This window comes from Babylonia areolata, chromosome 8 (genome assembly GCF_041734735.1).
Source record: "Babylonia areolata isolate BAREFJ2019XMU chromosome 8, ASM4173473v1, whole genome shotgun sequence".
Lineage (NCBI taxonomy): Eukaryota > Metazoa > Mollusca > Gastropoda > Neogastropoda > Buccinidae > Babylonia > Babylonia areolata.
The window spans coordinates 21,770,653-21,842,741 of record NC_134883.1 but is presented as its reverse complement, the minus strand read 5'-3'; the positions used below and the strand labels follow the sequence as shown (position 1 = coordinate 21,842,741).

Sequence of the window (72,089 nt, the reverse complement as noted above, 5' to 3'; positions counted from 1 at the left end):
AAGTAACAATGATAATAACCAACTTTTATTGTTCTTAATTTAGAATTTTTTCTTTTAAAAACCGTAAATGTTAATATTATTTCTGTTCGGTTTGTATGCTGTTTTCTGGTTGAATCCCAGGACCTTATAACGTAAGAGTTGGGTGGACTTTTCGCTTTATGTGTAAACTCCCAGCCATTTGTAGAGATGGTATTGAGGCAAAAGGATTATTTTTTTTTTAAAATGCATGTGTGAGTACATGTGTTGGGTGTGTACAAGAGAGAGAAGAGGGCATTTAATATGTGTGAGTGTGTGTGTGTGTGTATTTTTTTATTTTTTTATTTTTTAAGGTGCATATCTGTATGTAGATAAATATTTGCTCTCATAGATGAGCATTCTTGTCTGTGCCATGATGGTCTGAAGAAAAAGAAAATGGTGTGTTTTGTCAGATGGAAGTTGGCACCCATCTGCTGATCACTGGCCCCAATGGCTGTGGCAAGTCATCGCTGTTCCGAATCCTCAGTGGTCTGTGGCCGGTGTATGGAGGCCGCCTGTGTAAACCCCCTCCTTCTTCCATGTTCTACATTCCTCAGAGGTAAGGGTCATGTGTTGTTGTTGTGTACGTCTGCAAGTCCTGGTTCATTCTGTTGACTGATGGAAATAAGGAGGTTGTTTAACGCAGTCAGATTGATTCTGTGGTTGTTAAAGGAAGTGAGGTGGCAGTAATTTCTTATTCACCACTGTCATCTGCCCAGTGTTGATGTTATTCTTTGCTTTTCTCTCTCTCTCTTTTTTTTTTTTTTTTTTTTTTGTCACTGTCATGAGAACTGAATGATATGTTAACCCCCACCACCCCTGCCCTTTTGGCCCCTAATGTAACATTTTTTGGCTGTTTTTTTTTTTTTTTTTTTTTTTTTTAATACAAACAAGATATCCCCCCTGCCCCAATAAAGCATACTCAAAACCTAAAAATCATTGAGGAAAAACGTCCATAATTCTAAACGCCCATAATTCTTTATGCTTACATGATAGCGGTATCTCAGTCTACTGTTTGTTTGTACTTTGTTTCTGTACTCGTTTCTCCAGACCCTACATGTCAATTGGCACCCTGCGTGACCAGGTGATCTACCCGGACACTGTGGAAGAGATGAAAGGGAGGGGGGTGAAGGACTGGGACCTGGAACAGATTTTGAACACGGTCAATCTGCAGCACATTGTGCACCGAGAGGGAGGTGGGTAATTCTAAACACTGTTTGGGGAGGCTGAGGGGGATGTTCAGTATCATAGTGGTGTACTTCCAGTATTTTCATGCCCAACATGAGGTGAATGTTAGTGATCAAATATACCTGGAATCGTCAGCTACTGATAACCTTAATCATTTGGTACACACCGTTTGAACTTGAAATTGAGGACTGTGTTTCTGTCATTATCTCTGGTGGACATCTCATGCCTGAAAAGATGTAAAAAGGTTTTGTTTGTTTTTTTTACTCAGTTTACTTCTTTGGTTACACATTGTGCGAATAATATTCACTGTACATTGCTTCTTTGGTTACACATTTTGCTATTGATATTTACTGCACATTGCTTCTTTGGTTAGATGTTTTGCTAATGATATTTACTATACATTGCTTCTTTGGTTATACATTTTGCTGTTGATATTTACTGTACATTGCTTCTTTGTTTACCTTTTTTGCTGATGATATTTACTGTACATTGCTTCTTATTTTGAGACATCTTAAAAATGATGTGTGCAGGATGGGACTCGATCAGTGACTGGAAAGACGTGTTGTCAGGTGGAGAGAAGCAGAGGATGGGAATGGCCCGCGCATTTTATCACAAGTCAGTTGACACAGTATTGATAAAGTATTGAGCAGTTCACTTCAGACTGTTCCAAGCATGCATTGCTTTCATCATGTTGGAATACAGAAGTTTTCGAGGAGATAACTGAGATAATGTGGACTGATGTGTTGCATGTATAAAGATCTATGAAGGTTGTAAGAAGTTTGTTTAAAAATCTCTGCTCATGTGATGGTAATTTTGATTACAGCAGTGTTAACATCTGATATGTATGTATTTATTACAGCTATTAGCTGTACCTTCTATGCTTCTCCTGTTTCACTCAACTAATTAATTTTTTTTTTTAAATATTTACATGTTTTTACAGATACACTTATCAAAAAACGTATAAACAAAAGAAAACTGGGAAAATGACCTAGCAGAATCTACCAACATGAATATCTGTAAACAGAATGATATGTAAACCAGTTTCATGGTTCTTCAAATATGAATTTACATTACACATTTGAGTGTGTCCTTTACCATGTGATTGCAGTGAAGTTTTTTTTCTCTGCTTCAATTGTTTTTTTCAAAATAAAATGCCTGATTTGTATTTTCTTTAATTTCTGATAAATCTTTGTGGCAGTTCCAGTGTGTGGGAAAGTTGACAGAATTTACAAATGCGATATATTTTTCCATACCATAAATCACTTTTTTGCGGTGTCTTGAATAGTCGGTGAGAAAGTTAGCAAATTTACATTTACGAAGGTGATGTATTTTACAGTACCATACCTCACTTTTTGCAACTTCTCAGACTCCGTGAATTTTGGCAATTTGCCTTCTGTTGGATATAAAATGTTTTCAAACAAAATGAAGTCAGATACTTTGTAAGTTGTAAAAGTGAAAATTGGTCCTTATTTTTATTGATGAAATATGACAGGCGTTTTTATGTATTAAATTTTGGTGAATACTAACACATTATTTTTTATATTGAATTTTCAAATCTGAATACAGACAGACATATTTTTTACTGGAAATCTGAAGTGTTAAGATGCTAGGTAGCTCATATCTTTTACTGGAAATCTGAAGTGTTAAGATGCTAGGTAGCTCATATCTTTTACTGGAAATCTGAAGTGTTAAGATGCTAGGTAGCTCATATCTTTTACTGGAAATCTGAAGTGTTAAGATGCTAGGTAGCTCATATCTTTTACTGGAAATCTGAAGTGTTAAGATGCTAGGTAGCTCATATCTTTTACTGGAAATCTGAAGTGTTAAGATGCTAGGTAGCTCATATCTTTTACTGGAAATCTGAAGTGTTAAGATGCTAGGTAGCTCGTGAAGTGTTAAGATGCTAGGTAGCTCGTATCCTTTACTGGAAATCTGAAGTGTTAAGATGCTAGGTAGCTCATATCTTTTACTGGAAATCTGAAGTGTTAAGATGCTAGGTAGCTCGTATACAGATGCTGAAGAGACACACATGATTTGTTCCAGACCTCAGTTTGCTCTGTTGGACGAGTGTACCAGTGCAGTGTCCATTGACGTGGAGAGCAAGATCTACCAGAGCCTGAAGGACAGTGGCATCACTCTGATGACGATCACCCACAGACCCACCTTGTGGTATGTTGGCTCTCTGGCTGTGTCTTGTCCTCGTAAATCTGAAGTGGTATTTTGAGCAGTAACAGTTTATAGCATGGAAAGTAGAGGTGGAGCCAACATTTTTCTGGTCAGTTGGCCAAAGCAGAAAGAAACCGTTTAAGCACATTTTTATCATTTAAAAATTTTTAAAATATAATGTTGAAGGATGAGAAAATTTCAGTGGGTAGATTTCACTGGAAATTTATTTTAAAAAACGAACAAAAAGCACACTGAATGGCAAACAAATAGTTAATATCTGATCTGTTTGGTACAAAGTAAATCTGGTGCTTCAGAAACTGGAATACAGAGATGTTTGATAAATGAACAACAGCGTTGCTGTTGTTTTGATGAGTTTATTTGAAATATGATATTGCTTTTAATTATGAAATTGATGATGATGTAATAGAGCTCTGAGGTTCAAGTATTGTGATGTGGTAGTATTGTGAAATTGGCGTGAAGTATTGTGATACCTGTGCATCATGTATGTGTTGTTATGAATGATTGCTGTATGTTGTGTTACGTGTGATGATTTTGTGTTTGTATGAACATAGATAGGTGTTTGAGTGTCTGGTTGAATGGGGGGGGGGGGGCAGGGATATGCATGTAAATTTTGTGTTTGTGTTTTAAACACGTTTTACATGCGAGTCGTCATTTTTTACAACTCACAGTGCAGTTCAGTACATGGAAAAGTGCGATGTAAATGAAATCATCATTATTTATCAACATTACCTGACGTGATGAGATTGTTCCCTCCCCCCCAACCCCGCCCCCACCAATCCAGGAAGTTCCACAGTCACCTGCTGCAGTTTGACGGAGAAGGTGGGTGGAGGATGGAGGTGCTGGACACCACCACGCGCCTGTCGCTGAACGATGAGAAGCAGCGGCTGGAGGCCCAGCTGGCTGGCATGCCCCGCATGCAGGAGCGCCTCAAGGAGCTCTGCTCTGTGCTGGGTGAGGACTCGGTGCTCCTGCACTCCAGGGAGAGTGTAGCCGACCTCGAGACGCTCCAGGACGCCCAGCTCATGGAGTAGCGGTGGTGGTGGTGGTGGTGGTTGATTCCCAGACCCTGGATCTTCGTTGTTGGGATTGTTCCTGATGCCAGTGATCGTTGGGAGTAAGTCTTTTGCTTACAGTTGGAAGTATTGCAGTGAGGGGTGTCTGGTATTGTTTCAGGTTTATGTAAGTTGGTTTGTATGGGGGTTTATACAGTATCTGGTATGTATAGACCACAACCCATAAACTTCTTTTGCAGCAAATTAGTTGTTATACAGAGAACAAAAAAGACCTAAGTGAGATAGGATAAATACTTAACAGATCAGTTCAGTGACAAAAGAAAAGTTGTGTTACATCAAATTGTATTCTGTTTACCATGACAAAGCTGTTGCTTTCATCATGAAGACATGATATTTGAAGAATTTTTAAAGTGTATTTTGCAGTACAGTGGCATTGCCCCATGATATTGTTGTCATGTCTGCTGTAATTTATTGTGCATTTGTCCTGTGTTCCACACTGTTTTGGGCATCAAGTTTCACTTGTTATTTCACTTGTTATTTCATTGTCTGTATGTTACTGATGGTATGAAGGAGAAGCCACAGCCAGGTGGAAGGGGAAACATACTCCAGTAGTTCTGAACTAGTAGTAATGCTTCAGTAGTTGAAGTCTCTGACAAGAATGTGATAGCTTGCATCCAGAAGAAAAGGCACAACGTTTTCCCTTGTCATGGTAATCAGTGTTATGCATGTCCCATGTGAGACTATTGAATACAATATTTGTGTAAAAAGAATTGAGGTTTTATAAAGCCAGCACTTTCTTGTCTTTCAGCCTCTCAATATGTTGTCTAGAACTGCTAATCAAATATTTCTGGTCATCCTAGATCGTTGTAGACATATTGTTTTGTTTGTTGTTTTTATTTTTGTTTGTTTTGTTGTTGTTTTTTTGGGGGGGTTTAATTTATGTGCGTGAACTTAAAGAATGTGTATGTAGTTTTAAAGCAGTTTGTGCACTGTTGTTGGCATTCTTGGTTATTGTTGTTACTGTTGCCTTTGATGGTGTTGCCCTACAGGAGTGCTGACAACCAAAATGAACATTGAGGTTCAAAACAAAAAAAAGTTCAAGATGAGTCCTTGAATATGGAATGTGCATTGTGGATGTACATACACTTTATATTATTTTACATTTTTTTTTTACTGTGGGTATTTTTTGTTGTGTTCTTCCCATTCCCACAAGGTGCATCACTTTTCACCATGTTCATTCCATCCCTCCACCACTGTCCATCTCCATTCCCTTCCCAGCCCATTGCCCTTTTTCGTAGCAGTGCAGGAGGCCTGAATGTTTGATGCTCCTTTGCTGGTACAAGCCTAAGGACGACCACCGCGCTGTTCTGAAGATGAAGACTACCCACCAGAAACTGCTGCACTCATTCATCATCAGCATGGAAAAAAGTGTCCCAAAATTCTGTGTCCTTTCATGCCTTGCTTTCATTGTGACCTTAGTTTTGATCCCTCTCCACTTCATGCTTGGGGTGAGTCCTGTCAGAGTCTTCAGTGTTGACAAACTCATGAGGGACTGTCGCCAGACGGATGTGATGGCAGTTTCCTCTCTAGGATGGATGCTTACTCAGTCTGGCTCCATGACTAAGTGATAATTGTCATCAGTAGGTGGCTTTGTAGGTGTTGTTCTAAGTATGCTAAACCAGAACATGCACTACTGAACACCACTGAAGTGAGTCAGCTGCAGTGCAGGGTCTCCTCTGTGGCCTTCTAGTGACCAAGCATCTGTGGACTGCTGACACTGGGGACTTGGAATGAGTGGTGTGAGAGTAATGTCACTGAAACCATGCAGGTGATGGGGCAGCAAAAAAAATTTAAAAAAAACAAAAAAAAGAAGAAAATGTTACACTTGCTGTGCTGATGTCTCTTCCGGTGATGCTGGAAAAGTGTTGGTCTGGTTGTAAGTTGTATCTGTGTCATACAGCTCCAGGAAATAATTGCAGTTTGGTTTGTTTTGTATATCTTGGTCATATGGAAGTTGTGTTTTCATAGTTTCATTGAATGAATGTAATAAGTGGTTTGCCTGCTTCATCTTTTCTTCTACATTATTACGTGAAGGATGTGTGGTGTTACTGATTTGTGAGCTGAAGTTGTTTTTATATCTGGTGGATGATCTTTGTGGTGCAAGTAATTGCCACTGATGGTGTTTTGGTGAGGGGATGAGAGCAGTTTGTACAGCAGTCCAGTGTAACATGAAGTTGGGAACGCTGTGTACATTTCACCCTGACCTGTTGTCACTGAACTGAACCAAGCCTTCACACAGCAGCATTGTTCTGCAGTCTGCTGTCCCTCTCTCTCTCCACTGGCTGAAGAGTGATAAGTCACCTGAAACATTCCTTCACCTTTTTCACTCCTTCAAATAATCCTCCCACCATCCCAGCAGAGTTCGTCAACTTTTTATGTGCTGTGTTTTTCAAGTTAACAGGATGTGCTGATGCATAATCCACACTCTTGAGTTTTTGAGAAAAAAACAACTAAACAAAAATGATGAATAAGCCACATCTGGTGTACTGGCTGTAGAAAAATACAGATTATAACGTAATAGCTCTGTGCATGTGAACATATCTATGAACCTCCAAAGAAACATGTAGACGCTTTGTGAACATCGAACCTGAGACAGAAATCCTCAACAACGAGTATACAAAGACTTCCTCATGACCAGTCCTAGTCATCTTGTGCTTTGCTCACTATCATAATTGTAAGTAATGAAGCCCGTGAGTTTTTGTTCGTGGTGGTGGTTTTAATTGGCATCAGGGCACAACCTGAGAAACGTTATGTGGACCATATGGTCTACAGAAGAGTCTTGTTTCTGTCCTATGTTGCACCTGTAGTCTCTCCAGTGTTCTGTTTTGCAGACTTGATGGTTTGTGGTTTAGATTGTTTTTATGGGTTAAAGTCAGGATCAAGTTTTTTTGTTTTTCAAGTAGAAGGGGAGAAGGAAAAAAAAATCTATTGTTTTCACCTTTTTTGGGGGTGTGTGGGGGGGTGGGGGTTAGAAAGCCCACAGTTTTGATGCAGCCTTTAACACATCTCTGCCTAAACTGTGGAGTTCTTTTTTTTTTTTTTTTTTTTTTAATCATCTGGCTCACCACAAGATCACAAAGAAGAAACATGGAATTTTTTCTCCGATTTTTGTGGTGCATTCATTCATTTACAGTACAGGTTTTTTCTTGTCTTTTGCTTTCTTTCAGTTGTTTTGATGCACTTTGTTGTTGTAAATGGTATTGTTGGTGCTAATGTTAGCAGTCATTTTAACTGCTAGAGCACTTTGAATTGTAGCTAACTTTGAGAATGAATAGCACCTCCACATATATTCATTGCAAATGTTGCATACGTGTGTATAGTACTATGTTTATTTGGGCAGTTAAGACTGTTGGAGATATTTTTGATTGTTTAATATCACAAATAGTACAAACTGATAAATTATGATTGGAGGTCTTAGGACTTTGAAAGAAATGATTGTTCAGTATCATAAATGGTACCATTTGATAAGTTATTATTTTATTATTATTTTTTTTTTTTTTTATTGAAGGCTGTTTTTGTGTGTGTGTGTGTGTTCTGCCAGCTCTGTTATGATTTCCATTTTGGGGGGCATGGGAGCTGTGTACATTAATGATTTTGTCATTGTAATGTCTAGATTCACATGGCTGGCTTCTGTTATTTCGATTAATTAGAATTTTAAACAAATACATATAATAAATAGATGTGAAATTGTCATGAACATTTGTCAAGATTGATTCTGGAGCTTTGAATTGTACTCAAAAAGGAGTCTGCTTTTCCATTGAAGAATTGTCTTTCAACAACACTTTCCATACCTGTGCTGTCGCTGGCTGTATATTGACTGTTGGTCTCTCAAAAATGACGTTTTTTTTGCAGCATTCCTTTTGAGGAAGAAATGACTGTTGTTGACAGAGGGCCTGTGGAGGCCCTCCCAGCCAACAAGGCTGTGAACAACATGATTGATTGCTGCTGCTTATCATTAACAAGTAAACAACAACAACAAAGTTGAGATAGTTCTCATGTTGTGTTTGTTTGAAGTCAGACCATCGTGAAATAAAAAATTTCAACAAGGAAAATTATGTTCAGGGGTTTTAAAATAACCCAGGAAGCTTATTCTGTTTCATTTCCTTATTTATTCCGATTCTGAATGAATAATGTTGTATGACCACAAATTGCTATTATTTATTTTTGTCCTCATTCATGCTTTTAATTGATTTTTGAATCCCACATATGATATTTCAAAAATTTTCAAGAATAGCCATTTTCTTCCATAGTAGGTTTTATTTTTTATTCCTTGGTTTAGGTTCCTGAGAGGACTGAGTTAGTTGCTGGTGAAAATTGTTGGAACAATGAATTGGTTCCTTCTGTCCAGAATAGAAGTTAATTGCTGTGGTGTCTAAGTGTACTGTGCTTCGCCTGTGAAGGAGGTAGACTGAAGCAGAACTCTCTTTGGAGCTGTTTGCATTTGTGTCCTCATTGCATGATCGATCCGCTGTTCTTTAACCCCTTGCAGCATGCAGACATCATGGCTAGGGTCTAGCGTTCATGAACACATTGTAGGTAAATGAGAGAATTCAGTCGTTCGGATGAGATGAAGCAAGGTCCTGTATGTAGCAGGTACTTTGCGGACGTAAAAGAAGCCATGGCATCAAAAGGGTTTGTCCCTGGCAAAATTCTGTAGAAAAGTCCACTGACTTCGATAGTAAAACAAATACATTTGTAGGCTGGGAAAAAAAAAAGAGAAAAAGGATATGTGTGGTGCTACACTGCAGCGACACGCTCTCCCTGTGGAGAGCAGCCCAAATTTCATACAGAGAAATCTGTTGTGACAAAAATGTAATGCAATACAATGGGGAAGAACAGGACAGAAGTGGAAAAGGCCTGATGCAGTAATGCTCTTGATAAGCATTTATACCATACTGTTGACAATCTGAATTTAATTCTGAGAGTGAGGGAGGGAAATACAGGAGTGTGTATTTTATTTGATATTCTTGTGAGGATTTATGGACTTAGATGCATAGAAGTTTTTTTAAAAACTTTTTTGGTGTGTGTCATTGGTATTTGCTGTGGAAGCTTATTTCATGATCTCAGTTTGTGTGTGAAAGAGAGAAGGGAAGATAAGAGAGTCGTAACTCTGTTTGTGTTGATATTTAACAAAAAATGTATAAAGAGATCAGGAAGACCATGAGATTAAGCCTGATGTGTGTACATATTATTAGCTATACCTTGCGCTAAACTCTTGTGTTGGCAAAACCTATAGAACATAAAGCGAACATTTCCCAAAACATCTCTATGCCATAACAGCATCCTATAACAGATATATTGCTGTTCAGTTCTTTAGCCCTCAGCACAGCCTCTCTTGTGTACAGATTTCTGCTACTTGTAAATATCACTTCCGTGGTATGAAGCGAAAATTATCGAAATGTCTGCAGGCTGGGAAGAACCTCAGCAGGTGTTGTCTGCCAGTAAGGTCACACACTCCTCTTTCTCCTTTCTTCTGCTCCTGTCTGGGGTTGTTTTTTGTTGTTGTTGTTTTCTTCTTCCTCTACCCACTTTACCTACCTCTTCCCAGCTTCGTTCACTTCAAAGTGTGTTCCACTGAGTTAGTGGTTCAGTATAGTTTTCTTCTTTGTCACAGCACATCAGTCTTAACTGTTCTCAACATGAACTGATTCAAACTTCCTACAGCATTTTTCTCCAGTCTGCTCTATCTTCCTCTCTCCCTGTCTCATTTTATTTAATTTTCTCTTTGCCCTTAGGGCTGTATATAAAAAAAACATGTGCATACTTATTCCACTTCTCTCATTAAAGAACAGTTCATTCATTCCTTCATTAATTCTCTCTCTCTTTCTCTCTCTGTCTCTGCCTCTGTCTCTGTCTCTCTCTCTCTCTCTCTCTCTCTCTGTGGCTGAAGAGTGACTTGTTGTGGCCCACCCCTATGGAACCAGCTGGGCCATAAGCAGGGTGGTTTGATTTTATTTGAAAAGTGGCATGTTATTAGTAATGTTTTACCCTCTCTCTTGTGTGAATCATCTCCTCCAGTTACCCTGTCAAAGTCTGTTAAATTAAGTCTGTACATAACTGTATGTTTAATCAATATTTTCTCATCTTGAGACACAGGTATCTGTGTTTCATCAACTGCCCAGATATGCAACAATCATGAGAGAAATGTGGGCTGTGCATAATTGTTCTGTGGTTATATCTTATCCCTGCCCTTTTTTTTAAATTTGTTTTCTGTTGTTAAAATGAAGTCTTGCCACTAGATTTTTAAAAGCTTCAAACAAGTTTAAACTTTTTTTAATTTCAGTTAATCCAATGACTAACTATTGTATCTCTTTCTGTCATCCAGATTACAACAGACTGAATTCTGAAATGTTTAGATTTATGAATTATTGCGTATGCTAGAGATTTATAGGAGTTAAATTTATGAATTATTGTGCATGCTAGAGATTCATGGAGTTAGATTTTTTTTTTTTTAAGTTTCATATGTTTTATTTCTCCATTTCTTTCAAAACTAAAATGTTTTATATTCTAAAGTCAGTGGTTTAATCAGTTCAAATTTGTACAGTTTCATTGTCTCCTTTTGACAAAAAGGTATTGATGTAGGAGTCAGAACAGTGGTTTCTAAATGATTGGGTCCAGTGGAATGAGATGCCCTGTGAATTGTACTGTTGAGAGCATTTTCAGTCCTTGAGACTGTGGGACCTCATAATGAACATTCTGGTTTGTGTGTGGTTTGTAATGAAGGACACATGCTTGTTGATTTGGTGGGTTTTATTATTACATGGACAGATTGCCTGTTGCAGATTCTGCAAGGATTTTTGTTGTTTATGTACTATTTTTTGTTTTTTTAGTTTTACTGCATTGGCACTCTCACTCTCTTGCTTTCAGTTTGTCTCTTTTTTGTTCTTGGGAATTTCTTTTACAAAGATGATTGTTGTTGTGGATTTGTGATGTTTTCTGGTAGTATTACAAAAAAAGCATATCATTATTGGTTATATATGTATTGCTCAAATGGAAGGAAAGGGTTTTCCAGCTTGCTTTGAAGTCATAACCAAAATTGGTTACTATATATTTTATTTTTGAATGTTTGTTTTTTAATGCCAATAGGCATGGAAAATCCTGTATGTTGAAATTTGACTTTGTCAGTTCACCAGACTTTAGATATTTCATGTATCACTCTTTTATTTATTCATGTTTGTTCTTTTAATTCCAGAGTCCAGTATGACATTGTCCTATATTGATCGACCCAGCATTGATACAGGGCTCACAAAAAGTGAAGGACCACTTGGTAACTTGAATTCATGTTATTGGGCGCATGGTGGAATGATGCTGGGTTTCCAGCAAACAGCAGTGTATACAGCCAGTGTAATGTGAGCAACTCGCATAACCAGGGGTGCTTTCTTGCGCTTGTGCTTCCTTTTTTTTTTTTTTTTTTTTTTTTTCCTTTTTTTTTTTAATGATGAAAATCTAGTTATCATTTATAAAACTGTTGAATAACTGCCAGATTTTGGTTGAAAGGTTGATATTTCACACATTTTTCAATCTGTGCATGTGTGCCTGAAACCGCAGTATTCAGTGGGAGGTCAGTGGTTGACCATACGCATCTTACATGATTTAAATAATCTCTCCATCTTTTTAATGCATTAAAACATGCCTTCTTTTATAAAGTGGTCATTGACTTTTTGTGAATCCTGTAATTCCCTGCTGACTACACTGTACTGGGATTGTAAGAAAAAAAAAGTATTTGATGTTTTGGAGTGAAGGGTTTTCCAAGGTGCTTGTTCTGTGGAGCATCATCCTGTGTGAACTGTGTGGTGTTGGGATAGAAATGTGAAGGTGGCAATGAAAAGCATGCCAACATTGTTGGCTCTTTTTTGTTGTTGTTGGTTTTGTTTGTTTTGTTTTGATACCAATCAGTCGGATGAAATTTAAGGGCATTACACATTTGTCAGCACGACATCTCTTCAGTTTGAGTCTGTCAATGAGTCTTTAAACGTTGGTGTTATGTTTAAGTGCAGATTTTTTTTTCATGTTGCACAAGAATGATGTCTTCTGTTTTGTTTGGTTTCAGTGACAATTAGTTGTTTAATTACACCTGTTATTGATATGCATTGTGAACCTTGAAACACTTATAGCTTTTAGAGGCGTTTGATTGGCTATGAGCGGACTGGGCAAGACGGGTCGTCTTTTCACTGTTAGCTGTGCAAAATTTGGCCAAGCAGAACAAACCAATAGGCCTAGTTTGCATCAGTTTGACATGGTAAGTATATGTATCACCAAACATGGAGTATAATACAAACTCCTCCTACTTGTACACACTTGGGTCAGGTTATGAAAAAGAAAAATAAGACAGTTGAGTAGGGGTCAAATGATTGAATGACTGACAGTCCATTGGTATAAAATTCTGTAAGCTTTGAGGCAGAGGCAGTTCACTGAGGTGAACCCCCCCCCCCCCCCCCGCTTTCACACTTTTGCAGTTTGAAAGGAAAAGTGGAATCAGAGAAGACTTTGCATGCCTCCTTTGTTCATGTCTATAGTCATCAGCTTCATACTGCAGTGATGAAACACGTCAGGTGACTGGGAGTGAAACATATATACCAGCAACATATGTCTACCTTTGGTTTATGTAGAAGTAATGACTGATATGAAATTAACATTCAATTTTGTGTTGTGGATTGGCTATGCGCATGTGTTAAACTTTGAAGTAAAGCTCAGAGTAAAGGAGAAAGCATTTTTTTTGGCCTGGTTACATTTTTCCTATGGATGTAATCATCCTGTCTGTTAAGTGGAATCAGATGAGGTATAAATCAGTTTGTGGAAACAGAAGAATCATTTTGTACAATGACTGGAAATCTTAGTCATAAAGTAGAATGTTTGAAGTTTTCTTATTTTGGGGGACTGCAACATTGAAACTACATCATTTAAATTTGTTTTCTTTTTGTATTGCACTTGTTTTGATTATTTTTAAAATTTTCCTATGGTGACAGGATATTATTATTTTCTTTTGTTGTCTCTAAAATGTTTGTCTTTCTTGATATTTTCTGTGATGTTATGATATTTGTTAATGCCTTATTTGCCAGTGTGAGTGCGTGTTCATGTGTGATTTGAACCTACTGCTTTCTACGCATCCATTTGATATTAATTTCTCTTCAGAGTGTATTGTGTTTATTTTTTCTCTGAACTTAACTGTTTTGTGTGTCAAAAACTGCCTTTTGTAATTTGGGCTTCACATTGCGATTTGTTCCAGCAGTCCATTATTTTCTGTTTTCAGAGAAACAAGAGTTATATGATTAATACAATATGACAGCTCTTTAGAACAAGGGGATATATTGATATGTATATCAAGTTAAACTCGTTTCATCAGGTGCATGTGTTGATGACATGCACTATGTGCAGTCATCACAACAGAAACATGTGTTGTAAACTGTCAGTGCAGGTCTTGTGTGCCTGTTTTTTTTTTTGTGTGTGTTTTTTTTTTCATTCAAAAGCACAAAAACACACACTGATACATAAATACAAACTTGTGGACACATATGTGCTTACATTCACACAAACATGCATGTAAATTATAAAAAGCAATACAGAATGCATGTTTGGGAGTGCTCACACAGGCTTGACAATGTATCTTTTTGTGTGTGTCCTAGTGAAGTGACATGTTTTAAGTATCTTTGGCACACTTGAACTTTTTATTTTTGTTGCTTCCCATGTCAGTTTTCGATAGGACTTTTTGTTGCATGGATTATTGAATTGCCACCAAAGACTTGTTACAGAATTAAGTTGTTTTTCCATTTGTTTTTGTGGTTACATTCATAGTTGTTTTGTTATGGAGAATGGGTGTGTGATTTTTGTCATGTCATGAAAGTGCTCTGCACTTCTTACTAAAGTGCACTGGAAGTATTTCTTGATGATCAATAAAAAGTGCCAGAGTGTGGTGGGGTGATTAATGTGAAACTTGAGACATCTTTCTTAGATAACACAGAATACACTTTGCTCTGCAAGGTTTACTTTGGCAATACAGGCATTCTGCACAAGCAGAATGGATACATTTTTAAATGTTGGCAAGTGAACACCAAGTCATATAAAGTGAACAGCAGCTTGGTGGGGGAGCAAAAAAAAAACCCAGCTCACACAGGGTGAACACAAATCGATGTTCAACCAATGAAAATACAACGGCAAGCGCTAAAGAATTAAAGCCTCTAAAACTACATTAAAAACAAACAAACAACAAAACTACCACAGTAGTAAATTTTAAAAACCTTTGAAACCTCAATGATGTGAATTTCGATGATTCTGTTTTGTCAACTGCGCTGTTCATGGAATGAAGATAAAAATGGTGGCCTTGATCCAGCAGATGACAATCATATCAGTAAAAAGGAGATGACAATCATATCAGTAAGAAAACAAAAACAAACAAAAATGCACATGTAACATTTTAGCACCAAGAATCCATATGACTGGCACACTTTTCTTTACACATGCCAATGTTTATAGGAGCAAGGGTAAGGGGAGGAATGACATCAATTTACCAAAACATCTTTTTTTATGAAGAGTAATGTGCATTAAAGAAAATACTAGATGATCATGCTCCCAATAACACTATTTTGAAGAGAACAGTGGGGGTGGGGTGGAGGGGGTAATCTCATATGCAAGTTCTGGAGGCCTTCTGAAATCAAGACCACACCTTCAGACTGTGGTTTCAGTTCAATGAGGAATTTTCTTAGTCATGAAAAAATTATATATAGAAAAAAAAAATCAACACGAACGCCCACAGCTTTCTCAGATTCTGGCACTCTGTAGCAGTCTCCCACAGATACTACGTTTGGCATGCTGAAGGGGCATTTGAATTTCACTGTGTGAAAGTCCAGTTGGAAGTTCTGGGGGAGGGTTGGGGGGCAAGTGATGGCTGGAATGATACACATGTGCCTCATCTGCAACTTTTATCAGAAGATAATGTCCATCTATACACTACTAATACAGTATGTAAACAGAGAACCAAACCATTCTTCACTGTGAACAAGAATTCCAGCACAAATAGCACCGTCAGTAGTCATCAGTGTCCCGGGGAAACTGCTCCCACAAAAATGGCAGTGAACAAGCTGAATCATTATTCTAGAGAAAAATATGAATATACACATGCAGACAAGCATTATCCTTCATAAGTTGACTGGCAGTATATATGTTACTCAAGTGGCATACACAAACATACTTGCTAATTATTATGGATCAAGTATTAATAGATGATATGCATACAATTTACAATAATAGCAAATTGTGTTATGTTTTTTCAAATGAGCTTAAATTCTAAGCATTTCCAGACTATCCCTCGATAAACTCATTAACATTCTTTCACGGCAAGGTATCTCTAATGAAAAAACATACTTCTGACTCTTTCCCTGCTCTTGATATATTTGTAAAACCTGTGCTGCATTACCTGATTATTTTTTTTTTTTTTTTTTGTACACATCAAGTCAAAACTATTCATGCACTGAACAATGAATGTTCAGAGTACTGACCAGAAGTCAAAGAGAACCTTTGGGACAAAAACCTAACAAAAACAACCAACCAACCAAAACACTTTGGAAACTGACAAAAGGAATGACTGATGGGCAGAAATTTGATGATAAAATAATGAATAATTATAAAAAATAATAATCATAAGTGCATGATTTCACTATCATCTGGACACCGCCTATTATCCAACTGAGGGGGAAAAAGGAATTAATTACAACTTAAACCACCGAAACACACTAATTAAAATGACCTGCACCATTCAGGGAAAAACAACACTGTCTTATCATCAGTCTGTGATACAGTGTGAACACAAAGAGGCCGATTGCTGGAGGGGAAGACTCCACATGATTGTCCATAATGGGGATTTACCACCACCCCAGCCAAACGCCCACACGCCTTTCTCTGGATTTAATAGCACATCTGCGTTTTATGAAGAATGCAAATATATTCCATGGGATTTCTGCAGTACTGTACTACTGGAGCCTAAACTACTGGCAGCATCCTAAACTATTGATAAACAAATCATACCACTTAAACTTACTGATAAACCATACAACAAACTTTCTAATGAAATACACCATGCTCAGTCTTCAGTTACCAATGTTCACCAAAAATACAAATTATACAAAATAATGATTTCTGGCTCTGATATGCTGCTTTGTAAAGCCAGGTGGTAATTTTAAATGTAACATTTCATATAACATTACTGAACAATACAAGAAGTGTATGATTCTGCCTTTCAACACTTATTTGCAGTTGCAGATTTCCAGCCTCCTTTCAACACTTCACTTCCAGCAGCATAAGGTGGTTGATTCTTTCTCAAGCATGTTGTTTCAATATCTTTTGAGCAATACTCGCCTCATGCAACAAAAGACCTGCCCTGGGATGTTAGAGAAAGGAAGCATCATACTCTACCTGACTGCTTGGAGATTTATCATACTTTTGACAGCAATCATCACCATAAGATTCTGCAGGGCAAACCATATATCTTTTTGTTGTTATCATTACTAACAGAAAAGCTGGAGAAAAATACACTTTAGGGACTTATACTGTGCAGTAAAATAAACAACAAAAAAAACCCCAAAAAAACAAACTATGCAATCGATTATGATGAAAGCTTTTAACGACAAATATTGTCATAAATTCTGCTGGTCATAAGCTGAGAAAATTTTTTTTATATAATATTTTAACTTGACTGATAATTGGGATAAAATAGATTTGCCTGTACAGTTGAATAAAAAATACCTCACTGAAGTCAGACTAACATGCAAGTCAAAGATGCCTCAAGTCTCAGTAACGAGCGAGAGGACACACAAAAAAAACGCACGCATACAAACTGGCTGTGAATCTAACTGTTAATGTTTAAATTTTGTACAGGAAAATTCATAAACGCTTGCTGAGATATTCATCAGTATCAAATGGCACACCTAACTGATCAATTCTAAAATGTTCCTTGCTACATGTTTAAGACAAGAATCTATGACACAATCAGGAGATGTCAAAATATATTGAGCATTGTAATGTTACCACTAAAACTAGAACCAACACTCTGAACTTTGCACCTTCATTCTCTAAACATACATACAAATATGGAAAGGAAAAACAAATGTTTGTGTCACTTAACTTTTAAGAACACAACAAAAAAAACCAAACAAACAAAAAAAAACCCAAAAAAACAAACAGCAGAAACATGAAAAACACCCATATATGACATTTCGAACCTTGTGAAACTGGCTCATAAAATGCAAACTCAAAGAAATAAGAAAACGAAAGGAAGGTTGCAGTATTTTGAGAAAACAATGGACAAGACCTGTAACAGAGCAGTAGAAAATCCTTTTAACCTTTGAACCTGCCAGGTTAACCCACCACCCCACCTGCTGGCCACCGAGTCCTCAATGTTGCTGTGCTCAGCAGGAACTTGCCCAACACACACACAAACGAGCAGCAAAACAGTAGCCTTCCACAACACCTGAGAGGATAGGTTTCTGGTTACTTTAGCGACAACAACACATCGGGCAGACTGGAATGTCACTTTTTATGGCCAACTGCTCGAGTCGGAACAAGAAAATCAGAATGTCCAGTGACATGAAAATAAAGTGTTATCTGCTCTTCTTAGTGTTTGTGAGTGTGTGTGTGTGTGTGAGAGCAAAAGTCAACAAAAGAGATAACAGAATAAACCTCGTTGTCCATTGTCATCCCTTACTGTTAACTATTTGCATGTTCATTCAGAGCAGGGGAAGGAAGGTTGTGTTTCTCCTAAAATCTCAGATCTGGTCTTTTGGCTCAATGTCCACATTCATACCACCAGGTGAGTATTGTTTCATACACTCTGCATATGTACAAGTCTGTTCACACTGCATCAACATATATATATACCATTTACAGTGAAGCACTGATTATGACTCTACCTGGGAGTGAACTTGGTCACAGGTAAAGCATACAGTAAGTACAAGGGTGCAAGAAGCTTCAGAGTGGGGTGGAGGAGGCATCAGGTTCCCTACTCAAACTTGAAAAATATCATATGTTTCAAAAACAAATATGCACATCGCCTACTTTAAAAAATAAAAATAAAAAAATAAAATTTTTTTTTTACTAAGCATCTTGTCAAATCAAAACGCAGGTATTTTAGAGTAAGACCATGTTATTCATGTTTTGATTTCAGTTCAGTTGTGAATCTGATGACAAAATAGCTGAATACACTGATAAATCTAACACAATGTTAACAAATACACTTCCTCAATAACAATTTTGTTTTCCTTTTTTGTTGTTTTAGGGATATTATAAACGGTGAAACTTCTGTCAATTTCTCTATGTTATGATGATTTCATGAACACATTAACAGACACAACATGTTTAAATCAAAAGTTGTGAGGTAGTGCAGAAAAAAAGCACCAAAACATCTGAAAGAATACATGTCTTTCGTACAAAAATGACAAACTGTGCACTTCTACACAAATGCATGAACACGTACAAACATGCATACACACTGTGTAACATTCTTGCTGCCAGTCAGCTTCAAGTTTCTTTCACACGTTTTCTCTCTTCATGTGTGTGTTTGTGTGCGACTATCACACATTTCCCATATTGCAAAACATCAACAATATTACACAAAAACCAGTGGCACTGGGAATCCAGGGACAAAACCACACTTTGAAACCGAGCATTCTGTGCAGAGTATTCTCATCTGATCACCATGGCAACAAACAAAGGGGGGGCAAGAAAGTCTGGCAGTGCAGCCTGCCCATCACACCCCACCAGCAAGGAAGATGTCCAGAGTCTCCTCACATTAACAGCACAAAGCATTTTGCGACAGAACCCCCCCCCCAACCCCCACCCCTACTCAACAGTGCTGGAGCTGTGGAGAACAGAACATAACAGACCATCCCACCACTCCCACCCAGGTTTTGATATCATGCAGAGGCATTGTTTGGCAAATCATGCGCTCACACCTTGAATCCCTGGCCTGTGTTGTCCTGCCACATCACAAAGCACAAACAGTCCACATGATCACAGTCTCAGTTACTCATCAGAAACCAGTTCTGTTCTGTCAAGTGAAGAATGCTTTCTGTACGTGAAAGGCAGCAAAGTCAATACTGTGCCAACATGTGCCATCACTGCCCAAAAGACAAATCAAGTGCAGAAGTAGGCTATCTAGTTAGTTGTTTTTTTAAATGCAACTTACACATGCTGTTCTACTCCTTAAAACAGTATTATAAAGCTGAAATAGTTGTCTGTGAGACAGATTATACAGATTACTGGTTCCTTTTACACCTGAAATGGTTGTCTGTGAAATCATGTAGCTTTCTTCTTGACACTTTTAATAATATTAATAACAGTAATAATAATGGCTACTTGCTGAGAATAAATGTCCAAGAGGGTGGTCCTTGACCCACGCTGTGGAAAATTCTTGCCTGCTTATAAAAATATATATATTTTTATTGGACAAGCCTATTGTTTTAACTAAAATTACTACCTCTGTGATATGTATCATCTTCAGTTCACTTGCCTCTTACTTTATTGACCAATCAATAATTTTATCTAAATAAAAACTAGCAAGGTATTAAAATGAAACTGGTAAAAGGAGTTTGCCAATTAAAAAAAAAAGCTGTCAGTTCTTAATGGGATATTCCATTTCTATAAGTCAATATTACAACTGATCAGTATTGAACCAAAATAACAGATTTCTAAGAATGTAAGGTTTCATTTGTTCATTAAAGCCAGTGCTTTAAACTTTTTTTTTTTTTTCACACAAGATGACCCAGACACCTGAAGTTCTGAGGTCATGCAGACAAAACTGATATTATAGATGAACATTTCCTGCACTGCTGAATTAATCCACTTTGAACCTTGCAACAAATACATCTCAATCTTAAAAAAGGGACAATAAAAGAAAGAAAGAAAAAAAAAAACCATACAGTGCTCTCATTAACTGCCACTGTCAGTTCATTTCTTGCACTCCTTTCATTATTCTGATCCACTCAGAACACTGGCATGACTAAAATGGTCAATTCTGTCCTCAACATAGCCAAAAAAAATTTTTTTTTATACAACACAAAGTATTCATGCCATCAATTTTAGACCATGCTATTGTTTCTGATATGACTCTTCAATAAAGACAGGAAAATCTGATGCATGGAAAATACTGTGTGCCCCATCAACTGAGAGCCTGCTGTTACTGAACAAAATGTCAATGTTATCAAGACAATGTATATATGACCTGCTTGTCATTTCATCCCCATGACGCATGAAGAAAGAAATCAGCCCTAAACTGTGAATACAGGAGTTAAGATGACCCAAGTTTCCACTTCTGGTACGTTCCAGGCAGTGACTAAAGTTCTCAGCATTGCATGGTCATCAGCTGCCTGTGGAGATTTCTGCTGATGTCAGACAAATACCATGAACTGCAGAACATAACAGCCAGCCGTTTTGAACGTTCTTTATGAAATGAAAACTTTTGCCACGTTTGGTAGGAAACGTGTGCGATGAAATAAGCCATCCATTTCTTTAATCTCTAAAGGCAAGGATACTGAACAGACCAGGCACGAGCAATCCTTTCAGTGCCTCCACCTGATGTTTGTTAACAACCAGGAACACCTCAATCTTTTTTCTGTTTTCCTTCCAATCAACTCACAAACATGCATAATCATCCTCCAATACTGACCAGTTGATCACTGAATCATTACATCCATGTTACTATTCACACACACACACACACACACACACACACACACACACACACACACACACACACACAGCATTCACAAACACATTCACACAGTGCTAAATCCCCACAATTTTGTACATTGTGTCGTTCCACATCACAGAGCACTACCATCACTCCCATTAACCCAGGCCATCACAGTCTGTGTCCCCACACAACACTGCCTCTCCATGCTGACAAACTTCTCTCTGACTGCGACAACACAGCGAGAGGCACGAAAAAGGAAGCAGCATTCTGCTGAAGTAAGAGCATGAAGAGTGTACACACACACACAACCTGGATTATCCATTCACCTATCCAACATGCAGACACTGACATATGTGTATGTACATTAGACAGTCATTATTCATCGCACATGACCAAAGTGGCTTGTCATGTGATAAAAGTCATGCTTAACAGCGCAGAGATAGAGACAGACAGAGAGAGACAGACACACACAGTAACAAGAGACAGAGAGTGAGAGACAGTCCAACAAACACTGAAACAAACATAAAATGTGAAACAAAAAGAAGAGAGTAAGAGAGAGAGAGAGAGAGGTGCGAACACACACACACAGAAGGAGAGATGAAGGAAGGAGGGAAGGATGCAGAGTGAGAAAGACGTGAAATATTATCACTGCACTCTTTGGTTTGACCACTCATGATCTTTGGGAATTTTTTTTTTTTTTTACAAAATGAACACAGTCCAACCATGAAACCAGCTGCCTTTGACCTTGGGGGAAACAGCAAACAACATGAAAGTGATATGAGTGGCATGGTCACTGATCATACTATTGTACATTCCCTGGATAAACAAAAACAAAACTAACAAAAAATCTAAAAAGCTATGCTAACACTCACACACACACAAATCAAACATTCTTTCACAGAAACACAAAACAAAAAAAAACAAAAAAACCAGAAAAAGACTCTAAAAATACACAAACATTTACACATAATTCACAAATCATACTTCCTTCTGACTGAAAAATAAAGTTTCTAATCTAAAAGATGTCCATGCAAAGAACACACCACACAAATCTAAAACCACTGCAAACATTCACTAAGTAAAACAGTTACACACACACATGTGCAAACTTGTCCACTCTCTCTCACATAAATTAGCAACTGCAAATACCTACAAACTAAAAAAAAAAAAACACCAAAAAACCCAAACAAACAAAAAACAAAAAAAACAACAACCAAACTTAGAAGACTGCTGCAACCAAAGTCATTTGTGCAACAAAAGGAAAAAAATAATTATTACTGCAATCTCGAAAAAGGAATTACATTCTTATAAAAGCAAACTCATTCACTCTTTCTTGCATACTCACAAAGCTGTACCTACCTACAAAACTATAAAAAGAAAAAAAAAAAGAAAAAAAGGTTCCTGAAACTCTACAATGTACCAAAAACAAAATATAATTACAGAATGCTGCTGCAACTACAGTGTCAAGAATGGAAAAAAAAAAAAAAACCAGCCAAAGAAAAAAAAAAGAACAAATCAAATCACTGAATATTGCTGCAACCAAAAAAAAAAAAAAAAAAAAAAAAAAAAAAGTGTCATATGTGCACAGTACTTTAGGTAGAGACAGCCCTGATCTTTTCATTACGGAAGAGGCGCCACACACATCACACAAAGATTTTCAAAGCTAGTATTGCTTGCTGCTAACACACAAGTCAAGAACAGCACAGCTGCTTTCCCCACACAACTGGACGAAGAGAAGTCTTGCTGATTGACCAAACTGTCAACAGCATCATCGTCTGGCACAATATGAGTGGGGAAATTGTCACTGCTCCATTGTAGGGAGAGGTCTTTGAAACACACGCTTCAATCATCATTTAAAAGCCCTCCTCTGTTTCTTGTGGAGAAATTGTCATCATGGCCTCTGTTCTGAAGATTAGGACACAAAAATAAAATGACCACAAAACTAAAACATTCTCCATTTCATGTGGGGAGAAAACTGTCGTCCCTCTGTCAGGAGATTTTGAAACAAACTAAAATCAATACAACACTAAAATCCTCGCAACGTTTCATGCTGCTGCGGTTTCATAAAAAAAAAAGGCATTCACAAAGCCTCCATGGCATCAATCATTCATTTAGCTTAACAGAATCCCAACAGTTTCCGTATTTTTATCTCTGGTGACATGATTTCACAAACTGTCTCTTTGCAGTTCTGCCATGAAGTGTAGAGCACACAAACACCCAACGTTGAGAAAAAAAACACACAGCTGTCGAGGACAGGAATGTCGGAGAAAGTCTTTCTCACACACCGACTCCCCCCCACCTGTCCCACCTCCCCAACCCTCCTTCTCACTTTCAGCCCTTCTTGTTCCCGAGGATAACAGTGCTGTCAGAACATGAACTGAATCAAAACACTCCATCCTCAATAACTTGCATAATCTTTATCTGTTCATAAACCTTTTGATTCAGGTTTGCCGCCACACGCACTGAATGTTAATACCCCTGATGGCGGTGGGAACACAATCAACACTCCAGCTGATGCTGATAATCCTTCATGCGGTCTCAACAGAAGAGGAAAGGAGAGAGAAGGTGGTGGTGGTGGTGGTAGTGGTGGCGAGCTATCACTTCTTGTTGGAGGCGGTGGATCCCTTCCGGGACAGGGCGGAGCCCTTCTTGGAGCAGCTCTTGATGGAGTCCCTGTGCACGATGTGGTTCGTCAGGGTCTGGAAGCTGCGCATCCACTGCTGCTTGGAGTGCTCGTCCGCCGCTATCAGCGTGTGTGACTGGCCCTGGCTGGGGTCCGTGAAGGACAGGCGGAAAACATTCTTGCCTGAGGGGAAAGACAATCAGTGTCGTCATGACTCACATGCATCAATGTCGTCATCACTGACATGCATCAGTGTCGTTGTCACTCACACATATCAGTGTCATTGTCACTCAGACATCAGTGTCATCATGACTCATATGCATCAGTGTCACTGTCGCTCACATACATCAGTGTTGTTATCACTTGAATGCATGTCACCACTCACATATATCAGTGTTACTGTCACTCATACATCAGTGTTTCATCACTCACACACATACATCAGTGTCATCATCACTCACATCAGTATCGCCATCACTCACTCACAATGGTCTCATCTTCACTCAGATACATCAGAATCAGTGTCTTCAGGGCTGAGCGGAACGACCCCATCAGTGACCAACAATATGTACTCAGCTTGCAGCCCTGTCCCTGGGTCAGGGCCAAGCATAATGACCCCATCTTGCTGACCCCCCCCCCCCCCTCCTACACCCCCTCCTTCCCGATTACCCACAGTATGTATAGAGTCACCATTATTTCATTCAACAGAATAACAGACTCTATGTTGAACTGCAATCTGTTTAATCCCGTCCATTCAGTAACATCAACAATACCAGTTCTTGAATTGCCCCGGTTACCAATAATCAATTTCATCATAATGTCTGTTTATACAAATAGACTGATATATAAAATATTGTCCCGTGTTACCTATAATCAATTTCATCATAATGTCTGTTTATACAAATAGACTAATATATAAAATATTGCCCCGCGTTACCAATAATCAATTTCATCATAATGTCTGTTTATACAAATAGACTGATATATAAAATATTGCCCCGTGTTACCAATAATCAATTTCATCATAATGTCTGTTTATACAAATAGACTGATATATAAAATATTGCCCCGTGTTACCAATAATCAATTTCATCATAATGTCTGTTTATACAAATAGACTGATATATAAAATATTGCCCCGCGTTACCAATAATCAATTTCATCATAATGTCTGTTTATAAAAATAGACTGATATATAAAACATTGCCCTGTGTTACCAATAATCAATTTCATCATCATGTCTGTTTATACAAATAGACTGATATATAAAACATTGCCCTGTGTTACCAATAATCAATTTCATCATAATGTCTATTTATACAAATGGACATATATAAAACATTGCCCAGGTTGACCAAGAACATACCCAGCATACACCCCCCCGCCCCCCGAAAGCAGAGTATGGCTGCCTACATGGCGGGGTAAAAACGGTCATACATGTAAAAGCCCCTTCGTGTGCATACGAGTGAACGCAGAAGAAGAAACCAATCATCAATTTCATTGTAATGTCTGTTTATACAAATAACCTGATATAAAACATGTAGACCTCACAATACGTACTCAGCTTGCTGCTCTGTCCCTGGGTCAAGGCCGAGCGGAACGACCCCATCTTGCTGACCTCGCCGTCGGCCAGATCCTCCACCACTAGCTGCGACACAGGGATGGGCTGACGCAGCACCTGATGGCTGTTCGGCTGCGTCACCACCACTGCCTTCTCGAAGAGGTACAGCTGCACCTTCTGTCCACCACAAGCACACGTGTACCGTTATACAAGGCGCATGTGCACTGTTATACAAGCACATCTGTACCATTATACAAGGCGCATGTGCACTGTTATACAAGCACATATGTACCTTTATACCAGCACATGTATTACTACAAGCACATTTCATTTCATTACATAAGCACATGTGTATAGTTATACAAGCACATGTGTTCCATTATACAAGGAAATGTGTACCTTTATACAAGCACATGTATACCCTTTTTTTTCCAGTTTAGAGTTATGCATGCGTGTGACTGACTGGTGTGAAAGCGCTTGTCTCTGCACAAGATTTAGCGCTATATAAATACTAATTTTCATATAATGACAATAAGCCTTCACAACAACAGGCATGATGCAGATTTCACTATCATTCTAACATCAGTTTGATAAGTGCACTCCAAACTTACTTTCTTTTGAATGACATCCTGCTTAACAATACAGAATCAAAAACATTTTGTGGGGATAGGTGGAAGTCACAGCTTTAGCATAGAATGGGCACCTTACCTTGACTGAGTTGGAGGCACTGTTTGAATTCAACACACTGCTTTGTGGATTAAAAATTTTAAGGTCTGTTGTCATAAACCTATCTTGTACACACACTCAGTAAAAACCAAAGCAAAGAAAAAAAACACCAAACCAACCTTTACTCTTTCAGATTTAGAATTACAATTAAAACAAACAGTAAATATACCAGAAAATTATGGTAAATTGTGTATAAACATTTCATTACTAAGAAAAGCAGCAGCAATGTGAGAGAGGAAAGCAAATACATTGTAGACAGCAAGGGACACAGTGGATGGACAAACGCTATGACAAGAAGGAACACAGTGATTGGACAAAAACACTATGACAAGGAACACAGTGATTGGACAAACACACTGTGAAAACAAGGAACACAGTGGATGGACAAACACACTATGACAAGGAACACAGTGGATGGACAAACACACTGTGACAACAAGGAACACAGTGGATGGACAAACACACTGTGACAACAAGGAACACAGTGGATGGACAAACACACTATGACAACAAGGAACACAGTGGATGGACAAACACACTATGACAAGGAACACAGTGGATGGACAAACACACTATGACAACAAAGGAACACAGTGGATGGACAAACACACTATGACAACAAAGGAACACAGTGGATGGACAAACACACTATGACAACAAGGAACACAGTGAATGGACAAACACACTGTGACAACAAGGAACACAGTGGATGGACAAACACACTATGACAACAAGGAACACAGTGGATGGACAAACACACTGTGACAACAAGGAACACAGTGGATGGACAAACACACTATGACAAGGAACACAGTGAATGGACAAACACACTGTGACAACAAGGAACACAGTGAATGGACAAACACACAATGACAAGGAAGACAGTGGACAAGGAAGACAGTGGATGGACAAACATGCTTGGACAAGGAAGACAGTGGATGGACAAACACGCTTGGACAAGGAAGACAGTGGATGGACAAACACCATGACAACAAGGAACACAGTGGATGGACAAACACCATGACAACAAGGAAGACAGTGGATGAACGAACACGCTTGGACAAGGAAGACAGTGGATGGACAAACACGCTTGGACAAGGAAGACAGTGGATGGACAAACACGCTTGGACAAGGAAGACAGTGGATGGACAAACACGCTTGGACAAGGAAGACAGTGGATGGACACTCACATTGTTCTTGGTGTTCCTAAGGGGACCCTGCAGAATGAGTGCGTTGGACTCCTCTATCTCCATGATTTTCTGAACATAACACACGATCAACAATGCATTTTCCTTCACACAGCCACAGCAAACACTCCGACATTACTTTCATTTTCAGTTTTCAAAGCACATCAATAGTTGAGATCAGTTTTTGTTTTATTCAAGAATTATTTTTTTTACTTGAGTTTAGTTGCAAACATAAGTTTTAAATCATGCATTTGTATGAGTTCAACATTCTAAAAGCAGTCTGTTCTGATCTGTGAATGTTGTGTGTCCTACAGTCTGGAGGAGTGCTCAATGTATGGATGAAATCAATATCAAAAAACCCCAAAAATTCTGCTGAGGTGCCCTGTTGTGTGTGTTTTGGTCTTTGGTGTGCAAGGACGAGTGAATCAACAACACCACAACAATTTCCTATGTCTTTGAACATTGGTGCAATAAAATCTCTTTACCTTGTCAATTGAAAAATACGGTAGTCAGCAAGCATTACACCCTGATACAAGTGAATCTTTGTGTATGAAACAAGAATATGGTGAATGCGGCCAGTTCATCACACACACACACACACACACACACACACACATACACAAACAGAGTGACACACATGCACTGAGCTTGCTCTATCTCTCATGCACATGCTTTCAAAATCTTGTCAACTGAACAGAGAACTGTACAGATGCCCACACACACACACACACACACACACACACACACACACACACACTTGCTCTGTGTTTCTCTCTCGACACAAACGCCTCCACAGCTGATGCACATACCTGGTCATCAAAAGTGTATCGAAGCCGTGACTTGTGTAACTGACACTCCGACCTTCCAGTCATGTCATCAGCTTGCTTGATGATGGCATCAAGCTGAGAGAGCTGGCAAACATATGCAAAAACACACACACATTAGTCTCCTCAATCATATAGAACACAGACAGCTGACAATTTTCCACTGATACATCTATTCCTTTCATTTAAACAGAAGATTTAGTCCTCAGTATATAGTACAGTACCAATGAATCGAGTGTTACAGAAGCATCCATTATTATTATTATTATCAATAAATACAGATGAAGACAAGAACACATTTAAGTCAAAGTCTAAAATGATAACTGTTTTCATTTCATTTCTACACCACAGAGAAGCATGCATCTTGCAAAAATGCACACAGGCGAAAATAATCAGGAGTCTTCACCACAAAATCTTTGGAAATAGTGTGCATAAACAGTATAAGTATCCATATCAAATCAAATCAAACTGCTCATAAAAGAATCAAAACCTTTTTCTTTTTTTTAAAAAATGGAAAATAAGCACCTGCAAAATGGGAAGAGCGCATTCTATATATCTAATTTCTCCTTTCAGGAATGCCCACCCCCCACCTCCTCAACCCCCATCCATCCCCCCTCCATGCAAAAAATCTGGTTGGTTCATCTGGTCATACAAGCACAGTGTTTTTAAATTTTGACATGGATTATACAATACACATTTATGATAATCAACAAAATTTGGGAAAATAACTGAAACAAAACACACACACACACATACACACATGCCCATGCTTCTCCCCCACCACACACACACATCATGATATAACTGAAGGAGGGAGAGGCAGAAACAGGTACAGGGAAAAAGATAGAGAGAGAGACAGAGAGAGAGACAGAGACAGACAGACACAGAGAGACATACTGAGACAGGGAGAGATTCATTCAGAGTGATTACGCACAACTGTAAAACTGCAATGGCTCTTCCACATGCCCAGTCAAAATCAGAAGAGAGAGAGAAAAGCCAGAAAGATACAAAAATGAAACAAGACATGTCAAAGTTCACCTACCGCTGTCTTCAGCAACTCCACATCTTCATGATCCTCTGGGGTCTGAAAAACAAAGCACACACACACAATGATACAGTGGCTGACATTGTACTGTGTGAATCTGAACTATCTTTGTAGGTACACCCACCCACCCACCCACACTCACACAAACATGAGGCAAATTAGATACCAAAGCTAAAGTTACTTCTTATCCAAATAATGCACTGCATATCCAGCTATCAGAACAGTGGGTGCAAGTGGTGATGTGTAAAGTAAAAAAACAACAACCAGACAGGGAGACAGAGAAATATGACACAGAAAACCCATTCTGTGCTGAAAGATGAAACCTTTTCTTTGAACAATTTGTGGAGACTAAGTTCAAATCCACACACACATAGATACAGACACTCACTCCCTGGCTCAAGCTACACACACACACACTCTTCCTCTCCCACATCATATCACCCTGTGGTAAAAAGACCTCTCCAATGTTTCACAAATAACAGAAATCAAGGACCCTCACCTCTTTCAGAATGGCTTTAAGGAGCAGGGGGTACTTCACAAACCGTCCTCTGGCACCATCTGTGAAACATCGGAACAACAATCGTTACTATCATCTTGAATCATAATCATTATCATTTTGCAACAAGAATCGTCATCATCATCACAACGTGGCAACAAGAATTCTCACCATTATTTTCACATGGCAACAAGAATTATCAACATCATCATCTCAAGGCAAAAAGTATCATTATCAATAACATCTAGTGGCAACAAGAATCCTTATCACCTATTCTTCTTACAGCGTACCAATATTCTTACTACAATGGTGACAAGAGGGGAATACAAATGTTGAAAAAAAAAACACACCTAAACAACAAACAAAAAATTGCCTACTGACCCAGCAGCGCCCAGAGGTCCAGTTTGCGGCTCTGAGGGCACTCCTGGCAGCGTGCCAGGTAGTCCCTGATGGCAGGCACCTGCTGCTTGTCGTCCAGCATGCTCTTGGCAAAGGGCTGGTTGCTGCAGAAACCCACATACACCTCCAGCTGGGGGATCTGTACACAACAGCATCATTGTAATAATAATGAGGAGGAGGAGGAGGACGAGGAGGAAGGAGGAGGACGAGGAGGAAGGAGGAGAACAAGAAAGAGGAGAAGGATAGAGGGAGAAGAGGAAGATGAAGAAGAGGAGGAGGAAGGAGGAAGTGGAAGAAGAAAAGGAAGAAGTAGGAAGAATGATCATAGTTTATTTGTATTGTGCCTTTCATTAAAATACAGTAATGCTCAAGGCACAAAATATGAGCAAAATATGACAAAACCAACTGAAACAAAAAATAACAAAAAAAAACAAAAAGAAAAAAAAAACACCAACAAAAAAAGACAACAAATTTTACATCAAAATTAAATACAAATGAGATTTCAATAACCTTTTCCATACCTTTTTTTTTTCAAACCAGACTGAAAATTGTCCATAGCAAATACAATGCCAAACTGATTAAAAGATTTGTCTGCTCCACTGTGGATATCACACGGTGCTGATATTCAGTTTTTACAACTTTAAGTGTTTTTCTTCATACTGTTTTATCAAAACAAAAAACAAACAAAAATAACCAACAAAAAAAACTATTATTAAACCCATTAATGAAAATGGTACTGGTCGAGGGTTTTATCAAAATTCCAAGACCTCTCCAGACCCTGAACCTGGGCAAAACATACTTCACCAAGACTTTACCAGCCCTAGAAATTGTTCTCTCGTCTTACCAAGACTTTACCAGCCCTGGAAATGCTTCTCTCATCTTACCAAGACTTTACCAGCCCTGGAAATGGTTCTCTCATCTTACCATGACTTTACCAACCCTAGAAATGCTTCTCTCATCTTACCAAGACTTTACCAGCCCTGGAAATGGTTCTCTCATCTTACCAAGACTTTACCAGCCCTGGAAATGGTTCTCTCATCTTACCAAGACTTTACCAGCCCTGGAAATGGTTCTCTCATCTTACCAACACTTTACCAGCCCTGGAAATGGTTCTCTCATCTGAAATGTCTCATCTTACCAAGACTTTACCAGCCCTGGAAATGGTTCTCTCATCTTACCAAGACTTTACCAGCCCTGGAAATGGTTCTCTCATCTTACCAAGACTTTACCAGCCCTGGAAATGGTTCTCTCATCTTACCAAGACTTTACCAGCCCTGGAAATGGTTCTCTCATCTTACCAACACTTTACCAGCCCTGGAAATGGTTCTCTCATCTTACCATGACTTTACCAACCCTAGAAATGCTTCTCTCATCTTACCAAGACTTTACCAGCCCTGGAAATGGTTCTCCCATTTTACCAAGAATTTTCCAAACTTTCATGGCTCTGTAGGAACCCTGTATATGTGTTTTTTTTTTTTTTTTGCTTTTTTTGTGTGTGTGTGTTCAGGGGTTTGGTTGGAGACAAATCCTCTCATCCATTTGTCTTTTTCTTCCGTAAAATCTTTCCCCGTCTGCTTTTCTCCCCCCCCCCCCTCCCCCATTTTCTAATCATTTGTGGTTGTTTAGCCCAGAAAATTTGTCAGATTCTGTTGTTACCAATTGGTTGGGTTTTTTTGGTTTTGTTTTTACTTTTTCCAATGCAGTGTTGACAGTAATAAAGCTGTAATAAAGTGGTGTAAACAAAAAACAACAAACAAACAGAAAAAGGCCTCTCACCCAGTCCAGTATCTGCTGACCCACACCCTGGGTGGTGCCGTCCCTCTGTCGCTGCTGCTCCAGTCTGACCACCAGGTCTGTGTGAGGACAAAAAACTATGTAAAATAGGCTGCACTCCCCTTGTGCTGCATTGTATTGTAGAGTAGAGCACAGTAGAGTAGAGCACAGTAGAGCAGAGTACAGCACAAAAGAGTAGAGTACAGCACAGCAGAGCAGAGTACAGCACAGTAGAGTACAGCATAGGACAGTAGAGCACAGTAAAGCACAGTAGAGTACAGTACAGCACAGTAGAGTACAAAAGAGTAGAGTACAGCACAGCACAGCAGAGCACAGTAGAGTACAGTACAGCACAGTACAACTGAGTAGAGAGTAGAGCACAGTAGAGTACAGTACAGCACAGTAGAGTACAGCACAGTACAATTGAGTAGAGAGTAGAGCACAGTAGAGTAGAGCACAGCATAGTAGAGTATGGCACAGTAGAGTACAGCACAGCAGAGTACAGCACAGTAGAGAGTAGAGCGCAGTAGAGCAGAGCACAGCAGAGCAGAGTACAGCACAGCACAGCATAGTATTGTACTGCACTGTATTGCACCGCATTGCACTGTATTGTACTGTATAGTATTGTTTCACTTTTTTGGTCACAACCCATTTCTCTACGTGAAATTCAGGCAGCTCTCTCTCTCTCTCTCCTGGGTGAGTGCTTCACCACAGTGCAGCCCCAGTGCCCTCTCCTCATACTGCGTCATGCTGTTTTGCATCGAATTACTTTTGTCTGGGAATATCTCTCTGTGTGAAATTCAAGCTGTGCTCTCTAGGGAGAGTATTTTGCCACAATGCAGCCCCATCCTTTTTTTTTTTTTCATGCCTGCTGGTATATTTGTTTTCCTATCAAAGTCGATTTTCCTACAAAAATTTTGCCAGACAATCCTTTTGTCACCGTGGGGCTCTTTTACATGCCCATGCCTAGCGCATGCTCCACGCTGGACCTCGGTTTATCGTTTTATATGAATGTGTTGCATCCAGACCACTGCTCAAAGTCTTGTGGTGTGGAAAGAATATATATATGGATACATACACACATCGACAACATCAACACATCTGCACTCATTCTCAACACACCAAATGTACACATGCTCTCCCCCTCTCTCTCTGAACACACACACACACACATTATATATATATGTTATATATATACCGGTATATATTATATGCCTGTATCTTCTCTCTGTCTCTCTTGCCTGTCTGTCTCTATCTGATTGATAGAAAAAAAACAAGAGCTGATAAACAACTCTTCCATCAAATTAAATATGACTGCGAAAATACTTTTTATCAGAAAATAAATAGGGTTGGTGGGTGGGATTTAAAGACAGCCACTGGCTGAACCAGAAATGCTTCAAAGTCAAATGTGTGGTGGTCAAGCAAGTGTTAGAAAAAAACAAAAAAACAAAAAAAAAACAAGAGAGGCAAGGCCTTCAAGATTCACTTGTGACTGATTTTAGTATTTTCCGAAAAAGACCACTTGGGCAAATGAACATAGTGAAAGCCCTGTACACTGAGAGTAAAACACACAAGCTTTTTATGTATTGAGTATAATTTCAAAATGTAATGTTTAAGATGAGAAAGATCAGTTTAAAGCAAATTAAGTCCCCTAGCATTAATTACAGAGTAATTTCCCTTTTTTACTAGCTGCACCAAAACGTTTGCAAAATAAATAAAACTTCCATGCTTAGCAAAAGAAGTTCCTGTTTGAACAAAAAATGATAATAATGACTGCTCTTGTTGGGTCAGAATATCAGATCAAAGTGCCAAGTTTAGAGAATACAAAAAATATAAATATAACAGTAAATGCAGTTTGCATATAATTAGGCTTCATTTTTTATTTTTTTGTGCCCATTCCAGAGGTGCAATATTGTTTTAAACAAGATGACTGGAAAGAACTGAATTTTTCCTATTTTTATGCCTAATTTGGTGTCAACTGACAAAGTATTTGCAGAGAAAATGTCAATGTTAAAGTTTACCACGGATACACACACACACAGACACACACACACAGACAACCGAACATCGGGTTAAAACATAGACTCACTTTGTTTATACAAGTGAGTCAAAAAACAAAAACAAAACAATGAAGAAATAAAGTCAAGGACAAGCATACTGCTTTCTATCTGAAACGGTAAAGAGGGATCTCTCCCCCCCCCCCCCTCTCTCTCTCTCTCTCTCTCACACAGAAAATACATTAAAAAAAACAAAAACAAAACACAAAAATATCCAACACATTACCTTCATGAACAGGTATGAGCTGGTCGGTTGGTCCAAAGATCTGGCTGGCTTCCTCTGATGTGATAAGACTCAACGTCACCATGCTCTCCCAGTACATCTGAACAATGTAAAACAAACTGTTATTCTATCTGCCACTCCCACAACATGGTACAAGAATAATAATAATAATATAAACTTCTATTGATATATATATTTTTTTAAATCAAGTATAAATCATATACAGAGAGAGATTAAGTCAAAGTGGTGAACAACACTAGTGGCTACTTTACCCAAGACAGGAAATGGTGTGGTGTGATATGGTACCTCATGATGTCATGTGGTGTGGTGTGGTGTGGTGTAATGTGGTATGGCGGTGTGTGACCTGCCATGGTGATGTGTATACTAGCATAAAATGTATGGAGTTAGTGTTTTTTAGAGCAGAGTTGAGTCACCTCCATTGTAAGCGTACTCTTATCTTACAGTTCCATTCACAGCAACGCATTTTCTTTTGTTCAATGTCATTACTCATCAGTGTGTATGCTGCAAAGTTTGAGGAAATCAATATAATCATAACTGGCATCATCTATATTCTAATGACTTTTTAAAATATATTTTTTTTAGGCATCTCTTGATCAAGGAAGGTTCAAGTGGTTGATGTGCACAGTGGATGCGAAACTTGGTGCTGACATATATCTAAAAGTAAATCAATATATAACAACAAAATACTTACTTTTTTCACATTGCTCAGGTCTGATGCAATGTCTTTCTCACTCTGGTACAGCTCATATATTGCCTGGGTAAGAGAGAAAAAAAAGTGTAATGAGATAAATCATGAATCAAAGCTTTAGTTTTGCTCTCTAAGGTGGCATTACTCCAATGTCACTCCATTCCTTTTTCTCACAAGCAGCCACACACTGACCTAAAAATCGAATATCAAAGAGATAAAAATAAATTGTACATCAAACAGATCCAAAAATCAAATATCAAAAAGAAAAAAAAGAAGAAAAAATCATGAATCACACAGATCTAAAAATCAAACTCCCCTCAATTTTGTGTGTGTGTTTTTTTGTTTGTTAGGTTTTTAACAAGAAAGACAATGCACATTTTTGTTTAGCAGATTTAAAAAAAAAGAAAATTTTCCTTTATAAAATTACATTTAATCTAACACACTTTGCACAGCTCACAATGGCACAAAAAACAGCTATTTGCTATCCTGCACTGAATCCAACACTTGGCCACAAGAGGACAGAAAGAAAATCCCTAAACGGCCCCTCAGCGCTGTGCATGTTTTAAACGCTTCCTTCATTCACAAACCCTGCTCAAAATCCATGAACTTTCAAGACCTGTAAAACATGATTTTATTCCTACCAAACTTTCCCAAACATTTCCTCACTGAATGAACCCCTGTCCGGGTATAGGTAACAATGGTGTGAAATATGAGAAAATGTGGACCACATTCATTTCTTAATTGTTGGAGTCCAGGGCCCAGAGAACCCCTTTGCCAACTTTTCACACAGTGGTACTGATCAGTCCTGCCTCCAGAGCACCCCAACCACCACACCCTTCCCCTACAGGGGTATTGAAATGTCAAGGTTCCAGAGCATCCCCCCCCTTCCTTTTCCCCACAGTGGTACTGAGCAGTCCTGCCCCCAGAGCAACCCCCCCCCCTCCCCCCACACACACACCCTTTCCCTACAGTGGTATATTGAAACGTCATGGCTCCAGAGAACCCAACCCCCTTTTAACACACACACCCCCTCCCTCCCCAACCCCCATTTCCCCTTTTGGAGTTTCATTCAGAGAACCCCTCCACCCCCCACCCTCCCTTTGGAGTCCTGGCTCCAAAAAAAATCCCCTCCCTCCTCCCCCCCCTTTTTCCAGTAAGTCATAGCTCCAGACAACCCCTCCACCAACACCCTTCCTTTTCCCATCAGAGTGCTGGCTCCAGATACCCCCCACACCCCCTCTTCTCTCTTTCCCTGGCAGTGGCACTGACCTCCTGGTGCTTGATCAGCTGCTGCGACATGTGCTGGACGTGATTGGCGCCGGCCATGCTGTCCGTCCACGTCATGGTCAGGCGCCGCTTGGTGGGCGTGGGGCCCGGCGGCCTGTATGGAACGGGCTTCGGGGTGCTGGGGGTTCCATCCGGGGCTTTGAAACTGGAGCTCCGCAGGGTCTGCCAAGATGAGTGGCAGTAAAGAGTGATTCATGCGAGATACAAGATACAAGAAATGCTTTATTAGCTCTAAAAAGAGAAATTATTGAATTGTTTGCTAATTAAAAGGTGACAAATACATCATTCAAAAAAAAAAAAAAATTTTTTTTTAAGTATAGGCATAACATCTACAGAACATCACAATGGTTTATCACGCTCCCACATTTCTTCAACAAGAACAGCCACTCATGACAAATATACACACACAACATGACACAAACCCACACATGCTGTGATCAGTTATGTAGACTGCAAAAATAACAAACTAAATATTTTAGGGGGGGAAAAATATTCAAAAACTAAGAGAATTATATTAAAAAAAAAAAATTTAAAAAAAAGTCATATATATAAAATAGTAAAAAAGCAAGGGCACATTACCATCAATCAAAACATTTGATTGAATAATAGTGCATACAATAGCTAAGACAAGCATTCATACATGCTACAATCATAAAATACAACATGATAAATTTTAAAAAAACAACAAAAAAAAAACAACTCAAGTAAACAATCCTTTCAGCTAAGACATGCATTTATTTTCACAGACTTCTTGCACTAAAAATGCAGCGAACAAGGTAAAACACTCCATACTTGATCTACACAGTCATGTCAGTTGTCAATTAGGATCAGGACAGCAGCAGCAAGGACTGTGATAACAATAAGACTCACTTCAGCTGTAGGAGACAATGACAATATGACGGAAACCTTTTATGTTTTTAAAAATGATTATCTAGAATACTTGCGAACCTTTTTGAACCCTCTGATCTTTTTAATGAGACCAAAGAGAATTCATCGGCCATTCATATAAATTTCATACACAAATCAATGATCGTGACCACACTGCAGAAGGTAATTATAGCAACAAGACCAATATACAAGGATTCGTAGAAGCAAGGAAAAAAAAAAAAAAAAAAAAAAAAAGGGAAGAAAAAATGCACAACCACATGTACACATCTTGTGCAACAATCACATTTAAATCCCTTCAAACACACACACACACACACACATGTAATATAAAACTCACCCTGCTTTTCCGTGGAGACAACAGATCGATCAATGATGATGCACGTGATATGGCATGTTTTTTACTCTTCTTGCTCTGCAGACAGTCAAAACACATCAATAGAATAATAATGTACTTCCAGACTTTTCACTTCCCATTCCACACAGCCAAAACATATCAACAGAACAAACGTGTATTTCTTGTCATTATAATAGAATAGCATAAGATATTCTATTCATTGCCATTTACATCTCATTTCACTCTGTCAAAACACATCAGTATAAATTATAATAGTAGTAGTTACATATTTCCTGCCATTTATGTCCCATTTACCTAATGGTTGCAGGCAGTCAGTGCACACCACTGGACGTGTTCAGTCTTTTCTAGCATTGTTCCACTATATTCCATGATACTTATTAATAATAATAATAAGAAGAAGAATGGATATATAGCACTCTATCAAGAAATCTGCTCTTGGTGCTTTACAAAACACGTTTGTTTACATAATACATTACATCAATGTTATGTACACACATTATTATTGCATTATATCGTATTCCATTTATTTAATATTATCATCCATTATCAAATTAAAACTTTCCTGATATTCTTCCTTTTCATCCAATATTTTCTGAGCTCTTGCTTGTATTCACACATACCTACATATGTTAATGTTATTGTAGCTTTCTTGACATACAGCTTTTTGTGTTTTTGGTTTTTTTACCACATTTTCTTAAGTGTGTGTACATATGTGTGAATGTAATGCCTGCATAATTAATTATGTGCATGTTTCCTCAATTTTGTGTGTTTTCACAATGCCCTAGTAAACTGTACTGAGACAAAATCAAATCAATGAAACACAAATTAGCATCCCAAAAAATTATCAAAAGCCAAAAGCCTAAGATAATGGGATAAAGCTTCAACGACAATTATGCAAAGCATTTTACCATGCACTCTGAGGCAGACATACAGAGAGAGAGAGAGAGGAGACTCACTGATGGTGAGTGTCACACACACACACACACACACACACACACACACAGTCTAAAGGCCAGTCACAAAGAGAGAAAAAGACAGAAGAAATACTACCCGGAATTAAAATATTTAAAAAAGAAAAAAGTTCTCATCAATATAAACCCATTTCTGGCCCTGTGTCAGTGTACTAATGTTGGCCCTGGAAAGCCTGCACTGATAGAAACATTGACAGACATACAGACACAAAGTGACATTAGCCCCCCCCCCCCCCTCCAAAAAAAAAGGGGGGGGGGGGGCCTTGCAGAGCGGTGTTGGGGTTCAACAGTTAAAATCCCCAGCTGGGGAGTGACCATGAATGCAAGCCAAGGAAGACGGCAGTGTCAAACTGACAGTCATAGACAATGAGACAAGAAGGGGGAGAGGATGGAGAGGGAGAGGACGGAAGGGGAAAGCTAAGGGTCGGGGGGAAACGGGAGGAGGAGTGGGGTTCGTCAATAATAAATGGATAGCTCGCGGTGCTAATGTAGCTGGCCAAGGGCCCTGACCTGCCAAAGTGACAGACAAAGAGACAAGGAGGGGTGAGAGGGCTTGGGGCAGAGGGAGAGGGGAAGGAGTTGAGGAGGAGTAGGGGTGGGTGGGGTTCATCACTTAACTCTCTCCATACGAACGGCGAAAGAGACGACGTTAACAGCGTTTCACCCCAATCACCATCATCAAAGTATTGCAAGCGGAAGGCTCTTATACTGAAGAGGTGAATGTTGACAAAGAATACCACAATTCTGACGGCGGAAGCTAAATGTTGGGTCATTCAGACACCCACTGGACATCCGAGGGGTCTGTGTAGAAGAGAAGAGAGGACTGGCCGTACTGAGTGAGTTAAAACCCCTGGCTGGAAGCTTGCCAATGTAAGCTGACCAGGGAAGACTGAGCGGCCAATGGGCTGATTTCACTCCACAAGCTTCCTGCATGGCTCTCTCTGTAACCTGTACTTTATCCTACCCAAGGGGCCATCTCGACAGCACCAGTGCATGCAGTGTACTGTACTGCCAATGAGAAACTGGTGACACTGACCTTTTAACTGAAGTATGGGGATGTGTGGAAAATGCTAGTCATCAGTCCCAGTGGCTTCTAAAGCGCTCAAGTCCTAAGCCACACAGCTACAAGGCAATGCCTTCAGGAGAGGGTTGGGAACGTGGGCAACTGCCTAATATATTTTGTCTCTTTCTACCCTGAAGAAAACAACTGGAGAGATGAGTTAAGAGAGAAGAGGAGAGTTTGAAAAAGATAAGTTCCAAGACCAGAATTTTAAGACTGCAAGTGTGGTTTCTTAAGTTTAAATGCATGTTTTTCCCCTTTTCTGTATTCATTATATATATATATATATATATATATATATATATATATATATATATATATATATTCTGGTCGCGTCAGTATGCACACGTTGCTTTCTATATTTTTTCTCAACTGGCTCTTCTTCGCAATGCTCTTCAATTCAGACCAACAACAACAAACTCCTCAGATGTATACACACACACACACACACACACACACACACACTTGTGTGAAAGAAGAGCTAGGAGAAAGACAAGCAAGACACAGATGGGCGACAAGAGGTACTCCATGAACGTGATAAAACTTCATTATCACCTGTCCTTTCAACAAAGAGAAAGTCTGCCAGTGTGCAGAGAAGATCGAAGTGGGCCAAGACAGACGAAGGCATGGGTAGACGATAGCCGATGAGTATCTGCCCAAGGGACTCATGGTTTTCACAGACACTGAAACACTGTCGACCTTCCCATTGTCGTAAGTCTTCACATCAAAACACTGCCTTTTTTCAGTCAGCTTCGGCATCTTCGCCCTTGGGCAATGGTTAACGTCGTACGAACACATTGTTGGAAATGGAGACTGGATTTTTGTTCCAATGTTTTGCTGTTAAGGGATGTTATGTTTTTAATTGGGCAGGCTTCTGAAAATAAAAGCACAATGTCACTTTCTTTGTCACCTTTTTATGTTCTGTTTCTTGCTTGTTGATGAGGTTTCCGCATTTTCCAAGCTGATTTTTTGATGTGAAAGTGGAGATACCTGTTTACTCCTGTCATGTCATGCTCTGAACGGCTGACCACAAGGCGGTAAACACTCAAATTTCTCTTGAACTCGGTGTTTCAATGAGACTGCTGATGCAATTATTCCCATTAACACACAATTACTGTGACGATCAGCTCAACATCACTTTGAAAAGGTTGAATGATATCTGATGATATAACTGATACTTTGACTTCTTTCAAAACGCGGGTCCTTCCTCTCCTTGTATGTCTTACCCAATCACTAAATTCTCCCCCACAGAAAGACTGATCACTTCCATCACAACCCATAAAGGAAACGGACCAGCATGGACACACAGCCACTTTGTCATTTGCTCCGAACTTTCTTGAAAAAAACCAAAAAAACCCCAAAAAACAACAGTCACCTATTTACTTATGCGTTTTCTGTAGTTGCTGCACAGAATCAAAACAACCAACGTTAACAGATTCTTGCTGTCTGCAGTTTCCACTTCTGCAGTTCTCTTACTGTACATCAAAACAACTTGAGCCGGCTACCCGATCCGTCGCTGCTCTTCCACCTCTTTCCGTTTTCTCTTTCACCGTCACAGATTAACTCACGCACGTCTCACGTGCCGCATGCACTGTGCGGTACGAGCGTGTTTAGTGATAGCAATGCAGAGAGAGAGAGAGAGAGAGGGGTATTTGCTGGCCGCTCGTGCGTCGCGTTTGCCTGCTGCGGCAGTCGTACGGTGTGATGTCTATTTGCCGCCCCCCCCCCCACCCCACCCTCCTTCCCCATCCATCTTCCAAAGCCTCTCCTCCCTCCGGCACTGAACTTGCAGGCAGGCTCTTTTTTTGGCACGTGCAGCGTGTCGCAGTAGTGGTGGCTGCTGACTGTCCGAGTGAGGAGTGTCCACGAGGCGTGGGCAGGGGCAGCCCCCCGCCCCCCCCCCCCCCCGCAACCACCCCCACCCCCCCAATAAACGAGTCGATTCACACACACACAAAACCGGTTTTTTTGGTGGTTGTTTTTTTTGTTACTGTTTTTTGTTGGTGTGGTTTGTTTGTTTGTTTGTTTATGTTTTTTGGGGGGGGGTTTTCGAACAGAGTTGGTGGCACGAGGGAAAACCACTGTTTTTGTGTGAGTGGGTGTTTTCGGCACTGTCCCTCGTGGGACTCTCATCAGGCACAGTGAGCGATGAGAGACATAGTAGAGCGGAGAAGGGGATTGGTTAGCGGGAGGGATGTGTGTGTGTGTGTGTGTGTGTGTGTGTGTGTGTGTGTGTGTGTGTGTGTGTGTGTGTGTGTGTGTGTGTGTGTTATAATTCGAACATGAACATAGACAAATATATTAATATATTCTTCAGCACAGAAAAACAACAACAACAACAACAACAAAAAAACGGGAGGAGAGTTGTTTCTTAGGAAGCGTGGGTGGGTTTCAGTGGGTTCAAAGACATAAGTGGGATCTCACTCCAAGAGAGAGAGAATGATGGAATCAACTCATAGAAGGCTTCGAAAAAGATTACCCGCGCGCGTGTATGTGTGCGAGAGAGAGAGAGAGAGGGAGAGAGGGAATGAGGGAGGGAGGGAGGGAGGGAGAGAGAGAGAGAGAGAGAGGGAGAGAGAGCAAGAGAGAGAGCAACTGATGTGGTTCACGTACTTCTACAACTTTTTCTTTCATGTAAAGCGCCCTTAGATCTCAGAAAGGGCGCTATACAAATGTACATGCTCATTGATAACAATTAACATGATGATAGTAATAAGAATAAGAATAACAACATTCAGACAGACTGGGTGCATATCACGTTGGTCTGATTGAACGGGATTGAATTGAATATGGGTGGACCAGACATGACCCAGCAGACCGCACAAGCCCAGTTCTTGTTCTTGTTGCTTATAGTCCAGCCGACCGCACAGGGCTGTCAAACCATAAAAATGCTCAGTCGCGTCAAAACAAAACTCACGTCTACAAAAAACACTAAGACAAACCCACAAAACAGTTCATGACACAGTATCCAAACCATTTAGCACCTTTTGGCAAATAAGACTAGGCCATGTTAAGGACGCCAAAACCAAACAAAAAAAATACATTTAAAAGGCCATATTGACAAACAACACTGCAGAATGGGCAGCGTGTGCCCATCCCAGTGCTTACACCTCACTAACTAATCCCCAGAGCAAAACAGCACAGCGAGTACATCACAGACAGCGGAAAAGAGGAAAAAAGTGTCACGACTTGAAAAAAGAAAAGGCGGTGGACTTTGAAGGCAGAAAAAGGAGACAACAGTGAAGAAAGAAATAAGGCAGAAACAGAGTGATAGAAAAGAGGAAATATCTAGCACAGAATTTCCAGAAGGCGGGGATGCTACTTATACTGAAAGACCCACGGCATCCACACGGGGAACAGGTCACGTGAGAAAGTTGAAGGAACATATATCGCGCGCACGAACGGCGCACGCACGTGCACACACAAACAAACCCGACATTTTTCAATAATTCAATCCCAGAAAAAAAGTTACAAAGGGAAAAAATAAAAAGCAATCACAGACTCATTTCAGCACAAACCTGAAAAAAGCCCCTAGCGTTGACAATCCCTTTACATTCATCACCCAAAGATTTGCAAAATTCGACCATAAATCACACACGAAAACAGGACACAGGCATCTCTCACTTCCAGGGCGTTAAACAATGCTGCATAAACAAGAGCATCAAATACATCAAATTCATGCAGAAAAGACAACGGTTTAAATTTAGGGTTTTTTTGTTTTGTTTGCTTGCTTGGTGGTGGTTGTTTTTGTGTGGGGGGTGGGGGGGGAGGGGAGAGGGGTGGGGGGTGGGGGGTGGATGGGGACGGGGAGAGGGGGAGCAGGAAGTGGGAACAGACGGAGGGAAGAAAGGGATACTCGTGAATGGAATCAGCAAAGCATGCTGAAAATGAGAAAAACACAGCTGAAGATGCGACTGAACCAGTATGTGCAGTGATCTCTCTCTCTCTCTGCCCATCAGGTGAGTTCTAAACTTCATCCACCCCCCCCTCCTCCCAACACCCTGCCCAGTCCGATCCACCCACTCCCACCGCCTTCCACCATACCAAACCTACCCTTCCAACCTCTGTCGGTGCGTGCTTGGATTTCTGCCGGAAACAATACGCCTTTTTGGTTCCGAATCCATCTCCGCTACCACACGGGCATTGCTCATTAATTTAGATTTAAGTACACGTGGGGCAGTAAATTAAAAGAGGGTAGACGAGTTGTGTAGGCTGGGCGGGTCTCTAGTCTGAGTGGTTTTCACCCACCCCTACACACACACACACACACACACACACACACATACAGACACACACACACACACACAATTTGTTGCCGTGGGTTCTTTTACGTGCGCTAAGTGCATGCTGCACACGGGACCTCGGTTTATCGTCTCATCCGAATGACTAGCCTCCAAACCACCACTGAAAGTCTAGTGGAGGGGGAGAAAATATCGGCGGCTGAACTGTGATTTTCGAACCAGCGCGCTCAGATTCTCTCGCTTCCTATGCGGACGCGTTACCTCCACACACACACACATATATATATATATATATATATATATATATATATATATATATATATGTATGTATGTATACATATATATATATATATATATATATATATATATATATATATATATATATATATGTATACATATAAATGTATGTGTGTGTGTGTGTGTGTGGAATCACACATGTGTGTGTGTGTGTGTGTGTGTGTGTGTGTGTGCAGAATTCCACTCATCCGCACACTCTTCATTTTCTTCTTTGTGCACCCTTCTAATCTTTTTTTTTTTTTTTTTTTCTTTTTTTTTCCCCCCGTGCGCGTTCGTTAACCACGCCAATGCTCGCTCGGTAAACAGGATGTCCCTCGACACAGCCCTCAAACCACGTTTGTTCCGTTCTGTCGCTGCTGCTGATGAGACGCTGACTTAAAGAGAAACCTGTCACCCGTAAATATCACGGCTCACGTGTTCCTGCTCTCTCTCTCTCCTCGATTTTTTTTTTTTTTTTTTTTTTTTTCAAACCATAAATATCCTTCTCAAATCCGATCAGAGAGACAGGAGCTGAGTGAAGAGACAAAGGGAAAACGCCCAGGCTGAGAGACTAGCTGTTCAATGTGACCTACATGCGCGATGAGGTTTTTTTTGTTTTTTGTTTTTTTTTAAAAAGGCTGTGGCCAGACAAAACAGCACATGCAGCGTGTACACGTGACACCGCCACCAACGTGCTCGGAAGCTGACCTTGTCGCCGAGGTCTCTCTTCCCCATCTCTTTCCTCACAGTCCTTACTGGGTTGTGAGTTCCTTAGTGGGTGAGCGTCTCACAGAATTATTTCTCTGCTGAAACGAATATCTCGCAAGACTGCAGACTTGATAAGACGTTTTTTGGGGGGCACTTGTAAACTTAAAACGCACACTTGGCGCATTGTGCAGTACAATCCATTTTCCATTATATGCCGCATTGAAGTATAAAAACTAAAACTGCTGCAGTCTGAATAAACAGCGGTCTGTTCTTTTTTAAAGGTAGCACAAGTAGTTGTTTGGTTGTTAATTAAAATTTTCTCATTTCTTGACTTACAGTCTGCTTATTTTTCTTCTGAGTATATACATTCAAAGTTTACAATATACATAAAAACAGCAATGATAAATATAGACAATTTGCATTAGAATGGCACATGAACTGAACACACACACACACACACACACACACACACACACACACACACATATATATATATGACATATGATGTGTGCATGCATAGATACTTGCCACAAAGACATTTTCAGTATACTTCTCTCAGAATAATGTGTTCTTTTAAAGAAATCATTCATAAAGGTACTACGATTTATTAGTATCATCAAAGCCATCATATCATCAACGTCAGCATCATTACCACAAATACATCTTTCCATACGAATGCAAAAAATATTGTCTTATAGTTCACGTGTTTATTTATGACCCCTCTCTATAAATTTTCATTTGATATATGCAATTAACTCACCGATCAATAGTTTGCAATGTACCCAGTTATCTCTCTCTCTCTCTCTCTCTCTCTCTCTCACACACACACACACACAAATATGACAATAAAAAGTATTCTATTCTATTCACACACACACACACACACACACACACACACACACACACGACACTTATAGTGAATAGACGTTAAACTGAAGAAGAAAACACACGACAGACTATGTGGAAATATGTCGTTCAACTTCACATCATTCGAAGAAAAAAAAATTCCCTAAACATACTAACAATCATAAGTGACTTTTACATCTATAAATAATGCTTTGCGATTAACATAAAGGACGGCAAAAGTCGCGATCAGCTCAATCACACATGTGTTGACACAACCAAACGATGAAGAACAACGAACCATGCATTCACTGAAGCTTAGTAGTCCATCAGCTGTCTAAAAGAGTTTTCGCTTAAAACTGAGAATGTACCAGAATTACACCACATAGGGACAAGACTCAGTTAGGGCCACGCGAGCTGTGTCTAGGCGGACGCACGGACATAAATCGAATTTACAAGTTCGTGAGGAGAACGACGGGGTGTTGGAGCTAATGACGTTTCTGTCTTTCCTCTCAGAGCTCTAAAAAGCTGTCAGGCCTGAACAGACCATAAAGAGTCTGATGAAAATGTAATGGGATGGCCGGCCAAATATACAAAAGCATTTTTGCCCCCTCTTCTTCAGCATACAGATGCTTAGATGCTGTCAGTCGTTAAGAAACAAAACAAACTTTTTCCTCCTCATTATGTCTGTTGCAGTGCACTTCACGTGTTCAAAGAGAAGCGCGTAAACAACGCCATTTCTACGAATTAAGATTTTATAGCACGTGGCCACCTACAATAAAATTATTTTAAAAAAAGAAAAATAATAAAAATAAAATTTTAAAAAAGAAAAGAAAAAAAAAGAAAAATGGAAACTCGTGACTCGCGTTTATCGTTGGGTGATTTTGTTTTGTTGTTGTCATCGATAACAAACGTGGTGTGTTTGTGTGAGAGTGTGCTTGAGTGCGTGCGTGTTCGTGCATGTGTGCGCGCTTGACATTCTCTCTTCGGTATGGCATGTAGTCACGTTTATCAAAGTGAAAAGCGGAAGAGGATCACAAAGACAAAGACCCCCCCCCCCCCCCAAACACACACACACAGAGGCAATATATTTGACATGGTCTGACATTATAAATAAATTCGTTTTTCATTATAAAAACAAACAAAAAAACGAAGACAAGGAAAAGATGAGAAAAAACATATGCTCTCACTTCCGCACACACACACACACACACAGCGAGAGAGAGAGAGAGAGAGAGAGAGAGAGACAGACAGAGAGAGAGAGAGAAAAGAAAAGGAAGGATGATGAACAAGCTCCAGGTCGTAGTTAATCCTTAACGGGGGGAATCAGTCCCTTCAGGCTTGACACACACGGCTAAAGATTCAATGGATGGGACTAATCACTTTTCCACCGTGAAGGTAACTCTCTCACACACGCAGGCACACACACACACACACAGAGGAGAGAGAGAGAGAGAGGAGGGGGGAGGGACAGAGGGAGGGAGAGGTATAGAAAGATGGTGTGAGCGAGGTATGTGCGTGCGGCGTGTGTGTGTGTGTGTGTGTGTGTGTGTGTGTGTGTGTGTGTGTGTGTGTGTGTGTGTGTGTGCGCGCGCGTATTTCACAGAATAAGTGTAGTTTCGCTTCAGTGGTGCACCGGATGGTCGCATTTCATCTTGAATCAGCCAAGCGACGTTAAAAACATACAGTACAAAAACTAAACCTAATTAAAAAAGAAAAGAAAAAAGAAAGCCACTTGACATTTGAGGCCTTAAAACATGTTTAAGGTCAACATGACTGATCGGTCTGAATATTTCACGATAAAGTAACTGCCGAAAGCGGCCTCTTGTTTGTAAAAAAAACAACATTATCCATATCTCTCTCTCTCTCTCTCTCACACACACACACACACACACACACCACGGCCAGTCCTTTTATCGAAACCTTTACCGGTCTTTTAGAATTCATGGTGGGGTGGGGTTGGAGGGAGGGGGCCATGGGGGGCGGGGGGGGGGTAATGCTGTGGGGAAGGGGGTGGGGTGGTGGTCGTGGCTGACAAAGATAATGTCACACAGTGTTCTAATCCCTGGGAGTTTCCGAGTTCAGCCTTTGCCCGTGAAAGGGAAAAAAGTCTGGATTATAGGTGGGATGAACAATACTGGGGACGGAGACATGACTTCAGGGGATGGGGGTGGGGGATGGAGAGGGAGAATAAGATAATACTTGGCAGGGTAGAAAAAGGAAGTTGTGAAGGTTTCTTCTGACGGCTCGAAAAGACAGACAGACAGACAGAGAAGGGATAGGAAATGGGGATGTATATAGAGTCAGGGAGGGTGGAGAGAGACAGACCGATAAACTGGGAAACAGACAGTAACGGTTAAAAGACGGGTAAGGATGGGGGAAGTGGGGGGGGGGGGGGGGGGGGGGCTGGAGAGTCATCACCAGCCACTACAGAAACGACTGAGTGGTGGAATACGAACGAATGAATGAATCGTGCAATTTATTCATTATTCTTCATATTGCTCACGGGTAAGACAGGCCTGGAAGAGGGAGTGAACGACTGGACACTGTCTATTGACACTGATAGTTTACCATAGCGCAACACACCTTCGCGAGGGTGGGGTGGGGTTGTGCGGGGGGACTAGGCCATCTGACGTGTCAAGCTCTCCCATCCAACTTGCCTCCACCCCCTCCCCCATCATCCGCCCCAACACGTCTCGTTCTTCCTCCCAGCCGTCGCCCGACAGAAACAGGAGCCCGTGGACAAGAGACCATGATGACCGCTAAATCGTATTAGCTGTCAAGTGTCCACTGCTGACCTTATGGGTGTCGTTTCGCGTTGCTGTTCCTTTCTCAACCCTCTGTTTCACCGTCACACAGGCTTTCTGTTTTTGTTTTTTTTTTCGTCAACACAACTAACAGCCCTGCTGAGCAGCGGGCTATCACAGTGCTGTGGGCCGAGACCAACACTTCTTCCACTTCTGAACATCGTGACAGGCTTCTTCCCCCCCCCCCCTCCCCCGCGTTCCACCAACACTCAAGCACCGAACAAGCCAAAAGGGTCGTTAAACTCCACAACTACATTCCCTCCAGCATACTACTGACTGTAGCTGCCCAAGCAGAGCAACCAATGGTAGCCATGTCGGTTTCATTTGCACAAGTTGAAAGGAACAAACGAGAGAAGAATAAGAGGAGGAAGGGGTGAAGGAGGAGGACGAAAAAACAACAACAAAAAACAAACAAAAACAGCAGCAGTTGAAGAAGAAGAAGAAGAAGAAATCAATGGCATGCGAACAACTTGAGTCAACGACGACAGTGTTAAGATAAGATAAGATAAGATAAGATAAGAATAACTTTATTATCTCCAACTGGAGAAATTTGGTCAGGTGCATTATCACAACATAGACAAGTAAACAACATGGTGACCATAGCTGTAAAAGCCAACAACAGCCCCTACAAATATTACGAAGATACAAATGTAAAAAATATCACATACATCGTTTCATACATACATCCACACACTGCAGGTAATAACTAGTATTCTTAATGTAAAAACAGAAAGAATTAAGAAACATTATTTGAATATAATTATAAACATAGCTTACTATACTACACATTGGTTATAATAGACAGATAAGATAAGAATAAAGATGAATTGCGGAAAACCACAACCAGATAATCAGCACACACCCGCACCGCACGCCCCCCCCCCCCCCCCCCCCAACTCACCCCACACACGCGGATAAGACAGATCATCTCAACCATCTCGCCTACACGATACCTACTTAACGGATATATTTGGCGACGCGTACTTCCGCACACCTCATCAGACAACGGATAAAAAAAAAAAAATCTAAAAAATTTAAAAAATGGTAAAAAGTGGGTCGGGGGGTCGGGGTGGGGGGTTAACAAAGGATAACAAATTGCCAAAGCAGTACATGACCACGACCATGTGCGTGAACAATGTGCATTTCAACATATGATTGCTACCGTCAATGTCGCTTGCTTGCTTGTCAACATGGAGATAGAGAGGTTGATAGGTAGAACAAAAGACCTTGCCAAGAAAAAAAGAGGAGAAAACAGAGACAAAGGCAGAGGGAGAAATAAAGGTCAAACCTCAAAACCCGAAACAACACGCGGGTTTGGAAACTAACTTGGGAAGGAGGTGAAGGTTAGAATTATTGTTAATTGGTAGAGGAAGAGTGAGCGAGAGACATACAGGCAAAAATACTGAGAGACAGAGACAGACAAGTGTCTGATTCTTCGCCCAAAGCAGTAGAGTATAATCATCGTCATCATCAACGACATCGTCCATTAACATGATTAAACACGGGTTCTGACCCTGACGAAAAATGCCGTTCGTTCGTTGTTCAGAACTTTTACTTCGGCTGCGACCACCACGAACAACATGAACATACATCACTAAACTGACATATATACATTTTGTTGGACAATTATTTACGCATGTTTCTTCACAATACGGCTTAGCTGCAGCAGCTCTTTTGAGACATCCATGACCCCAATCCGTGAAGACCACTTTCAAAACTATTTTGATCCACGCATGAACACACACAATGGCGACCTCTCCACTAGAAAGCTGTGTCCTCCACCTGAGGTCCATGAAACAAATATAACAATCACGGAGGAAAGGGAACTTGAAGAGGACCTCTTCTCCATTTCCGCTTCCTCCTCCAAACATTCCCTCCATCACTTTCTCTCCGTCCACCCATACATCCCCCCACCCCACTTACACCCAAAGGATTGAATCGCAAACAAGAACTACAGAACTCTTGCAGCAACAAAAAGACGAATTTTCATTTCTCAAACTTGTCCCCGAACAGTGCAGTATATCATTCCTCCCACCACCTCCCTCCTTCTCTAATCGTGAAAACAAAACCACACGTTTGTGTCATTACAATGAACAGTCCCACCGCCTGCATCATTTGTCGAAATACACACACACACACACACACACACACACACACACACACACACTGTACAGGATAAGAAAGCTGATCAAATACCACACACGGGGGAATCTATCATGACAAAAAAACTACACGAAACAATACTATATTATATAAAATAAATACGAACATACATGCAGGCATAAACTTACAGACATAATGGGTTGATCAATTTTGTACTGACACCCACATCCAAGAACTCGAAAAAGTTGAGAGGAGCGGGGGGAGAGAGAGAGAGAGAGGGGGGGAAGAAAGGGTTAAAAAAAAAAAATTTAAATGTCGCATGACCAAAGTACTTTACTAATCAAGAGGCTTTGCGAATACAAGGAGGGGTCTACTTCAGTCGATATATCTCTGTCGTGCACTGACTGAGTTCCACCTAATTACCATTGCCGCCTCAACCCCCTCCTTCCTTTCCCTCCCTCCCCAGCTGCCCTCCGCCCCCATCCCACTTTCACTGCCACTGACCGGAGGAGAAAGAACAGAAGCAGAGACCAATGAAGAGAAACCATATGCCATCAGGTCAGACTACTGTTCACCACGCTGCTGACGTGCACCGTACGCTATGAAACACACACATCATGCCAATGGTGTGTTGACGTACGATGGACCCCAAACATATCAGAGATGAGATTCTAAAATTTTGAAATGAACTGAAACTGGCCAGCTGAGTACAAAATATGGTATAAAACTTTGGAATTTGGAAGGCTTTCCTGCAGTCAAAAACAGAAATTTTCATCAAAAAAAAAAAAGTATATAAAAGGTGCATGGTTAATCACTTAATTGGTTATATTCGTGTAAATCTATAAGCATATAGATACATAAACTTATAAAACGACAAACAATCTGAGAATGGTATAAAATAACTCATCGAAACAGAGGGTGTGTGTATTGCTTTCAGTGCAACTCTCTCTCTCTCTCTGTGTGTGTGTTTGTGTGTGTGTGTGTGTGTGTGTGTGTGTGCGTGCGTGTGTGTGTGAGAGAGAGTGTGTGTGTGTTTTGTGTATGTGCGCATATGATTGCATCTAAACACTCCCAGGAACCATGCTTACCAGAGACGTACTGTAAGAAGACGGGAATCGGACGAGCGAGTGCCAATGCACCACACAAATATTGTAATTATCGCACTGACAATTCGAATGCCAATGCACAATGAAAGTCACCGAAAAAGCCAACTTAAAATGTGCAGAAAGGAAAAGCAATTATGAATGAAATCACCCGACAACCTATGGACAGTTCAGCGGCCCCAAGTATGATATCTATGCTGACCTGGGAAAATAAAGACCAATAATAATAATAATAATGGTATTTATATAGCACTGAATCTTGTGCAGAGGCAAATCAAAGCGCTTTCGCACCAGTCATTCACACACATGCATAACTCTAAAACTGGAGAAACTGAAGACAAGGAAGAGGCAGGGAAAGGATGCTATTTTGGGAAAAGGTGGGTTTTTAGGCCAGACTTGAAAGAGCTGAGTGCGGAGACTTGACGAAGCAAAAGAGGCAGTTCATTCCAATTGCAAGGTCCAGAGACAGAGAAAGAACGGCGGTCAACAGTCGAATGTTTGAATCTGGGTATTCGTAAACAGAGTGGATCCGAAGCCGATCGTAGAGAGCGAGATGGAGTGCAGAGGTGAAGGCAGCCACAGAGATAGGAAGGGGCAGATTTGTGAATATCATTGGTCATCACAATCCCCAAGAAGGGCAATCTACAACAGTGCAAAAACTACCGCACTATCAGCCTAATCAGCCACCCCAGCAAGGTCATGCTAAAGGTCCTTCTCAACCGACTGAAGCCGCAAGCAGAAATGATCATCGCTGAAGAGCAGGCCGGCTTCAGAGCAGGGAGAAGCACAACAGAACAAATCTTCAACCTGCGCTTGCTGTGCGAGAAATATCTCCAGCACCAAAGAGACCTCTACCACGTCTTCATTGACTTCAAGAAGGCGTTCGACAGGGTATGGCACGCTGCCTTATGGGCCACCATGCACAAATTCAACATCAGTGAAGACATCATCCAAGCCATACAGAACCTATACGAAAGAGCAACCAGTGCAGTCCTCTTCAATGGTAGCACGGGTAACTGGTTTAGAACCACGGTCGGAGTCAGACAGGGCTGTCTACTCTCTCCCACTCTCTTCAACCCCTTTCTTGAAAGGATCATGACTGACGCCCTGGAAGATCATGTGGGAACTATCAGCATTGGAGGCAGAGTCATCACCAACCTGCGCTTTGCCGATGACATTGATGGCCTGGCAGGAGAAGAGAAAGAACTCGAAGAACTCGTGCACAAACTTGACAAGACATCATCAGCCTACGGCATGGAGATCAGTGCCGAGAAGACCAAGGTTATGACCAACAACAGCCAAGGCGTAACGTCCAACTTGCACGTAAACGGTGAAAAACTGGAAGAAGTCTCCTCCTTCAAATACTTGGGTGCCATTGTGTCAGACGAGGGTTCGAAACCAGAGGTCCTGTCCAGAATCGCGCAGAATACTGCCGCACTGAGTCGACTGAAGACTATATGGAAGGACAAAAAGATCTCCCTCTCGTCCAAAATCAGACTAATGCGCTCCCTCATCTTCTCAATATTTCTATACGCTTGCGAATCCTGGACCCTCACTGCAGAACTCCAGAGAAGAATCCAGGCCCTGGAAATGAGATGCTTCCGCAAGATCCTGAACATTACATACAAAGACCACATCACAAATAAGGAAGTGAAAAGTAGAGTCCAAAACGCCATTGGCCCATTCAAAGACCTGCTAACCACAGTGAAGGAACGCAAGCTCCGCTGGTATGGACACGTCACACGATCAGACAGCCTAGCCAAGACCATCCTGCAGGGTACCGTACAAGGAAGGAGGAAGAGAGGCAGACAGAGAAAGCGGTGGGAGGACAACATCAAAGAGTGGACGGGCCTGCCATTTGCCACAACTCAAAGGGCCGCTGAGGACCGAGGCAGGTGGCGCGAGCTGACCAGGCAGTCATCCATGGTGCCCCAACGACCCACCCACGGGTCAAGGGATAGATGAGAGATGAGAGATGAGAGATTTGTGAATACATTTATAACAGAGTGCTGATCTTGTACTTTATTCTGTGTAAGACAGGGAACCAGTGGAGATGTTGCAAAAGAGGAGTGATGTGCTCAGATCTTTTCTTTCTGAGGACGAGTCGGGCAGCAGAATTGTGTATGCGCTGAAGGGACTCGGTGGATGAAGCAGGCAAACCAGACAATAGAGAGTTACAGTAGTCAAGGCGAGAGAGAATGAGAGAAACGACAAGTCTGGATGTTGCGTCAGTGGACAGATATTTCCGTATGGAACTGATGCGCCGCAACTGACAGTAGCAGGACTGACATGTCAGACTGATAATTTTTTGCATGGACAGTGTGCTGTCAAGGACAACGCCAAGAAAACCTATTCAGACCCGACAAAGCAAAATCAGAGGAGCATAGACCTGGGTGACCATCCTGCAGGGAACCTTGACCACAACCCTATCAAACTACCTTTTTGTTGGGGAGGGGTGATGGCCGTGGTGAAGTTGTGGGAACGGGGTGGAGAGGAGACAGTGTAGATTCTAAGCTGTCCTTTTCAGCAGTAAAACGTCGCCGGAAACCATGGTCACCGGTTACGGACTGTCTTCACGGTAACGAAGACCAGGCAAAGAGAGACGAACCACGTATCTACTGCAACCCTCACAAACTACTTGAATTTCAGTGAAAAAGGAAATAATTTCATTACTTTGTAAATGCGCCAGATCCTACTCCTTTTCTTTCTATCACCGACCAGTTGTAGGTCAGACAAGACCATGAACTTAATTAAACTTTAAGCTACAAGATTGATTTAAAATATGTTACCCGAATTTTAAACGTATGGACATCCCTCTACCCTGTGTGTGTTTTCCTCTACTTCAGAACCACCTTGATCTATCAGATCGCACAGAAAGGCAGAAGCGTGTTTGATTCATCACTGAGCTACGTGAGTAATCTTTTCCTAAACTTCCTGGATGTTTGTCTGTACCTTGTATATAAAGACGTTTTCTATGGCCAACTTGTGTGTGTGTGTGTGTGTGTGTGTGTGTGTGTGTGTGTTTACATTCGCTCGCTCGCGCGCGGGTGTATGTGCATACTATTAAGATTGTAGAACAATGTTATGAGGTCCTTCATGGGTTTTCGGATTGCTTGATCCTGATGAGCGCGCGTGCAGGGGTGCGCGCGCGCGCGTGTGTGTGTGTGTGTGTGTGTGTGTGTGCGCGCGCGCGCGCGCAAGCGCGCGCTTGCGCACGCGCTTGTGTGTGTGCATGCGTGCCCACGTGCACACACATACACAAACACACGTGAGGACAAACACGTGAGGACAAGATCAGCAATAAGATGAATGCGGATATCATCGGAGAGAGAGAGAGAGAGAAGCGACGGAAATTGCACGCCATATCTAGATTAACTTCTCCTGCAGACAAAGATTTTTTTAAATTTAATTTATTTATTTATTTTTTAATGATGTCCATGTTACATTCAGGAAGAGATCGAGCCTTTCGGAGAGTCCAATTCATTTCAAGTTAAACTAATTCATGGAACAGGGAGTGGTCTTTTACAATAAACTTTGTTCGTGATCTATTCTTTGCGTGTCATATTCTGACCCGAAAACTGAGTTAATGCACGTTCGGGGTAATTTCTCTAAATTGGCTTCCTAACAGTCCCGAACGCAAAACACACATCAACTGATAGAGACGTCTGTGAAGCAGACACAATCCAGCACTTGAAATGAATGACTCATTATTTCTATATCCAGTGTCACTTGTATGTGCATGTCTTTCGATCATAAACATTTCTCTGGGCATCCCTGCTAATACAAAATAAATTTAACGGCTCCTTTTGATGGCACGTTGATTCGTCAACAAACGCAGTGATTTCACACACACACACACACACACGCGCGCGCACTCAAGCACGCATGCACACACCTGCTGACAAAACAAACACAGGTGGCGCTGTATTGTGGTGACGCGCACTTGCTGACGAGAGCGGCCCGAATTTCACTTGTGACGAAAATCGAATACAATATAATACAATGCAATACAATAATAGCCACAAGCGGAAAGAAGATGAGCAGGAGATGGAGATGCTAAGGAAGGGGTAAGGGAAAAGGCGAGGTGGGAGTTGGGGGCGGGGTGTTCTGCTTGGGGCGTATGATGAAACAGAAGAAACACACACACACACACACACACACACACACACACACACACACACACACACACACAAAACAAATCGACGAAAATGATGACTGCGATGACAACGACGGATGGCGATAACCACGGTAAATAACACTGCCGACAGCACACTGTTCGGTACTGGGACATCAATTTGGCGTTTAATCTTCTCCTCAAAGCCGAGAAGCGGAAACAAAGAAAGGAATTGCTATCGATAGCCCAACTAATTTCCTTCGTCTTGAAGAATCCATTACTGGCCTTTTCCTCCCATCCAGCCACATCACAAAGAGCTCATTTTTATTCGGCAGTAACAAAGAAATCAATATGCCATCTTTCTTTGAGAGAAAGTGGGGAGAAGAGGTAATGGGGAAAGTGAGGGAGGAGAGGGTGGGTGGGTGGGTCAGAAGCATCATCCAGAAAGGTGGTAAGAGGGTGTGGGTGGGTGGGTGGGTGGGAAGGAAGAGGGAGCGGAAGGATGAGGTAAGAGAGAAGGGAACAGAGAACACAGGACAGAGATGGAGCGTGGGAAAGACACAGAGTGGGAGGAAGAGGGAAAATGTGTGTGTGTGTGTGTGTGGTGTGTGTGTGTGATGACTATGAAACAGAGAGTTCTCTTAGAGATATGAGAGAGATGTGGGTGAAGAAAGGAGGAATGAGATCAAGGAACAGAGAGAAACCGGGGAGGGGGGAGGGAGATGGTACGAGAGGAAACAGAACAGGACTGAGATGCGGAGATAGTTGGGGGGAGAGGGTGGGGTGGGGTGGTGAGGCTGCCCGGCGCACGCGCGCATACACACACACAAAAACGCACACACACAAAAAAAAAAAAACAAGAAAAAAAACAAAAACAAAAACCTAAAAAAACTGATGGGCCAAATCCCCACCCATTGACCACCAGTGAAACCATTCTGCAAGAGTACCGAAGATCCCAGGTTAAAAGTGGAATATTCCATTTCCTACCTACCCTCTTGAGGCTTGACTTTCAATGAGGCAACTGACAGCCATTATCTGATACAATCACCTCTCATTTGTGTGCACTTGCGGCTTATATCGTCCTAACAAGTGTCCTTTTGTGGGGGTGAACGCCACCAAGTCTGAACAAAGACCTGACTTTTCACAAACGCGAGTCCATGGAGATCCGCAAAACAGCCGTCACTTTCAATTCGAAATACTTACCACGCCTACCCTAATCACCAGCTGAAAAAACAGACTAAACTTACTCATTATACCCAAAAGGTAAAAACAATCAGTGAGATTTTGTGGAGTTGACTGCTTCTACACTCACTTAAGGATAATACCCGGTTTGGGTTGTCTGTCATCACAGTGCGACCCTGCGCACTGCCGCCCCCACTGCAAGTGAAGAGGAGACGGGGGTAGAGTTGAGTTCAACGACCGACTGGCTTACGCCATTCGGGAACAAGGTGCTGTGGTCTGGGTCTTGTATTGGAGGCATGGATACTAATACCAGTTATTAGTGTCTAAGCCTGGAGACGGGGGCGATTGGAGGGGAAGGGTGGGGTGGGGAATGGGGCGACAAGGACCTTTTGGCCGTGTGGTGGTTGGTTTTTGCAGCTGATTGTTCTCATCCTGAAAGTCAGAGAGCCGATTTCCATGTACGGCAGCGCCTGGTTGGTGAAGTATCCAGATTCCTAGGCCATACAGCCAGCCTTCCTCTACCCCAATGTCCAATGTTAAATGGTGTGTAAAAATACTGGCGACAGAACCCGCCTCCCGTGTGAGCGAAAAACAAGAAATAAGCCCATTCTTTAACGATGCAAGAAAACCGCAACAGCGTCCGATGGGCAATGGAACACGGCCAGGGCCCGCGGAGACAGGACTCGGGGAGTGTGTCTGCTTACTTAAATGGCGGACTTAAATTTGTCGAACTACGATCTCCACAAACAAGAGAACATGGAGACCATCATCATGGGAAGGCGGTGGAAATGAACTGGACACGTTTCCAGTACATCCGCCCCCTCAACCCCCTCTCTCCCCCATGACCCCTCCCCCACCCCCGCCCCCCAAGTGTCCAAGCTCGTATATTATATGCAACTTGAACCACGCGACATAGCATCAACTGATAATCAACTCCCACGACGCGGGCACCCACGCAGGAACTCCTACGTGACAGGCAAAGCGACCCAGACGACCTGACCCACCCAAACCCGTGATCGTGGACTCTTTATTGATCAGATCATAACTCCCGTTTCTGTACTTGATAGGCAGCCGTTTCACTTAGTACATATGTGACTCGCATCGGTTGTGGTTGGATGGTTGATGCCAGGATGCGGAAAAGTGTTGGGGGGGAAACCCAGTTTCTCTGAAGTTTTCATAAAAAGAGCACCAATGCTTGGAAAATATATCCTCCGCATAAACAATGTGTTCAAGAACAAGCCCCTCGACTTTGTTACAAAAACAAAGAAAACAAAATTAATGAATACACAAACGAACAAACAAAAAATAAAGAGATGAATGAATGACTGAATGAATAAATTGGTAAAATAGAATACAATACAATAGATAAATACATAAACAGTCATTCATAATCAACATACTGTTTCAAAATCGCTAATTCTGTATACCTTCGTTGATCCAGACATTTCGTACAGAATTTTTAGAAGAAAAAAAAAGGGGGAAAAAAAAAAACAAGCAAAAAAACAAAAAAAACTTTTATACATAATTCTGCATTCCTCTGGAAGCACAAAGTGATGAAAGTCAAGAGAGGTCTAAATCAAAATTTCCTTTTCCCAACGACCAACTGTGTAACATGAAATTTGCCAGTTTTCCTTTTCGCCTGTTGCTGAAGGGGGCCCGTCACAAAATGCTCTTTCGCATACTGACACTGGCACGCGTACAGACTGATAGTATAGCACAGACTGCCCAATCCAATCCACTTAAGTGCACTGGCACGTGAACAAATATTGTTCACGTGTTGCCCAATCCGCTTCCTTCTGCGGATATTGCATGAAAAAACACAATCCTCTCACAACCTCCCCCCACACCACTTCCGCTACACAAACACCATTGACTTGCCACGCACACGAACATCTCCACCCACTTCCTCCCACCTTCCCTCCCCCCCCCCCCACCCACACACACACACACACACAAAACCCAACCCCAAAAACAACAAAAAAACCCAGTTAAAAACAAAACAAAAAAAAACAAACAAAAAAAACACCCGAAAAAACACCAACACACACGCACAATTCACGCTGATGTTTAACACAAAATGAAAACGGAACTCTCCACTTAAGGGAACTCTTATTGCCTCCACTAGTCTTTCAGTGTTTCAATACTTTTCTTTTCTTTGTTTTAATGCATATAAAAGCATGTTCTTAGAATCATTTTATGACATGTATATGGATTGTTTTCCGGCATGCACCGCTGACCGTCACTATCGAGTTCTATTGACACACTGATGCGCGTGTTATTTTACTGGCGGAGTACCGGACAATTCTGTCAGGCATCCGCCTGCAAAATAAGCATAAACACACTGTGGGCAGACAAACAGGCAACAGAGGCAACGAGGACGGAGAAAAGGGAGACCGTCTATGAGAGACAGAGAGAAAAAAAAAAGAAAAAGAAAAAAAAGAAGAAAAAAAAAAAGAGAGATAGAGACAGACAGAAAAGGAGAATGAATCACAGACGTCCACCGACTTGACGTGTATTACTATTATTCATACCATTCTTTTTTTTCCTTTTTTTTTTTCTTTTTAAAGCAAGTCCGTGGGTGAGGTCACTGATATCGTCTGTGCGAGACAGAGACATGGAAAGGGATCCAAAGACACGGAGAGACAGAAAAGGAGACAGAATCGCAGAGGTGACGTCACTGAGATCGTCCATGAGAGATTCAGAGACAGAGACAGAAAAGGGGATGGAGTTCTTTCACGAAAGTGACTTCCGAGCGAATATATATAATACAATTCAGTTTAATAGTCAGTGTGACAAAGCACAGGAGGCAGACAAAGTCTGCTGGTTCAAGGTTACCGACAGAGAGAACAGACCGTCAACCGGACCAGCAATGAAGAATGTAAGGTATTTTTGCTGTGGCTGTTTTCTAACAGACATAATTATGCACGCGCACGCACACACAGAGCAACAGGGTACAAAGGCGAACTGGGAATAGGCGAATCCTCCTCCATAAATCAACCATATCTTGTAACAATGTTAACTTGTAACAGCAATACCCGACCGACCTAATTCTGATACAAGAGACAACTGTTTTTGTTTCTTTTGCTCGGAACGTCGAAATGTCATGAGGTCACTGCTTCGCCTTTCTGAATAAATAAGCTAGCTAGCTCTCTCTCTCTCTCTCTCTCTCTCATGTGTCTGTCCCGTAGGAGAAATCGACTGGTAAGTAGGAAGAAGAGGAGGGCCGTAAAGTGACGGGAGAAAAAGTATGGGCAAGAAGAGGTGTAGTGGGAAGCAACTATCGGCTTGATTTTTTTTTTAATCGATGCGAGAAGAGGGAAAACCCTTCCAGTTTGTGCGTGGGGACGAGAGGGGGGGGACAGGATAGTAAGGAGAGTGATGATAATAATTATCATATGTGCGTGCTCGTGTGTGGGTGTATTGAGTGTGGGTGTGCGCATATATATATTCATGCGTATGTGTGGGGGGTGGGGGTGGACGCGCGCACGAGATCAAGCTGATTTGAGGATTCAATGTTATTAACATGTAACAGCAATACCCGACCGACCTAATTCTGATACAAGAACTGATGCTGAAGAAGTTGATGCGAAAGGAAAGTCAATTTCAGTTTCAGTTTCAGTAGCTCAAGGAGGCGTTACTGCGTTCGGACAAATCCATATACGCTACACCACATCTGCCAAGCAGATGCCTGACCAGCAGCGTAACCCAACGAAGTCCCTCGAAACCCCATCACAGTTAACGCTTCAGTGACTACCATAAACACATTGCTCGATGTGGATGAAGTGTCAGGGTATGATGGTTTCAGCCCATTAAATTAATTGTGAACATGGAACATGACGAACATTCTCGCTGAGAGAGAGAGAGAGAGAGAGAGAGAGAGAGAGAGAGAGAGCGAGAGAGAGAGAGAATGTGCAGGCACGCGCATGTGTGCGTGCTTTTAGAGTGCAATTTCAACAAACAATATCAATGAGATTACTACCATCACTATCGTCTTCTTCGTTGGTGTAATATTTTTAAAGCAGTTCATAGTCACGCATTGACTTCCTCAATATCACACCTCGCACTCTCGTCAGTATAAAATTGTGTTGGTGTAGCCTGTGTTAAGACATCAATTATTGGTATAGCTTCTGTCATGACGCCAAGTTTTATCGCAGACGTTGTGAAAATGCACGTCAAACGTCGTTCTGTTCACCCCCTGCTTTCGGCCATGTAAGCCGACACCGGGCCGATGTGAGCAAAATATGGTAAAGTGACTGCCAGTGTACCCTTCGTGCATGAACTACATCCCTCCGTCACTCCCACTCCAAACCTTTCTCCTTTAAAAAATTAAAATAGCGAGGTAATGTGATTCATCGGCAGGGGAGGGAGAGCACACACACACACACACACACACACACACACACACACAGAATCTTTCTGCACAAGCATGCTTGCGTGCGTATGAGTGTGAACTTGCCTAAATTCATGTGTGGTGCAAATGTGTGTGCACGTGCGTGCGTGCGCACGCCTCTGTGTGAGAGAGAGAGAGAGAGAGAGAGAGAGAGAGAGAGCGCACGTGCATGAAGGAGACCCGGCATCAAAACTTCATCCTTTGTCAGTAAACTTCGTTTCATCCTCCCGAATCAGGTCAGGAGCGTAGGGAAACGACAACCAAAACAGGCACAGGTCTGTGGTTCCTTAAAGGGCATCGCTGTGTCTGGCAATAGCACCCCGTTCCCTCCCTTCCTATATGGGAGTGTGTGACTGTGTGAACGTGTGAGAGAGAGAGGGGGGAGGGAGGGAGAGAGAGAGTATGCACGCATATATTACGTTTACATTTCATTATTATTATTATCTTTTCTCTTTTTTCCCCTCATGGCCTGACTAAGCGCGTTGGGATATGCTGCTGGTCAGGCATCTGCTTGGCAGATGTGGTGTAGCGTATATGGATTTGTCCGAACGCAGTGACGCCTCCCTGAGCTACTGATACTGATATTTAATGCAACAACAGTGTGTATGCACACTAACAGAATGCAACAAGAAGACAATGTCAATGAAATTACATCCTGGTTCATTATTATCATCACCCCCTCACGCCATGCCCCCCCACACCCCCCTCCCCAACCCCCATGCCGTCCCCCTCCGCTCCAATCAATTATTCCCTACTAAAATATAAACGAAAATAATTGGTCAGGTGAGTCACCGGCAGGGACGGGAGAGACAGACTGATCCTTGGGGCTTGAACAAAATCCAGACAAAGAGTACATGGAAATTGGAGAGAGAGAGAGAGAGAGAGAGACTGAGACGATATATTCATTTTTAAGGCCAAAGCCCCATATGAATGAAGGGCGATAACACAATATACTGAAGTCATCATAACTATCAGTGAACATTCACCATTTTCACAATTCAATGAATTATGACAACATCGTTTCAAGAGAGACAGACAGACAGACAGACAGAGACAAATATAAGCAGAATGGATATCTGCGCACGTGACTGAGAGATAATAGACCAACAGGCAGACAGAACTGATATGTGCTAGAGTTAGCGAGAGAGTTAGGAGGGAGGGAGGAGAGGAGAGAGAGAGAGAGAGAGAGAGAGAGAGAGAGAGAGAGAGAGAGAGAGACGGAGACGAGAGAGAATGGGAGAAAAAAAGAGAACAGAATGACACAAGAATCTTTCCGTACGCGCGTGCTTACTTGCTTGCGCATGCGAGTGGGCTTGCTTAAGTTCGCGTCATACAGACTGATCCTTGTAATATTGTGAGTTTGCATCATTGTGTGTGTGTGTGTGTGTGTGTGTGTGTGTGTGTGTGTGCGCGCGCGCGCGCGCGCGCTACTGAGACATGTTTGCGTGCGTGCGTGTGTGCATATGTGTATGAGTATGTGCGCGCACACTCACCATATGCATTATTTTACATGTCACGATATACGGTGTGTGTGTGTGTGTGTGTGTGTGTGTGTGTGTGTGTGTGTGTGCGCGCGCGCACGCGTGTGAGCGTGTTGTTGAGTGCACAGGCACACTTGTGAGCATGCAAGCGTACGCACTGACGTAAAGCGGACGAAGCATCAAAACCGGACGGACGCGTGTCTATCGGATGTTCTCGCTTGGATGACAAGGGGTGCGTCATGATCAAAACGGGGGGCGCGCACACACAAACACACACACACACACACAGAGAAAGAGAGAGAGACAGCTATATATACGGAAAGTGAGAGAGCGGCGAGAGAGTATACTGTAATAGCACTTCTGAACGATGACTGGTGAGATCGATTACAGTGATGAGGAAATAAGTGAATCAATGGGAGAAAGCATGCCAAATACGGACAAGTACAGTTATTTCTGAAGTTGTACGACTTTTTGTTAATGACCTAGTTTAACACAACAGTATGCTTCACGTTTGTTGTCGAATAAACTTACAGCAATTGGGAGATTCGTCTTTTGTGTTGACAGGTTAATAATTATGGCAGCTAAGTTCTGACGCACTGAATGGGATGCCACAAATATTCGAAAAACGAACAGTTCAACAGAAATAGTCCAGACACTGACGAGCGAGAAATGTCACACACACACACACACACACACACACAAGACAAACGCACACGCACACACACACACAGATACACACATACTGATAGACAATACACAGACACATTGATACACACAGACACACACACACTGACACACACACACAACCACTGACCGTGCTTGGGTTGGCGTCTCCTTCCCCCATATCCATACTGGTGATGCTGACCGCATCGTCATCTGGCCGCTTGCGTTTCCTCTGAAACAGCAGTCCCCAATCCATCATGTCACATTTACCTTCAAAATCACACAAGCCACGGAGTCTTTTTGTTTCTTTTTTTCCTCTAGACCTATGCTGTGCCGTCAGCCTTTTGCACACAAGTGCGCCGACAGTGGAAAATGTACGTTGTTGTAATGTAAACGGAACACCGCTGCACAGCCTCAACACGCCCGAAGCTCCAATGAAGTCCACAATACTGTCCCAACAAGGATGCAAAGACAAAGCAGGCCTCTTAAAAAAAAAAGAAAAAAAGAAAAAAGAAAAAGGTCACGTCGCCAGTAGTGATACTTCACAAACTTTTTCGCGGAAACCAGTCACACACAGACCCACGCATCTGAATAGTTGGTGACTTCCCTGAGACCAGCCTTACTGTGAAAACATCCTCAATCGTTTTCAACTTTATATATATATATATATATATATATATATATATATATATATATATCCCAAACGGAGGAAGAGGAGGTCTAGGACTACCGACTGTGAGCAATGTTGAAGGCTGTAAATGCTGTCACACATCTGCTTCCACATGAGTTCAAAAAACCTCGGAGAGTGGTCGAGGGTCTCTTTTTGTCAAGCGCTCAGTCTCTAGAACACGAGTAGTCGCCAAGTTTTAGTGAGTCCAGAGAAGTCAAGGGCTCTTTTGGCTGGTAAGGCGATATGCATGCCAGCTGTTGACAAGCAAATTAATTTATGACGAATAGCGTGGTGGTATTTTTGGGACACCCCTTGCCGGTGTAACACGGCAATTTTACTCCCCACGAAAATTTTACTCCGATGCTCTTGGCGTGTTGCGTATGCAAGAGTGCGCGCACGCGTCCACGTCGAAGTACCTGAGCGAGCGAGCGCGTCGCTGTGTGTGTGTGTGTGTGTGTGTGTGCAGTAAAATGGAATTAAAACACTTTAATATTTAATTTTCCATGGGAGAATAAACTTAGCCAGGACGGGAAATAAAACCATCCGGAACATACTTTCTAGGAGGGTGGAAGCAAGCTGCAGGAACATAATCCTCATAGGAATTTTTTGTTTGTTTGTTTGTTTGGGGTTGTTTTGTTTTTGTTGTTGTTGTTGTTGTGTTGTTGTTTTTGTTTTTTTTTTGTGTTAAGTTTTCGTGGAATAATGCTCGTGTTACACCGGTCGCGAAGGAACTGGTTTGCTGGGTTTGTAGGAGGGATGTGTGTTGAAAAAAAGTGTGTGAGCCGTGTCAACATTGGAATTCTCTTAAAACAGCCAAGATGATGAAGCGGTTGCTGTGTTGTATTGGGGCGGAGACGAGCGCGGCGACTGTACGTGTGGCGGAGTTGGGGGAGGGGGGGGGGACATTAGGGGGAGGGGGGTCGGTGTTTAAAATGTATTCATTCGATTAGAGAGCACGGTAACTATGAAACCGTGTATACACGAAGCTAAATCCAACTAGGTCTTTGAAGCGTCAAGGAAAACAAAGCGAACGCTTGCAAAGCTGCGAACCACGTTCAAATCAGGGTCGGTACGAGAGCATGAGTGGGCACACCCGCCTGTATTGTTTGTTGACGCTCTGTCAACGGAGTTACGTCATGCGAGGTCTGGTGGGGAGGGGATGAGTCAAGCAACACATGACATGAATTTGAGGGAAATATTTACAAAGAACATAAATTGATTTTTTTTTTTTTTTATATAAAAGAACCCCAGAAGTATAAGATTGGCCAACATGTGTATTAAATTTATATGGCCACAATTCGATGACTGGGCGTTTGCTGCCCCCCAAAAAAATCCCCCCAGTAATTTCAGAGTGATTTTAATGAAAACGGTTACCACTTTCCTGATGACTTGCTGATTTATGTGGCCACTGGAAATTTCATCTAACAATTTGGTGTCTTGGTTGACATCCTCATAATTATTATCTGCACCAAAAAAGATGTTTCACGAGCACAGTTCAAGAACCACAAGGCGGCAGCAAAACAGTGTTTGTTTTTGTTTGTTTGTTTGTTTTTTGCCAACATTCGACAACAAGTAGTAGTTCTATCGAATTGCTCTTCTTCGGACAATGGCATACAATTCCAAACTTCACTGCATCCCTTAGTCTGACAGAGTAACGGTATTTCCTAAGCGTTTCTCTCCTCCTAATCCTGTCTGCCTTACTATTTTCTTAATCAGAAAATGTTCAACATACTTCTAAAACCAACCAAGTGACGTGTTGAATGAGAAACGCACACACAAAACCGCGATCAAAAAAATTCAAAGTTCTTGGTCAGTACAGACCTTAGTACAACAACCGAGTGATCGCAGAGGCAACCACATTCACTTTTACTGAGGTGCTACATTTGCATGGGCACATGGTTTCTGATTGGGTGCTCGGCATGTTTGATTCTCCTCTGAGAGCCCGCCATCGATGGACTTGACCCTGGTTTATGGTCACACCGGTACAGACCGGTGCACACTTAATTTCTGCGACAGCTGAGTTGGTCAACCATCCTGCGTTCCTGCAGCCAACAAAAATTAGTCCAAGGGGCAACGCTGTCGTATGAGTGCTACTTTCAGGAGGTTTTACAACCCTCTGTTCCGCGAACGACCGGAGACACCCTCTTTTTCGCTCTTTGAAGACATATGGTTCCCTTGCCTCGCAGTGTAAGTACTGGTCACGTGAGGTTTTACAACCCTCTGTCCCGCGAACGACCGCAGACATCCTCTTTTCGCTGTTTGAAAACATGTGGTTCCCTTGCCCGGCGGTCAACACTGGCTTTCGTCTTGGGTGCTTGTCTTATCAGAGAGTCGGTCAAGTGTCACTGGTCGTGGTCAACAGTGACACCGCAACTCCAGCTTCAGCTGATGTCACTGGTTGATCCATGCAGTGTACAGCAGCCAGCTGTTTCTGACCATAACTGTATGCAAGAATCTGTATCTGCTGGGTCGTGCTATTTCACTGAGCTGGATGGGAACGTTTTACTGGGGCTAGATCGCACATTTTATTGTAAGGCTGCCTAAGGTGTCACCTTTTTCAAGGAGGCGTGACAAGCTGCATTCGGACAACTCCACAGACGCTAAACCACATCTGCCAGGCAGATGTCTGATCAACAGCCTAACTTTACGCGCCACTGAGGACTTAAGTGCATGCATTAAAAAAAAAAAATTGTGCACATATCAGAGCGGAATCCTTTTAAAGTATTTTGCCAGAGGACAACTCTTGTGTTGCCACAAGTTCTTATTCAGTGCGCCAAGTGAGTGCTGCACACGGGACCTCAGTTATCGTCTGATCAGAATGACTATTGGCTGACTGATTTTCCAGTCAAACTTGGGAGAAAGGGCGAGACCGGGATTCAAACCCAGACCCTTATGGTATTGGCAGATATGCGTTTTAAGTAACCATTCTGCCACCTTCCTCCTCCACTGAGCTTAAACAGCTCAGTGGCTATCTCCTTCGCTACGTCCACATCAACCCATTCTAACAGCAACCCGAGATATTAGTTGTCAAGCAAAACACCCAGTCAAGTCATTTCACTGTTCGTTCGACTTTAAACTCAAGACACCTGTAGAAGTAGTGGTAGTAGTAGTGGTGGTGATAGAAGTAGTAGCAGTAGAAGTTAAACCGGATTGTTCATAGGCCATAATAATAATAATTCAATTTACACAGAACACTTCCATTTAAAACCAGGCTAAGTTGTGTTGAACAATGTAAACGAGGACGATTAAAGTATGCACTAAAGCATAAAAACATTTCTCAACAAGACAGGCATGGCCTTCAAGACTCACTTGTGATAAATTAAGTCCCCTAGCATTAATTAGAGTAATTTCCCTTTTTTACTATCTGCACCAAAATGTTTGCAAAATAAATAAAAATTCCATGCTTAGCAAAAGAAGTTCCTCTTTGAACAAAAAATGATAATAATGACTCCTCTTGTTGTTGTGTCAGAATAAGAGGTCAAAGTGCCATGTTTAGAGAATACAAAAAATATAAATATAACAGTAAATGCAGTTTGCATATAATTAGGCTTCTTTTTTTATTTTTTGTGCCCATCCCAGAGGTGTAATATTGTTTTAAACAAGATGACTGGAAAGAACTGAATTTTTCCTATTTTTATGCCAAATTTGGTGTCAACTGACAAAGTATTTGCAGAGAAAATGTCAATGTTAAAGTTTACCACGGACACACAGACACACAGACACACACACACACAGGCAACCGAATACCGGGTTAAAACATAGACTCACTTTGTTTACACAAGTGAGTCAAAAATGACAACTTGCACACATAACCCTGCACAAACATCCAACGAAACACAGAAAAAGAATGAAGGCAAGCAAGTGAAAGAGATCGGGAGGGGGTGTGGGGAGGAGGGGCAGACATAAACAAGCAGAATGATGGGAGTGGGTGGTGGAGAGAGAGACACACAGAGACACAGAGAGAGAGAGAGACGGAGTTGGGGGGAAGGGACAAGGAAATATTGACGCCGTTGATGGAGGTGAAGGTCGGGAAACAACTGACTAAGAGTAACGTATGTACGCACACACAGATAAAAACAACACGCACGGCAAAACATTCTACATACATATCAAACAGCTCTACACCCAAATGACGAAATCTCCCGTCACAATGCTCAACATCAACAGAACGATATTACAAAACAACATGACAACAGCATAAATACTATGAATACTTCAAAAACAAAGCACAAATATCACAATGCCCAGACAATACACAACTCAGATCACAAAACTTTAAAAACAACACCACCACAAAATAAATAAAATGAAAGTTAAACTGAGCGGGAGGATGGACAATGATTGCGTCACTGTCCTGTCGCCCGCCACAGAGACAGGGAGCAGAGTTGCCATGCAAAAGCCTTCTGATAGTAGTGATGGCTGTGTTGTTCTGTCATGACAGGAAAGTTTGGCTGTCGAGTACCCTGTGAGACAGGAGCGGAGAGGGTGGGCCTTAAGCCCGAGAAGGAAAAGATGGAGCAAACAAAGAGAGGCAGGTTGTGTGGGGGGGAATCACCAAGCAAACAAACCCACAGGCAACAGGCAGAGAAAGACAGTTGGATGGAGAGAATGGGTGAAAGTATGGGGGTCGGGAGTGGGGGGGGGGGGAGGGTCAAAAATGAGGAGGCAGAAAGACACAAAGCGAGTCAGGGTGGTGGCGGAAGGGGTGGGGGGAGCAAGTGAGAAAGAGTAAGAGAGACGAAAGGTGAGAGTGTGGGTGGAATAGAAGTGAGAGAGTGAAAAAGAGAGGGGGATGAGCGAAAGGGGGCAAGAAAATAAAGATGGCGTGGATAATGCTGAAGGTTGGGGCACAAAAACAATGGAATAAAAATAAAGATTTAAAAGTTTGGTATAAACAAAGGCATACATGAACTTTTATAAAACTGTAAATCATAACGTCGCAAAAACTCAACCGAAACTGCAGACGCACGTACGTACCGACGCCAGGAAGAGACATATACACAGAAGAAAAAAAAAGGCAGAGAGAAGACGGAATGAGGACGAACGGAAAAATATACACGCTGGGTGTAAAACAGGCCAGAAATCACTTTAAAAGAGAATACAGTCTATAACATTCATCTTTACTGACCTTCATGAAGTTGATGGGGATTTCCATTGACTGGATGGACAACCGCCTTGAAGACTTCCTCGTGCTTTTACTCGACATGTCGGGAATTCTGTCCAACAAAAAACTGTACCACTCACGATCAGATTTCACTATCCACTGCTCTACCCCGTTCCATCTCTCACGCACACAGACGCATGCGCACAACTTTAAAACTCATTACAACACATTTCTTCAACAACTCATATTCTAACATATTTTTTCTTTGGGGGAGGAAGGGGGGCGGGGGGGGAGCAAGGAGATGGTAGACAACAGACGGAAGCATGGCATATTCGAAGTTTCCGAGCGGACATTCACAGCTGAAGCTATGTTGTATCTAGACCATGACTATTCACCGCTGTTAACTTTTAGAAATGAGAGACGTCAGTGCCACCACATTTCTTCTCTTTTTCTTTCGTGGGAGAGAGAAAGATCAAAGAAATTTCGATACTCCATCCGATCAAAGAAATTTGTTTATCTTAACAATTCGGTGTAAAAAAAAACAAAAAAAAAAACAAACAGATCGTTTGACAGCGTTTTGTTTTGACAGCGACTCTAAAGATTTCCGATGAGGAGAATCATCTTGTTTCGCTCTTTCAGATGATGTTATGACTTGCATAATACACGTAAAAAAACAACCCACGTGTATCCATAGATTTTCAGCACAGTTTGCCACGAGGTCTCACGAAACGTGAACCACATGTTTCTGCTGCGTCATGTCGCTCAATGCAAACACCAGCGTCTTTCAGAAAAAAAAAAGCCCAATGTATAGTATATGGATCACTGCATGTGGACTTTCCAGAATTACAAATGCGAACAAGATACATGACACACTCACCCACAATTATCTCAACGTTCTTTCACAATCTACGGTATGTATACTAAAAACCCTTGCTTTAGATATTGTGAAATCCGAGCAAAACAAAAAACCGTATGATTTTCAGGTCTCAAAACAACCAAACTCCCAAGAAAACTCTCAACGACGGCTTGCTTCAATATGTCAGTAGTTTGATCCACCAAAACCTGCTTCCTCACTCGGCGAACACACACACACACACACCACACTAACCTCTTGGCTGACAACACTACAAACTGCTGGAGCGCACAGAATACGAATGCTTTCCCTGAAACCAGCGACCCCACTATATGCTATGTCACATGGTCTGTTCGAGTCTCCGAAAGTTTCCCACCCCAAACTGACCAATGGCAAGCCAGTACAGATACACACAACTCTCTACGTCATGAGATGTGTGGCTCCTGTCCCAATCACTGTGTCAACAGATGACTGAACCTCCTGCGTAACGCTAGCTTTCAGTCCGCCCACAGGTTAACAATACTCTTTGTTGTTGTCAGAACTGTGGCAGTCCCCAGGCCATAAAGGGTCTCCTCAAGTGGTTTTCCAACGACTTCTATTCCCGCGGGTACCCCCACCCAGCATCAACAGCCTCACGGTTAGCTCATCAACACCTGCACTGCGTCCACCGCGAACTCTAAACAGATCCAGACGTTGCCCCCCACCCCTTTCTACCCCCCAACAGTCAGACAGACGCCAGTGTTGTATAACCACCAAACCTTCGGGCAGAACGGTTTGGACGGGAAAATGGTCCCAAAGCTAACAACTGAAAACACTTACGGCAAAAAGTGTCGTTGAAAAAAAAAGTTAATTATACATTGACTTGAACGTTAGTTCGGGGTGGCTTTGTCAAACTTGTAATTTTCAACGGAAAGGGATTTTCTTTTTTAAAAGACCACCCAAATATTTTACAAGACAAAAAATACATAAATAAACTGTCCTTGTGTGTGTGTGTGTGATCAAAAGACCACACACGGTATCCATGTTAACACCACTTTGTAGAAGCATTATTCCGTAGAGAGAGAGAGAACATAATTACAAGCACTGGACTGACTACAACCCATACACGGTATCCGTGTGAACACCACTTTGTAGAAGCAGCGTAATTCCGTTCAGTTTCTTTGTCTGCCTGTCTGTCTCTCTCTCTCTCTGTATATATATATATATATATATATATATAGAGAGAGAGAGAGAGAGAGAGAGAGAGAGAGAACATGTATAAGCACTGGACTGAATACAACTCATTCCCCCCAAAAATCGTCTGTATCTTCAAAACGGTCGTATGTGTGCCGCTCTCTACTTTTTTTTTTGGTTAGTTCCTAGCTCCAAAACAAGCTTTCCAGGTGCTGTTTCTTGCTGCAGTACTTGAAACCCTGAGTTTGATTAAACGCCACATCGTTCGAACAGCACTCGGAGTTCGCCATTGGCTGCCTTCAAGCCTGTCTATTGTGTAAGCAGGAGGACGGCCGACGGCGATAGTCACACTGGGAAATTGGGGGCACGGGACCTGTTTGACACTGACACTTGACTGATACCACACATGGAAGTTGAAGCTGCGACACATGCCCTCCAGTGGCTATCGTCCATCCATACGCCCGGAAACCAACATGCCATGATTCTAACCGACTCAATGAACCTCATACAGAAAATTGAAAACGGAATGGGAAGCCCAGAGTGGCATAAGGCAATGCGCAACTTTCAGATTAAAAAACTCACATGGTCATACTGCCCGGGACATGCAGGTGTTAAGGGAAATGAGCGAGCTGACAGACTTGCTGGTAACGCAACACCAACGAGCGGCCTACATCTAGGAAAATCGGAAATCCTCAGAAAAATCAAAGAATACCAAAAAGAACAGGTACAAGGCCATCACACCATCGATCGCCTCAAAGAAATAAAAGCAGAGAGAGGGAGCGGCCGCAAGTCTAACATGAAAGGTAGAGCACGAAGCTTTGCAAATCAAACAAATATCGGCATCATTTCCAAACCAACATTGCGCAAATTTCTTCAAAACGGAACAGAGTCTCTGTGGGCCTTTCCAGATACAATAGACTGAGCAACACACTAGACGCCACGTTTTTGGCATCAGAGATCTTTTCCCATCCCTCTTGCGGCCAGTCAGTGGCAGCCTCTGTGCGTGTGTGTATGTGTGTTTGTGTGGATGTGTGGGTCTGTGCTTTTGAGTGC

The 72,089-nt window shown here is 41.5% G+C and overlaps 2 protein-coding genes across 2 annotated transcripts in view; one reads left to right on the top strand and one right to left on the bottom strand.

The window, feature by feature from the left end:
- Positions 1-7,380, top strand: part of LOC143284647 (ATP-binding cassette sub-family D member 1-like) — a 12,655-nt gene extending 5,275 nt beyond the window's left edge. Inside the window, exons 6-10 of the mRNA XM_076591529.1 lie at positions 429-574; positions 1,066-1,211; positions 1,734-1,818; positions 3,247-3,372; positions 4,172-7,380. Coding sequence (XP_076447644.1) covers positions 429-574; positions 1,066-1,211; positions 1,734-1,818; positions 3,247-3,372; positions 4,172-4,421 — 753 coding nt within the window. The 3' untranslated portion in view covers positions 4,422-7,380. The remainder of the gene's footprint in view (positions 1-428; positions 575-1,065; positions 1,212-1,733; positions 1,819-3,246; positions 3,373-4,171) is intronic.
- Positions 7,381-23,561: 16,181 nt separating this feature from the next.
- LOC143285009 (neuroepithelial cell-transforming gene 1 protein-like) lies at positions 23,562-69,112 on the bottom strand. The gene is made up of 14 exons (XM_076592176.1): positions 69,035-69,112; positions 63,388-63,468; positions 37,277-37,351; positions 36,034-36,213; positions 34,768-34,830; positions 34,059-34,155; positions 31,779-31,855; positions 29,985-30,141; positions 29,607-29,665; positions 29,105-29,146; positions 28,048-28,149; positions 27,242-27,310; positions 25,334-25,502; positions 23,562-23,947 (listed from the first exon to the last, which is right to left on the bottom strand). The coding sequence occupies exons 1-14, from the start codon at positions 69,110-69,112 to the stop codon at positions 23,739-23,741; spliced, it is 1,458 nt and encodes a 485-aa protein (XP_076448291.1). The 3' UTR covers positions 23,562-23,738.
- Positions 69,113-72,089: the final 2,977 nt, after the last annotated feature.

What these genes read in the sequence shown, in the direction of transcription:
- LOC143285009 (XM_076592176.1), bottom strand. Translation starts at nt 69,112, where the DNA reads ATGTCGAGTAAAAGCACGAGGAAGTCTTCAAGGCGGTTGTCCATCCAG. An exon ending in AGCTGATCAAGCACCAGGAG is followed by an intron (nt 34,831 to 36,033) that starts GTCAGTGCCACT and finishes TCTCTTACCCAG; the next exon opens with GCAATATATGAGCTGTACCA. An exon ending in GCTCATACCTGTTCATGAAG is followed by an intron (nt 31,856 to 34,058) that starts GTAATGTGTTGG and finishes GTCCTCACACAG; the next exon opens with ACCTGGTGGTCAGACTGGAG.